General features: G+C 33.6%; 3 protein-coding genes across 4 annotated transcripts; 2 read left to right on the forward strand and 1 right to left on the reverse strand.

Annotated features, from left to right (window-relative positions):
* The first annotated feature begins 7,117 nt into the window (after nt 1-7,117).
* On the forward strand, nt 7,118-18,078 carry LOC120088403 (brefeldin A-inhibited guanine nucleotide-exchange protein 2-like). Its single transcript, XM_039045676.1, has 11 exons — nt 7,118-8,578; nt 11,574-11,891; nt 11,969-12,308; nt 12,401-12,823; nt 12,913-13,205; nt 13,447-13,720; nt 14,540-15,042; nt 15,155-15,476; nt 15,592-15,970; nt 16,134-16,819; nt 17,187-18,078. Exons 1-11 carry the CDS (start codon nt 7,383-7,385, stop codon nt 17,802-17,804), a joined length of 5,352 nt encoding a protein of 1,783 aa, XP_038901604.1. The 5' UTR covers nt 7,118-7,382; the 3' UTR covers nt 17,805-18,078.
* A 19,479-nt stretch (nt 18,079-37,557) lies between these two features.
* Nucleotides 37,558-38,410, forward strand: LOC120093013 (AT-hook motif nuclear-localized protein 22-like). Its single transcript, XM_039051306.1, has one exon. The coding sequence runs from the start codon at nt 37,598-37,600 to the stop codon at nt 38,408-38,410; it is 813 nt and encodes a 270-aa protein (XP_038907234.1). The 5' UTR covers nt 37,558-37,597.
* A 5,420-nt stretch (nt 38,411-43,830) lies between these two features.
* LOC120086331 (kinesin-like protein KIN-UB) lies at nt 43,831-54,418 on the reverse strand. Of its 2 annotated transcripts, none has more exons than XM_039042937.1 (19): nt 53,814-54,418; nt 53,291-53,391; nt 52,528-52,650; nt 52,130-52,315; nt 51,734-51,955; nt 51,474-51,624; nt 50,246-50,395; nt 48,948-49,036; nt 48,554-48,757; nt 47,785-47,907; nt 47,121-47,252; nt 46,889-47,020; nt 46,014-46,152; nt 45,821-45,913; nt 45,471-45,596; nt 45,229-45,354; nt 44,718-44,861; nt 44,502-44,630; nt 43,831-44,420 (listed from the first exon to the last, which is right to left on the reverse strand). In XM_039042937.1, exons 1-19 carry the CDS (start codon nt 53,986-53,988, stop codon nt 44,260-44,262), a joined length of 2,706 nt encoding a protein of 901 aa, XP_038898865.1. In that variant the 5' UTR covers nt 53,989-54,418; the 3' UTR covers nt 43,831-44,259. The 2 variants fall into 2 exon arrangements, with proteins under 2 accessions (XP_038898865.1, XP_038898855.1); XM_039042927.1 differs by having other exon boundaries at nt 45,471-45,599.
* Between the last annotated feature and the right edge of the window lie 17,671 nt (nt 54,419-72,089).

Here is a 72,089-nt window from a genome sequence, read left to right on the forward strand (position 1 = left end):
GAATCTCACGGTCTAAACTAATGGAATAAACTATAGGATACGTTGACACACATCCTTCACCCACTTACTATGAACTACTTCCCCTATTCACCTTGTTATTGATCCATGCAAACACTTCCCGAATAGATGTCACTCCCAGGGTTACACGAACCCGAGCATGAATCTCCCACATATCATATATGTTATTAATCTCCCACTGAAGTGTTCTATTTGTTTTGGGTAAATATGTACTTGGGTATATTCCGGCTAATAAAATAACCTATGTCTAGGTGATTTTCTAAGTATAACGTTTATATTTGGACTTAACCTAGATGTCTAGGTGATAAACCAATTTTAAAACCTCACATCACTCACGCATGCTCATAAAACTGGGCTAATAACGCTCAAGAACTGGCTAAAATTTCCAAGTAGCAAATGTTCCGTAAACCGTCAACTTAAGTACCTATAGCTTTAGATAGGATTTTAGCCTGGGTGAGTTTGTAACCAAAGTTTTACAAGATAATGACCTATTTTAACTATTAAAACAAGTTGTTATTTGTTAACCCTAGGTGAACATGCATCTTATCTTTGTTATAGATTTTAAATGTCTAATTCATTTTACAACACTTTATTAAACTATAGACATACTACAACATACATCAAGCATTCCATAATTTAATATGACTACTTATATTAAATTCATGAAATCTTAAATCATGCATACCTATATATTATAACATACTTTCAATGCATGAAACATGCTTCCTATGGTGGGATTTTAAATCTACATGACATATTATATGCACATACAAGATTATTTGATTACAACATACATTCGTAATGCATAAATAATTAAACACACTGATATGGACCAATTTTTGCATCCTAAGCAAGCAAACAACCTAAATTATTACAATAATAATTAAAAACAACCTCCAAAAGCCTTTGAACTTCACAAATTGATCGGAACCACCCGAATCGGACCTCTAGGGCTCCAAAATGGGCTGAACCGGTCTAAAATTAGTTGAACTGGGCCTCCTTGACTCAAACCGGCTGAATCAGTCTATTTGCGCGCATGCCTTCTAGGCTGGAATGAACAACGTTGTAACATTTCATCCCAACATTGCAACGCCATGAGAATTTGTTTCATTTTTGGGCTGGCTGAAGAACAGCATTGCAATGCTGCAAAGCAGTAGCTTCTTTTGCTGCTACCAACTGTTGAGCTTGCTTCGATTTTTCTTCAATTACAACCTAATTATAACTCTATTAACTCAAATCGACTGACACTTAATCACACATTAAGGCTTGTAAACAAAGAGTCAACCACAACAATTAACATTGAATTGAAGAGACATCTAATGCCAAAATTGAAATTGTCCATATCAGCACCCATTTTCATACAACCTATGAAAATCACCCACCAGGCTAAAATTAACGCAAATTGAGTGCTCAAATCATGCTCTGGCATCAATTGATGGTTGACATTCAACATACAGAAGCAATTAGGATCTTAAGCACTCTAATTCTATCAATTTAAGCAAACGAGCAAGCATGTTCAATAAGAGAAATAGGGTTTTGAAGTTATACCTTTGAAGAACTCCTCAAAACTTCAAATCTAGCTCGAATCTTCACTCTCGTCATTGAAGACAACCATTTAATCTTCCCTACTATCCTTTAGGACCCTAGGTTGGATTGTGGGATCTAAAATGAATAGGAATTCAATGGATTTTTTTTAGAGAAAAACTAGTTTTGATTCAAGTGTTGAAGAACACTTCTTCAACTAAAAATTAGAAAAAATCACAACTGCACGTCCCTTTCTCCATTAAAATAATTTTGATCTTTATCAAAATCATCATGTCGTCAGATTGTGTGTAATTTTGACACCAAAACAACTTGGTTTAAGGGAAATTAGTGTCCAAAGTGGGAAAACCCCACTATAGAATTTTAAATCAATTTTCAATAAAATTCAATTTTCCAGATTTTAATTTAAATTTTCAAAACTTAAATTAAAACAAAAATTGAATTTATTATTTGAATTTTCATAAAATTCAAATTTTTAATTTTAAATAAAATTAATTCAAAAAATTAATTTTAAATAAAAATTTTATTTTAAAAAATTAATTAAACAATTTAATTATTTTAATATCAAGTATTAAATTAATTAAACACCAATTCCTCAACAATGAATCTCTATTCATGTAATTAATATTTAAAACATATTTAAATATTACCCAATTCTTCAATTTTGTTTAATTTGATAATTAAACGTGTAATTATATCGTATATAATTATTGATTCCCTTAATTCGAATTTCAACGTTTTAAATTTTCTCATCACGTTATTTTAAGGTTTAGTTTATTTGTGAGCTAGTAGGGGAACCTAATGGACCTGCAGGACATGGGCTCCAACGATTTGAGATTAATTGGCTAAACTCTTTACACCGAATTAATCAATATTCATTTACTATCGGGTCACTCCACACTAAAGCGCAATAGTTGCATTTCCCTCATTGTAGATATATTTTTATCCACTTGATTTAACCATGATCAATAAGTCGATCCTTCACATTTGTTCGTAATAACGGTTGGATCAAAATTCGTTTTACCCCCGAGATTAATCCAGGATATGATCATTAGACAACCGTTAAAAACATCCTCAAGTATCTAAGAAGAACGAGGGACTATATGCTCATGTTTGGCGCTAAAGATCTGATCCTTACAGAATACATTGAATCTGATTTTCAGATCGATAAAGATTCAAGAAAATCTACATTGGGATCAATGTTCACTCTAGAGGAGCAGTAGTTTAGAGGAGTATAAATCAAGGTTGTATTGTTGACTCCACCATGGAAGCTGAGTATGTAGTTACATGTGAAACGGCCAAGGAAGCTGAGTATGTATTTACATGTGAAACGGCCAAGGAAGCTGAGTATGTATTTACATGTGAAACGGCCAAGGAAGCGGAATGGCTTTAGAAGTTCTTAACAAATTTGGAAGTGGTTCCAAATATGCATCTGCCTATCAGCCTCTATTGTGTAGTTGTAAATTCTAAAGAACCTGGAAGTCATACGCGCGGATAGCACATGAAGCACAAATATCATCTCATCATGGAGATTGTGCAACGAGGAGACATGATCATCAAACAGATAGCCTCGGAGCACAACATTGTTGATCCATTTATAAAGGCCCTCACGACTAAAGTGTTTGAGGGTCACCTAGTGAGTCTAGGATTACGAGTTTTGTAAATCTAGGACCGGTGAGAGAAGTCATAGATATGTGATGTCTTAGTTTATTGTATTTATCTCACGCTCAACATAATATGTAAATGACCCCACTGGAGTTTTAGTTCAAGTGATAGCTTGTTGGGTTTTATATCATAAAACTCGTGGTTTGTAAACAATGAACATATTCTATTTTGTAGTAAAGTTGTCATTGAGGTTTATTCAGTAAAGATGTTATTGAATATGTAGATTATATTTTAAAAACCCTAAATCTAATAAACTAAGTACCCTTGGCTATTACATGAATACTTGAACTATATGTGGAGACATAAAAGTGGACCAACTTCGAGTAAATAGCCAAAACGGTCTATAGTATAAGGATAAGGCTGGGTACCTTATCTTGGGGACACTATGGGTGCGACCCTTTTTGTATTTGATACAAACGATGTGATCCTGAATCGTTCATGTGAAGACATGCGAGTGGAGGAATCCTATGCAATGAGTTTGCATAAGACCAGACTACGAGATAGTCACTTTTACTTTATAACCCTATTTACTATTAAAACTGGCTATTTCAATACGATGACCTAATTAACTCAATCTTAATTATGAGCTAGCTGTGTACTTCTGTTTATTCAGGACTATCCTTTAATCAGCATGGGTGAGAGTAGCTCGAGTTCACCGACTCAATAAGCCCCCCATTTTAGGGATAAGATCGGGTAGATAGTTGGGAGACATAGTCCTGCAAGATGGAATTTACTCATACTCGATTCTAGGGATAGTAGATAGATTATTCTCTTAAGTGTTGACTACAGATCTTGAAAAAAGGCCTCACCCTCTCATTGGCCCGAGAGGGACTCGATTTGGTGGCTGGACCACAAACCAATTGTTCATTAGAGGATCGGTGGGACTTAAGGAGCAAGATGTAATTACAGGGGTAAAATGGTATTTTTGACCCAATTATAGTTACGAACAACCCGTGAAAAATCGACTTACTAATCATGGTTATATCGAATGGAAAAAAATATATCTATAGTGAGAAGATTGCAGCTACTGGGCTATAGTGGAGTGCCATGGTAGTTAATGAATGTTGGTTACCTGGGTTAAAGAGTTTAGCCGGTTAATCTCGCATTATTGGAGTTCATGATTTATAGGTCCATTAGGACTCTTTCCTAGCTCATATTGAACTAAACCTTAGAACAGTGTAATGATGGAATTTAAATTGTTCAAATTCAGGAAATAAGCATTATTTATATTCAATATACTTAAAGTTTTATTGTTTAATTATCAATTAAATGATTTGGGGAGTTGACAATATTTAAATATGATTTAAATATTGTCACATGAATAGGGATTCATGATCGAAATTGGTGTTAATTATTAATTTAATATTTGATATTAAATTTAAATTAATTAAATTATTTAAAGTTAATTAATTTTATTTAAAATTGATTTGATTCAAATTAATTAAAATTTTGAATTTGTGGAAAATTAAAAAATTATGGGTTAGTGGATTTATTTCAAATTAACCTATCTGAAACACCTAAAATTCCACTGATTAGTGTTGAATTGGTTGTCTATTGGAGGTGGATTTGAAGTGCATTAATTCTTTTTTAAATAGAAGAACTTTTGCTGAGAGAAGGGTTGAAATTCTAAGCTTTTGAAGTTGGATTTAACTCTCAAACCTTAAAACTTTCAAATAATCTCTAAATCCTAATTGTTTTCACTTGTATGTTTCTAACTCCAGCACCTTAGAAGTGGTGTTCCTATTCGTTGAGAAGCTCGAGATTGTTTGTGATCTTTGGAGGGAAAAATGTGAATAAGGAAAAGAATCCACGATGATGAGTTTATTTCTTCCCTTCTTCTTTATTAGAAGTGCTTAGATCACTTTATATGTTTATCATTTGAATATTTCCATGAGTTCACTGATTTTAGTTTCTCACAAAATCGTTTTTCAAAATTGTAAGGCGATCCCACACTTTCACAGGAATTGGATTCCCTTCAATTGATATTAGAGTCGGATTCTTGCAATTTTGATTTTTAGTTTTTAGAAGCAAAGATTAGAGAAAAAGGTGGGTTGTTTTCTTTGCGTTATGAATGTGGATTTGCAAATAGACGTTTTTGAATTTGGGACTTTAGAGTACTGTTTTTACTTGATTTGATCATGTAATGGTCCGTTATTTTTGGACATTTAATTCAGCAAAGAAAATAGAGAAAAGATGAGCCTTCACAAGGGAGAGTAAAAACTCAAATTAAGCGAGGAGGATAAAAAGATGACACGAATATTTAGAGTGGTTCGATCAAGATGAGGGCTACATCCACTGCAGAATCAATCTTATTAGTAAGATGTTGGAATGAAGATTACAATCAGATAAGCATTTTTTCACAAATCTCTCCCACATTCTTTATTACATAAACTTTTCTATTTATAGAGAAATAATAGAGAGTTAGATTTTTTTTTTTTATTGATTTCACCTCGAATTTATTTAGTCGATAATAATTCCTTTAAATCTCCATCTTAAAATAAATTGGGGTAAACATAAGATTGATTGCTAACAACCCAGTTTCTATCCATTTTTCAAGTACATCAAAACCTACAATTTTCAGACAATACTCGAATCTAAAAAACTTCTACGGACGACCATCCTCAAGTGAAGCACATTTCTAAGAGAGATGATAATAAGATTGAGTGTTAGTCAAATCAAACCCACACAAATCAACATATACTTAAATTCAACTTCACGAACTATATTTCTCAATAAAATTTCATGGAACAAACCTAAAATATTTATGCAATAAATGTGGGATGATTTAGGGTGATTGGATAGATGTGAGGAAATTAACATAGATAAAATAAAAATGCAGTAGTACTATGGTGGGTGGACATTAGTATCCATGCCACACCATTTTGTTAGTTCACTTATTTTTACCATCTATATTTCAAGTCCTACTAAATCAACTAATGTTTGCCCAAGTGACATGTCATTTAATATGTCATTTAAACAGTACCTATTACATATAACTACGTAAAATAACAATTTAAAGTTCAAAATATTAACAAATTTTTATTTAATTGTTTCTTATTTCAAAGATCATGGAGTAAGAGCCCAAGTGATATTGGAAGGTCTCGAGTTGGCGGTTCGAACTCAGATAAAGAATTTTATTGTATTTTCAGATTATGAGGTACTTATTAATATGCTTAATCGTTCGAGTGACTCCTTCTTGGAGGTTCAGTCGTCGATTGAGGAAGTCTGGAGACTGTTCTATCTTTTAATTTCATGAGTTTTCGTTATGTGTGTAGTGAGTGAAATCATATGGCTCACGTGTTAGCTCGTCGAGGTTTTTTTTTCTTTGTGTGTGTTTTCCATTTTTGATCTTCTTTGTCCCCTAAATAGTTGATTGCTAATTATAGTCGTGATCGAAAGAACTTTATTTCTTTACTGATGTTTGGAGATACTAATGCAATTTTGTAGTTTCTTTAAAAAGAAAAAAGCAATATATATATATATATATATCATTGATATATTTTCTAATTTTAAAGACCATAGAGAGTAAGATCAAATCATCACTAAATAACAATAGATACTTTAAAGGGCGAACTAGTAAAAACTCAAAATTAGGAGGGGCGGTTGTGTTATTTCCGCAAATTACTATTTATTTATCCGTATAATATAATTCGTGAGTAGTAATAATCCAGGCAACGTTAACGATTAACGAGGCCGTGTTTCCTTCCCCGAGTATACCTTACCCGCCGATCAGAGCAGTTAAAAACACGCCATTAAAATATTTATTCCTGAAAACCCCCGAGCAGACAAGCGTTACTTCAACGTTAACAAGGACTCTCCTTTGAATTCAAAGGGCGTATTAGTAATTTTATATCCAAAAATTAAACTAAATCTAAATCAGAGAGGTAAAGACGGCTCAAACGCGATCTAAATCTCAACCCCTCCCTTCCCCCATTTCCTCGATCTTTCTTTCTCTCTTTCTGGCACAGAGAGAATACTCTCTCCGGGAGCCGGCGACGTCCTCGGCGGCGTTTGCGATCTAATCTGACGGGCTCAAATTCCGCCATTGCCGGAGCAGGTAACGTTCCGGTGACCAGAGTTGAGGCTAAAACCCTAACAATTGTTCATTTCTTGGTAGATCCTGACTAGCTTGTCCGGATCTTACAAACTGGGTGGGAATGGCTTCTTCGGAAGCCGCTTCCCGTCTGAGCCAGGTCATATCCCCAGCTCTTGAGAAGATTATCAAGAATGCGTCATGGCGGAAGCACTCCAAGCTCGCACATGAATGCAAATCTGTTATTGAACGTCTCACGTTATCTCCGAAGCCTTCTTCTCCATCTTCTCCGTCGTCTCCTACTGATTCAGAGGCTGAAGGCACGCTTCCTGGTCCACTCAACGATGGCGGTCCGGATGAATATTCGCTCGCCGAGTCTGAGACTATTCTTAGCCCTCTCATCAATGCTTCATCCTCCGGAGTTCTCAAGATAGCTGATCCAGCAGTTGATTGCATTCAGAAGTTGATCGCGCATGGTTATTTGCGTGGGGAGGCTGACCCTAGCGGAGGCGTTGAAGGGAAACTTCTGGCCAAGCTGATCGAATCGGTGTGCAAATGTCACGATTTAGGTGATGATGCTCTCGAGCTTTTGGTGCTCAAGACGCTTTTATCCGCTGTCACGTCGATCTCGTTACGAATTCACGGGGATTGTTTGCTACAGATTGTTAAAACTTGTTACGATATCTACTTGGATAGTAAGAATGTGGTTAATCAAACTACAGCAAAAGCATCATTGATTCAAATGCTAGTGATCGTGTTTCGGAGGATGGAGGCAGATTCATCTACAGTTCCTGTTCAGCCAATTGTTGTTGCGGAATTGATGGAACCGATTGAGAAAACGGACACAGATGGGTCGATGACGCAGTTTGTACAAGGGTTTATAACGAAAATTATGCAGGACATTGACGGGGTTTTGAATCCAGTCACGCCCGGCAAGGTTTCAATAGGTGCGCACGATGGTGCATTTGAGACTACTACTGTGGAAACAACAAATCCTGCTGATTTGCTGGATTCAACTGACAAGGATATGTTGGACGCAAAGTATTGGGAGATTAGTATGTACAAAACGGCACTGGAGGGAAGGAAAGGGGAGTTGGCAGATGGGGAGGGTGAGAGAGATGATGATTTGGAAGTTCAGATTGGTAATAAGCTGCGGAGGGATGCATTCTTGGTGTTTAGAGCTCTTTGCAAGTTATCCATGAAGACTCCACCGAAGGAGGCAATGGCGGATCCCCAGTTGATGAAGGGGAAGATTGTCGCATTGGAATTGTTGAAAATTTTGCTGGAAAATGCTGGTGCTGTTTTTCGAACGAGTGAGAGGTATTTTATATTCGGTGGCACTACAGCATTCTTATAGTTGGAATCTGCATTGTTATATCAGTCTCTCCACTGTACAACTGCATTACATGTGTCAACTTTCGAAGTTGCTTCTGGTCGATAAATCATGTTTTTATGTGATTTGTCATATATGCGATTTTCACCACATAATTAACGGATGTCATTTAGAGAAGGATTGGTTGAACAATGCAGCGGATAGATGTTGAGCTTTGAATAATTTAAAATTATTATTAACGAGAAACCAAGTGAAAAGGCCCCATCAAAATCTATCAACTCCTTTCTTTACTCCAATTAGTTCGCGTCTCTCCCTATGATTTGGACTCTCGATCCTTCTGGTACCTTTTTCACTAAATCTCTTTTTACTTGTTTGTCTAACCATCTTTTACCTCTTATATCTTTACCTGGCTCTGGAAGGCTAAAATAAGAAATTAAGTTGTTGCTTGGTTGGTTACCTTTGGAAGGTTAAATTCCGCGGACTAAAGTTCTTCTTACTTGGTTCTGGGACCTTTATGGCATGTGTTATTCAAGAGGGTAATGGAGGATCTGTACTACTTGCTTTGGAGTTGTCCCCCGAATTACTAAAGGATTACTAAAGACGAGTCTCCTAGTCTGTAATGATCAAGAATGACTATAATTACAAGAATGAATTTCTTATCGCCAAAAAGTCGTATGTTTCACCAAAGTCAACTTATCTTCAAGATCTTGTGATTTCTCTCCTTCCAATTATGAGAAAGTTAAACTGCGCAATTCAACTTCTCATGTTCATAGTTTATAATTTTTACATATGAATATATAGAAGTCCTTGGATGCATAACCTATTTATATTGTCTCTAACTGAGACATTAAGTTCCCAAGATAGTTGGAATGAGGAAAAAAGAGTCCATAATTTCGAGCAACAATGGCAATGAAAGTACAAATGGTCTTTTGGCTTTCCTCTGCTTCCTTTCAAAGTAGTTTTGGGGAATAATGCCATAGCATGTCATCTCCTTTGTTATCTATCTTTTGGATTGGCTCTATTATGGATAAAGGTCAAAGATTTCGTGGGTGCAACATTGATTCTCTTCCCTCTTCTTATCTAGGCCTTCTCTTTGGAAGTGATCCTAGAGTATCTCTTGTAGTTAAGGTTAGAAAGGGGTTGGCTTCTTCGAAAATAAGTTATTTCTCGGAAGGCATTAAGCTTACCTTTATCAGATATATGTTGAGTGGAATCTTCGGTTTTTCCTCCTTTCCCCCCTCCCTCCCCTCTCTTTAGAAGCCCTTGCTCAATTTGTAGGGGCATTGAGAAGCTTACGAGGGATTCCTATGGGAAGGAATTGATGAAGGAAAAGAGGCTCATCTCGTGAGATGGGAGATGATTGGAAAGCCGGTGAACTTGGTAAGGTTAGAGCTTGGGATTTTAAGGATTTGTAACAAAGCATGGTTGGCGAAATAGCTTTGGCTTTTTCCCCTTGAGCCAAATTCCCTTTGGTGGAGGATTATCGTGTCATCCCCTTGAGTGCCTGTTGGGTAGGTTGCATATTAAAAAAATTTGCGAAAGGATATTTCCCTTGTGCTTCCTTCCTTCTCTGATCTTGTTTGTTGTGTTGTGGAGGAGGGAAAGGAAACGTATTTGTGGGAGGAACAAGGGGTGGGAGATGGATCCACTACACGATGTTTTCTTGTCTTTATCATTTGTCTTTCTCAAAAAATTCTTTTGTGGCTGATGCCTTAGTTTAGTTTGGGAGCCTTTTTCCTTTTCATTTGGTTTCCATCGTCTTTTGTCTGACAAGAAGATGATGGATGTGGTTGAGACAGGAGTTGATGTAAGGATTGAGATAAGGGATGTGTGTATTTGGAGCTTTAACTCTCATGGAGGTTTATATTGTAGTTTCTTTTTCCGTTCCTCGCTGGTCCCTTTCCTGATAGAGATTTTGTTTCCTTGACTCTTAGTTTTCTCCTTTTTCTTCTTCTCTTTATTTATTTTTTGAGTGATAAAAGGCCAACTTTCATAGAGAAGATTCTAAAGAATGTTAAGTTATTTGGCCATAGAGAAGATTCTAAAAAATGTTAAGTTATTTGGCCATAGAGAAGATTCTAAAGAATGTTAAGTTATTTGTCTGTTGTCTGCCGGGTTATGCACAATTGGGTTAAAACTCTAGATTAGCTTTTGAGAAGGTGGCCTTTGTTCATTGGCTCGTTTTGTTGTATCCTTTGTTGGAAGGCAGGAACACTTGGACATATCTCTGGAGTTGTGGATATGGTTTGGCTTACAGTTACTCAGTCATAGAGATTTGTTTGTGATGATTGAGGAGTTCCTTCTCCATCCGTCTTTTAAGAAAAGAGTCATTTATTTTAGCTTGATGGGATGTGTGCTTCGGAATTTGTGTGGAGAGAAAAATAATGTTTAAAGAGTTGGAAAAGGATCCAAGCGATGTTTAGTCCCTTATTAAATTTCATGTTTCTCTTTGGGCTTTGATAATTAATCAATGGGTCTTATATATTTATTTTTTAATTACTCGATTGGTCTTATTTTACAAGACTGGAGACACTTCTTAAGTAGTCTCCTTTTTTTGTTGGCTCGTTTTTTTGAATGCTAGTGTATTTTTTTCATTTTTTTCTCAAAGAAAGGTTCATGAATGAAAAAAACCTAGATAAAGGTCAAAACACAGAAATTTAACTTTTTGAGCAGATTTTGATTTTTGGTTAGCTTGTGCCAATTACTTATTGTATTGGAGACGATAATTCTTTGAAAATGGATTAGTAGATGTCATGAGTCACGAGTATAATGAAATTTCAATTATACTTGTATTCCTCTTGATGAAAGCTAGTTGGAAATGTGGTAGATTTGCCCACTCTGATATTAGTCTTCCTTGATTGGTGTCCCTGTCATGGCATTTTGGTGAACTTGCTTTTTCACACACAAGAAATATGCTTTAGATTTTACCATGTTGTACTTCTGCTGGCAAATCATTAGTACTAAAAAATGTGTATGCAACAGGTTTCTGGGTGCCATTAAGCAGTATCTGTGTCTTTCATTGTTGAAGAACAGTGCTTCAACTCTTATGATTATATTTCAGCTATCGTGCTCCATTTTCATCAGTCTGGTATCACGATTTAGAGCTGGATTAAAAGCAGAGATTGGAGTCTTTTTCCCCATGATCGTTCTTAGAGTGTTGGAAAATGTCGCTCAACCAAACTTTCAACAGAAGATGATAGTGCTTCGATTTGTAGAAAAACTGTGTGTTGATTCCCAAATATTGGTGGATATTTTTATTAATTATGATTGTGATGTCAATTCATCCAACATATTTGAGAGGTAGGTCTGCAACTTTTCAAACATGATGCTTGGTATTCTAGCAATAGGAATTCTCACCTGATGCCTGATCCTTTCAGAATGGTCAATGGACTTCTTAAAACTGCTCAAGGTGTTCCTCCTGGTGTAGCAACTACACTACTGCCACCTCAGGAATTGACCATGAAACATGAAGCTATGAAGTGCTTAGTTGCTATCTTGAAATCAATGGGAGACTGGTTGAATAAGCAGCTAAGGATTCCAGATCCTCATTCCACCAAGAAAATTGAAGTGGCTGAAAACAACTCTGTTAGTGTTCCAATATCAAATGGCACTACTGATGAGCATGGTGAAGGTTCAGATTCCCAGTCTGAAGTTTCCACTGAGACTTCTGATGTTTTAACAATTGAGCAACGTCGTGCCTACAAGCTTGAACTCCAGGTAAGCTGCCGTTCTCTCTTCTGTTGCAACATCTCCATCCTTTCCTGCATTGTCAGTTAACTATCGTGGAACTACTTGATGATTTGTGGCAGGAAGGTATATCACTTTTCAATCGCAAACCTAAGAAAGGAATTGAATTTCTTATCAATGCTAATAAGGTGGGAAGTTCACCTGAGGAGATAGCTGCATTTCTTAAAGATGCGTCTGGTTTGGACAAGACTCTGATCGGTGATTATTTAGGGGAGAGGGAAGACTTATCACTTAAAGTAATGCATGCATATGTGGATTCCTTTGATTTTCAAGGATTGGAGTTTGATGAGGCTATTAGAGCACTCCTTAAAGGTTTTAGGTTGCCCGGTGAGGCACAAAAAATCGATCGTATCATGGAAAAGTTTGCTGAGCGTTATTGCAAATGTAATCCAAAAGCTTTCATAAGTGCTGATACGGCCTATGTTCTTGCATACTCTGTCATATTGCTTAATACTGATGCCCATAACCCGATGGTGAAGAATAAGGTCTGATCACTCTCTCTGATAACCTGGTTGTGATGTTAAAGTGAGAACGCTGATATAATTTCCTTTTTTTCTGGCTGATTAATATGCAGATGTCTGCTGAAGATTTCATTAGAAATAATCGTGGCATAGATGATGGTAAAGATTTGCCTGAGGAGTATCTGAAATCATTATATGAAAGGATATCAAGAAATGAGATTAAAATGAAGGATGATGAATTGGCTCCTCAACAGAGACAGTCTACAAACTCCAACAAACTCTTAGGCTTTGACAGCATCCTTAATATTGTGATTCGTAAGCGAGGGGAGGACCAGAACATGGAAACCAGTGATGATCTTATCAGGCATATGCAAGAACAATTTAAAGAGAAGGCTCGCAAAACTGAGTAAGATTGGATGGCTTTCCATGAAAATCTTCACTGCTTTACTTTTTCTTCTTCATGATTTTTTATTTTTTCTGATCTGCACACAGAACTGAATTTAGGCTGTGGTTTGATCTTTGAATATTTGTATTTGCTTTACACCTAGAAGCTAATATTTTCCCATAAAAATTCTGAGCTTCATGAAAGTTCCTTTGAAATGTGACTCTGGTTGGTTCATAAATCGAATTTTCTTGTCATTTTTTAGGTCAGTTTATTATGCAGCGACAGATGTTGTCATTCTTAGATTCATGATTGAGGTATGCTGGGCTCCTATGCTGGCTGCCTTCAGTGTTCCACTTGACCGAAGTGACGATGAAGTAATTATAGCTTTATGTCTTGAAGGCTTTCAATACGCTATCCATGTTACTGCAGTAATGTCCATGAAGACTCACAGAGATGCTTTTGTGACTTCTCTTGCAAAGTTTACCTCCCTCCACTCTCCTGCTGATATCAAACAAAAAAATATTGATGCAATTAAGGTTGGTTTTTGTATGTTCTGTCTTCTGTTTTTATCTTGTTGTCAGGGTATGGGTGCCCACTCCTTGCATTAATTATGCTCATGTCTCATCCCTACTGTGAGGAAGATTTGCTCACTCCAAGACCAGCTTAAGGAGACAATTAGAGTTTTATATTATTTAAATTTTCCATATGAAGGTTTGAACTAGGACCTTTGAGAGATTCTTTAACTATCCTAAGCCCTCACCATATGCTAGCCCTTTGGGTACTTTTTGCAGTTTAAATCACATAAGTTGGAGTAATAGGTCCATCGCTACAATGAGGTGATGTCTCGTTGTAGTCCATACACATTCCAGCTTGTAGTTGGCTTGGTGACCTGTTACCCAACCTCCATGAATTAGTAATCAACAATTGATATAAACTTCAAAACAGGAAAAAATTCCATAGTACAACTGAAATTATAGAACCATAAGTGAACCCCCTTGCCCATATTAGGGCAAACTTTATGCATTATTAATTCTGGATGGAAGACAAATTCCAGCTTAATATGATGGAAGGTGAAAGGTACTCAAAGTAGGTTCTGAGTTTCAGTAGTGTCAGTAACAAGCCCCATTACCGTTCATGGATATTCTACTAACTTAAACCTGCCTTCATCAGTCGGTGATAAATAATAACCGACGTTTCACCTATTTAAGGACCTTTAACATGTTTATTTCCCCTAGATGAAGTATTTGAGAATGAAATTGACTTTTGGCAATTTCTGAAAGAACTGTTTTTAATGTCTTGTACTTTTGTGGAATATGAATCTGATTGTGTAAATGTGTTATCTGAAATTTCAATAGGCAATAGTTAAGATTGCAGACGAGGAGGGAAATTTTCTACAAGAAGCATGGGAACATATTTTGACATGTGTTTCTCGGTTTGAGCATTTACATCTCCTGGGCGAGGGTGCTCCTCCAGATGCCACTTTCTTCGCTTTTCCTCAAAATGAGTCTGAAAAGTCAAAGCAATCCAAGGCAACTATGCTTCCAGTATTGAAAAAGAAAGGAGTTGGGAGGATTCAATATGCAGCTGCTGCTGTGATGAGGGGATCATATGATAGTGCTGGTATAACTGGCAATGCTTCCGGTGTCACATCGGAACAGATGAACAATTTAGTTTCTAATCTCAACATGTTAGAACAAGTTGGAAGTTCCGAAATGAACCGCATCTTCACTAGGAGTCAAAAGTTAAACAGTGAAGCTATTGTGGACTTTGTTAAGGCACTTTGCAAAGTTTCCATGGAGGAGTTGCGTTCCACGTCTGATCCTCGTGTCTTCAGTCTTACAAAGATAGTTGAGATTGCGTATGAACTCTTGTCCTTTTCATTTTTTGGAACCTCGGTTATTACTCCTGCTTAATGATTAGCACGGATTTGTTTATTACAGAATTCATAATGCAGTTTGCTAACATTTCAGGCACTATAACATGAATCGCATCCGACTTGTATGGTCAAGCATCTGGCATGTGCTTTCTGATTTCTTTGTGACCATTGGATGCTCTGAAAACCTTTCAATTGCAATATTTGCTATGGATTCCTTGCGTCAATTATCCATGAAATTCTTAGATCGAGAAGAGCTGGCGAATTACAACTTTCAGAATGAATTTATGAAGCCTTTTGTCATTGTTATGCGTAAGAGTAGTGCTGTTGAGATTCGAGAATTGATCATTAGATGTGTTTCTCAGATGGTCTTGTCCCGAGTTAATAATGTTAAATCCGGATGGAAGAGCATGTTCATGGTATGGAAAGCCTATGTGAACTCCATCCTACTTTTTTATTCTATTCGTTTATGACTTTAACCTTGCTTATCGTCTTTGATTTCTTGATGAAATGTTGTTCTGTCTTTATTTTCAGGTCTTCACTACAGCTGCTTATGATGACCACAAGAATATTGTTCTTCTGGCCTTTGAAATAATTGAGAAGATTATAAGAGACTATTTCCCATACATTACGGAGACTGAAACAACCACCTTTACAGATTGTGTAAATTGCCTAATCGCATTTACCAATAATAGGTTCAACAAGGACATTAGCCTCAATGCCATTGCCTTTCTACGGTTCTGTGCAACCAAACTTGCTGAAGGAGATCTTGGATCCTCATCAAGGAGCAAGGACAGGGAGCTCTCTGGAAAAAGTTCTCCTCTTTCTCCCCAGAAAGCAAAAGATGGCAAACACGATGCAGATATGAACGACAAAGACAACCATCTCTATTTCTGGTTCCCTTTGTTAGCTGGTATAATAACGCTGCTGATTTTGCATCTAATTTAAACTGCCAGGCATTTGTATCCAGACAATATATAATTATTGTTTTTGGGTAATCTAGCTTGGTTTTGCTAGAGTAACTTTTCACTTCCTTCATTCTAATGATGTCAAGTATTTTGTTTCGGATTTTGCAGGCTTGTCAGAATTGAGCTTTGATCCCAGGCCTGAGATCCGAAAAAGTGCCTTACAAGTGTTGTTTGATACCTTACGCAAGCATGGCCACCTTTTCTCGTTACCATTATGGGAACGGGTTTTTGAGTCTGTCTTGTTTCCAATATTTGATTATGTCCGACATGCTATTGATCCATCAAGTGCAAGTTCATCAGAGCAGGGAGTTGATAGCGAGAATGGTGAACTTGATCAGGATGCCTGGTTGTACGAGACATGTACCTTGGCTCTGCAACTAGTTGTTGATCTATTTGTCAAATTTTATAGTACCGTCAATCCCCTTTTGAAGAAAGTGTTGACACTTCTTGTTAGTTTTATTAAGCGTCCTCACCAAAGCCTTGCTGGCATTGGAATTGCTGCATTTGTTCGCTTGATGAGCAATGCAGGAGATTTATTTTCTGAGGAGAAGTGGCAAGAAGTGGTTTTCTCATTAAAAGAAGCAACAACTGCGACACTTCCCGATTTCACTTTCCTAGTCAATACCGAGTCTACGATAAGGAGCCACAGACTTGAGTTAAATGTGGAGAAAAATGCAGAGACCAATGGTTCTGAGTTACCCGACGATGATTCCGAAAGCCTGACAGTGCAACATGTTTACACTTCAATATCTGATGCCAAATGTCGAGCTGCTGTTCAACTTTTATTGATACAGGTAGGTTCTGTAAGCTTACCCGTCTCTTTCTGCTTATTGCATTACAACATATGTGTCATTCTTCAATATTTTAGTCTCAAGGAATCGAATATAATTATTGGTGGGTAATGTAGAATGCGATATTGTTGTATACATGGAAGTATTAGCTAGCTGTTGTTGAAATAAAGATGGTAATACAAAATCTGATGCTTTGTAATTTGAATCAGATATAGTTGTGGATGTAAGGACCCCTGAAGTTGAACAATTTAAGTTGCTTGTTTTGCTGATAAAATTGGAGAAGCTTCTTATTTGTTTATATAACTTGCAAATGTCCAACTTTTCTGCTGTTTTGGATAAAATCTGACAGTTCTCTTGTAAAATTTTGCAGGCGGTTTTGGAGATCTACAACATGTATAGGTCTCACCTTTCGACTAAAAATGTGTTGGTCCTATTCGATGCTTTACACAGTGTAGCATCTCATGCTCATAGCATTAACACCAGCGGGCCGATACGTTCAAAGCTACAAGAGTTTGCCTCCATAACACAAATGCAAGACCCTCCGCTGTTACGGCTCGAAAACGAATCTTACCAAATTTGCCTCTCTTTTGTACAGAATCTCATTGTGGATAGACCTCATTGTTATGAGGAGGCAGAGGTCGAATTGTACCTTATTAAACTTTGCCGCGAGGTATTGCAGTTCTATGTTGAAACAGCGCGGTATGGGTATGTGGTTGAAGGATCGATTAGTAGTGGCACACAACCTCATTGGCCAATTCCCTTAGGTTCTGGCAAGCGAAGGGAGTTAGCTGCTCGGGCACCTCTCATCGTTGCGATTCTTCAGGCTATTTGTAACCTAAACGAGGCTTCGTTCGAGAAGAATTTGGCCGGCTTCTTCCCATTACTGTCTAGCTTGATAAGTTGTGAACATGGATCGAATGAGGTCCAAGTAGCTCTCAGTGAAATGCTCAGTACTTCGGTCGGTCCCATTTTGCTTCGGTCTTGTTGATCTACTCGGTAAGTCCAGACCTCACATTTTGAGATGTATGATAAAATTTTTATGAAGCCTTATAGTCGTTTTTTTTTTCTCTTTGTTCCAATTGATTTTTCATTACATTTTCTTTTTCTGCTTCAATTATGTTAGCATAAGTTTAGGGTTGTAGCATAAAGAGGTAGCCATGGTTTCGAATTTTCGCTAGTAATTCTAAACCGTATTGAATCTAATTTATTCTGGAGAGTCACCCCTCCTTTCATTTATATTAATCGCTGTAGAGTTTCTTATATATGTTCATTTATATTTTTCTCCCAAGAAGATAGTCCTTTTTTTTTTTTGTCTCGTTTATCTACTCTTTGTGCATAAGGCAGGCAGGAGATGTCGGAGATGTCCCGATATAAGCATAGCTCTACTGTAATTGACATTTACTCATCTTGAGATTGAAAGTTTGAATCTCTATACTCAATTGTATTGAAAAAAAAAAAAAAAATCATGCGCTAGCCAGAAAGAGGTATCCTCTTAAGTTCCCTAGCAGAAGATTAAGTTAGAACTTATGTCTTGATTTTTTAATTTAATAGGTCTCTAAACTTTAAAATTATATTTTTATTAAAAAAATTGAAACGATCTAATAAATCTCAACTTTCAATTTTTTATTGAACTATAGATATCCTCTTTGGGTGAGGAATCCTTATTCAAAGTCTAGTTGATTTAGTTGGGTTGAGTTGGGTTTGTTTTTCTTTTTAGATTCAATTTTGGGATGAGTGTCGGTGTGGGTGTGATCATGTTGATTTTAATTATTTTATTTAACTTGTTTTTGTTAATCTTTTTACCGTTTGAATTTATTGATTACAAACAAATAAGATGACTAATAAACAAGCTCTTTCACATTTTATTGTGTTAAAAAGGTCATTTAATGATTAATGAAGAGATTATACACCATCCAAACTAATTTAATGATTTAGTAATTCCGAATCAATCACTATCCCACCACATGTTGCAGCTGTTTGGTTAGCTTAGCAACTTAGACTCTTAACATATTCTTCTCAAAGTAAAATAATTGATGCGATTCTCCATTAATTAAAACTGTACTTTGAAAAATCATTGTAGTTTCTAGGACCAAAAAATAGAAGGCAACGATATCAAAAACAATTTTTTTATGGAATAGTTTAAAGGATTAAATATTATTGCTTTTCACTTTTATGAAGCAGCTGGATATTAATGAGGGTGGATCTAGTGTAGTTTGGAGAGCAAATACATTATCATTTAGAAATAAAATAAAAAAGATTAATTATGTTTTTTACTTTTTGGAAGAAAAACTAGTAACCATCCGATCTCAATGTATACTATTATTGTTATTTTTATTATTATTTTTTTTTTTGAAAAAGATTAACCAACGAACATTTAGACGTTAATTACAAATCAAATAAAATCCAATAACAACTAATTAAAATCGGTGCCCCTCATTTTCTTTTTTAGAAAAAGGTAAACAAGTTCACGGACCCGGCATTTATCTGAATTAAGGCTCCAAGTTGATACAACTCCACGATCTAAGTTTAACTCATACTTAATTAACTTTATATTTAGAATTTAAAGTGACTATATGATCAATTATGAGAGTGAAAGATTGAATCAATTTTAAAAAGAAAAAAATTTGAACCATCAATATTTGAAATGATAATTAGTATCTCATCTCTTAGGCTATATAGATTAACTCGATAAAGAGTCTAATTTTATAATAGATTTCAATTTCATAACTTATTTAGTATGCTTATCTTTAACTTTCGTTCTAATATCTATAATGAATTGATTAAGAAATTTAAATTATTTAATAAGAACAAAAAGAAATATGGCAGAGATTATATATATTGAAAAGTTTGAAATTTTAAAATATTCAAATTTATTTACAAAGGGTTTCTACTAATAGTTTATTGTAAAATTTTCCAAAAAAACAATAAACTATTAAATGAAAAGAAATACAGAATAGATGAACTAAAATATATAATAATTTAATGATATTCATTTGTCTCATAAAAAACAGTATGTCCCTTAAAGTAAGAAAATTGTTGAGAAGGGATGAAGCTATGGTGTTTGGAGCATGCAGCCAAATTGTACTTTAACCTGCACACAGTGTACTACTTTCTAGAGGGAGAGGGAAAAAAAAAGCACCAAAAATAAAAAAGCAAATACTTAGGTAGAATCTAGATTGTATCTAAGCACCATACTCTTTCATTTTCTATACATATATAAAAGGAATATTTTTAATCATTTTCTTTTTAAAATCGACACGTGTCAATTTTTATTTGGGTGCAAGAGGTGCACCATAGATAGGTGCAGCAAAACAAAATGACATAATTAATGTCTCTCTTTACTCTAGAATTTCTATTATCATTGTAATATTTATTTTTTCCATTCACAACTTGACAAGTTATTTATTTGGACAAATTACGCAAATTATCGTTAAAGTAGGGTAATAGTTACAATTACATCCTTAAACTCCTAATCATAAAAATTGAGTGTTCAAACTTATATAAGTGTTTGACCTCCAAACTTGCATAATTATAGAAACGGTAACGATTATATTAGTTTGTGGGTTCAATTTCAACAACTATTGTAAGTCGGAGGGTTCAATTTACAAGTGAAAGTTTGAAGGTGTAATCACAACTATGAGCATGTGAATTTTGCAATTTGCCTTATTAAATAATATATTATTCTAGTATATAAGGACCTTTACTTTTAGATTTCTGCATCTAATAGATACTCAATTTCTAAAAAAATATCTTATAAACCAGAGATTTTGTAAACACAAAATCGAAAAATCTTGATAGATTAATTTAAACACAACCCTTATACTTTAGAGATTAAACTTACAACTACAAGCAATATACCATTATTGCTTTATATAAACAATTGGTTGAAACGAGTTCTTAAACCGACTCTATATCAATTTCATAATTTATTAATTCTATATATATATATATATATAGTAGTTTAGACAAACGTCTATCCATATGGTAGAAATTTGTTTGGAAGAGCATAAAAAAACATGTTTGAATATGTAGAAATGAGAGAGAGAGTGTGTGATTGGTGAGTGTGGTGGGAGTGTTGAAAGTGTCAGCGCCATCCCCGGGGGTTTCTGATGATGAATATTGAGAATGGCAAATGGCAAATGGCAAATGGCAAATGGCAGCTGCTGGTGCTGTGTTTTAGCTTGCATTTCCATTTGCCTTTGCCTTTGCCCACACACACTGGTTGCCCATTCAAACTACATTTTTCTTGGACTTTGTGCGCAGTCAAACTCTCTTTTAACCTTTTTACTTTTAACCCCTTTTCCCCCTCTTTTTACTCTCTCTTTTCCTTTTTCATTTTAGATTACAACAATATTTGGTATGCACAATTTTTTTATACCACTTTTATTTATTGTTTGTCACGTTAATGCATTAGGTGGAAATTGGGATCCATTGATATTAAGTTAGGATCTACAAATATTTATAAAGTCAAATTTATAATGTGAACGAAAGGAATATGTTACTCTCTTGCAGTACTAGAAATTTTTTTAGTGTTATTTGAGTTTTGTTTATTTTTCATATATCTTCTTGACAAAATTTCCTATACTACAATCGTATGGATAGTTTTTCACACTATCTTAACTTTGTGTCACATTAACATGCTTTTAGAAATAAGGTGAAACCCACTAATATTAATATAGGATCCACAAATATTTATGAGGTCAAATTTATAGTGTGAACAAAAGGAATATGCCACTTTTATAGTATTAAAAAAAATTTCGATATAATCTAGAATACGATCATTTTCATACATTTTCTTGAGAAATTTTTTTGACAATTTTTTATACTACCTTTACTTATTGTATGTCGCATCAACAATAAAATGGGATTCACGAACAATTTTGGGAAAGAGCGCGTGTAGTGACGCGCGAAGAGAGTGATGAGAAGAGGAAAAAAAAAGCGGTGTGGGTCACGCGCGAATAAGTTAGGGAATGGGTCCCACGTGGAGCGCAATTCCCGAGGACCCCACACGTGCTCCTCCTTATCTGACTGCATGCCCTTAATTCCGCAGATTCCTGCCACCCAAACAATAACCAACTTTCTTATCTTTTTACCTCTCTTTTTATTTTTATTTTGTTAAAAATATTATTTAATTCATATATTTTAAAAATTCATGACTAAATACACCTATTTAAAAAAGTTAAGGACTAAAAATATATATTTTAAAAATGATGGACTGTACACACCTATTCTTCTTAGAGACTAAAAAAATATTTTACTCTTTAATTTTTGTTTCATTTTAATCTTTGTATTTTAATTTTTACCCGTTAGTTATTTTTTTAAAAATAAATAATTTTATTTCTTTATAAATTAAAATAAATTTATTAAAAACTAAAATTAGACACAATCTTTATATATTTTTTTCAATTAGGCTAATTCATTAGGTCCCTTATGTTTACTTTGATCTTGTATAATTAGGATTTCACCATTCAATTTCTGAAAGAGGATTTCACAATTTGCTCAAAATCACAAAAGCCTAACTGATTTCTTTTCATATGAAAATTAATTATTGGAATTCCATATATGAAAATGAACATGATGAGTTCTTATTCTAGTAAATTATGGCGTTAATTTTTTTTTTCCTTTTTTATTAACAGGGCGATTTGGATCTTTATCTTGTCCACAAGGATATTTCTCAAGTGAAGAGGATAGAGGACGTTTAGAGTAAATACATGCTCTTTCTTTTCTTTTTAATTTAACTTCTAACATTTTAAACGAGAATAATCTTAACTAATTTGATTATACTTAGTTAGTGATAAGATTCATTTGATTCTATCTCAAATTGGTGAAAGAAACTACATTAATTATTATATTAAATCATAATAACAAAAAAAAATAAATGGTTAGATTCAAATTTTTAAATTATATCTCAATTGACTTAGTATTTATATTATCAGAGGTTCGATTTCTTACCTTAAAATTTTATAAAAAAAATATTTAAATTAAAATATTAAAGAAATTAGAAGAGAAGAAGGTTGTAACTAACATTCGATTTTTTTATAATATTTTGGATTAGCATGAATTAAATTACATTAAATTTGAAGAAAATTTTAAAAAAAAAATATATATATATATATATAGATTGAATTGGTTGATGCATTCATCAAAAAGATTTGAAGGGACAAAAAGACATTATTGAGGGGAGAGAGAAAACATGGGATGTTGGGGCCATTGGATAAAAATAATATAATTGAATTGATTGTGTCAAAGAGAGAAGAGAGACTAGAGAAAGGAGGAATGGGGTGGGACCCACTCCCCACCGCCCATGCGCATGCTTTTCTATCTTACCAATCCCAACACCAAAAAAAACTCATCATCCTCCTCCTTCATCCCTCACCCTAAACCCTAATCTATATTTTTGTCGACTAGAGTATATTTCAATTTATTGTAATATATATGTATTAAAAATTATGATATTTTTTTATTGATAATTTTCCTTTTTATAAATTTTATATTAAAATAAAAAAATAAATTGACCTTTTTATTTTATCGTAAACAAATCATGAAACGTAAATATAACAAAATATATATTTATAAATTTGTTAATTTGTTTAAAAAACGTAAAAGGTTTTATTTACTAATTTAAATTTTTTTTATAAATTTTCTTGAAATATATCCATCCACATCAACATTTTATCGATGTTGTTTTCTTCTTGGGAAATGTTGTTGGTTTGTTGTCGTTCTTTCACTTGTTTATACGCAATGTTCATGATTTTTCGATTTAGTTTCTTTTAGCCAATTTTATAATTCGACGATTAATTATCATTTCGGGGGTCTGTAGTTCAATTTTTTACTCTTACTATTGGTAAACAAAAAAATGGAATTCTATAATCAAATAAAAGATTTATGGCCTATTTGATAGAGAATTTAAAAATAGAAATTTGAAAACAATGGATTCAATGAAAACATAGTTGTATTTTATGTTTTCAAATATATGTTTGCTAGAAGATTTCAAAAATTGAATTTTACTTTAAGCAGTTGATACAATATATTTATAAATTATAAAACTACTAATATTTAGTGTTGACAATAATATTATTAAAAATAATCATATAATTATTATTGTATAATGCTATATAATTTATAAACATTACATAATATACAGTATATTTTGTAAAAAAAATTAGTTGAGTTTATAACATGACTAATTGTATTTCTAAATATTATTATTTCTATTTAATATAATTCTAAATTTTGGACGTTAAAAATTAAAATCTGAGTAACGAGAACACAAAAATATCGTTTTCAGAATTTGCACGGTTTGAATCACATATTCTGAAAATAGTTTTCAAAACAAAATTCATGTGGTCTTCCAAATACATATTTATTAAACTCAATGAATCTGAAAACATAAAATAAAATCCGAATTCTTTACCAAACACGTCTTTAGAATTTAAAGGTTTCAATTTATAAAGAAAGTTGCTAACTAAATAAGGTGTATATATTTTTGCAACTCATTTAAGTCGAGTAGTAACTAGTAAGGATGGTACTGACAGGTGACATTTAACCAACATTAATTATTGCATACATGATTTGATGTTTATAAATCGTTACAATTACCTGACCAAAAAAAAAATCTAAAAAACGAGGTATAGAATGAAATATTCATTCACAAGACCGTTAAGTTTTTTTTTTAATTATTTATTGGGTGTTATTGAGTATATATGGATTTTATTGATATTCATTAAATAATATAATTTATGTTATTGATAATGAAATCAAACATACATTCGGGATAGATAATATATTCATTTTAAAATAGTCCTTTCATTTTTTATAATGAGTAAAAGAAAATTAAATTAATTACTAAAATTTCTAGTATTATGATAATATGGAAAAGTTTTCAAACTACCACAATCCTACCTTATCCATAGTGTATTGCTTTTTTTTCTTCTTCTTCTTCAAATTTATTGGGGGTATCTAATGCATCTTCGAAAATAGTAGATTTATTGTTGGTCTTTTCTTTTCCTTGGAAGTGAATCTATTTATATTTGTTAGTTGTCAGTGGGGGGTTACCAAATATTTGACTACTTGATTTGAGAGTTTTAATTATACTGATTTGAACTTTATCAAATATTTGACATGTTGATTTGGAGAGTTTCAAGGAGTATCAAATAACAAAAACTATTGATATGTGTTAGTTTATAATTTTGTTGGTCTTAGAGATGAATTTTATTGTATTATTAAAGTTCTGGAAGTTGGAACAATAAAAACTATATATTGATATGTGTTGAGTTTATGGTGCAAATTCGTTATTGTTTTATTTATTTTCCATAGAATCTAAAGAATGAATTTGTTTATTAAATTATAGACGATCGAGAAGGGATCTCTTTTAAAAATATTGTACTTCAAAAAACTATTTAGAAAAGTATAGTGGTTTTAAAACTAATTAAAGAAATATGGTTGTTTTGTGTGATCGAGGCAAGATATCGAGGGTTAAGAATTCGATGAAGGTGGATGACGAGGGTTGAGAACTCGACGTGCTTTTCCTTCTTCACTTGTCGAAGAGTTGAACATTTGACCTACATAAGTCGAAAGTTCAACCCTCGACAAGCTGAGTCGTCCCATCCCTGCCGCTACTGCACCGCTGACGAATCTGGGTAGCTTTAACTTTTCTGTCATGCTCTGCCACTGACCCAACCACTGCTTTTAACTTTCTTGCCGTGCTCTGCCGCTAACTCAACGACCGCTTTTAATTTAGCTCCCGTCAAGTGTTGAACACTCGACCTATGTGGTTTTAAACCCCAGCTATTCTCATAGATCTCACATATCATATTTTCGTTTTTGCCTTTGCCATTTCACTTTTCTCTGCCTTCTTCCTCTACTAAATCCCTCTCCTCTCATTTAAACTCGTTGCTTTTCATTTCTATTTCTCTTCTTCTATTAATCCCCCTCCTATTTTTTAACTCACTGATTTCCATTGCCATTGCCATTTCATTTTTGAAATTTCCATTATTCCCACACTTCTCCTTTGATCACAAACTATACTGGTTCGTTACTTTACTAAATTTTTATTTTTTAAGAATAATTATAAATTTTATTTTTGTTCTTATATTATTATGTTTTTATAGATTCTATTTTATTTTTTTTAATTTTTTGTAGTTTTTGCCAAGTAACAAATATCAGGAAAAAAGGGTGAACGTTGTCACTTTGAAGGAAAAAAAAAGAACTACCGTCGAATTTGTGAGTTGAACTTTAACTTTTATTTATTAGTAGTTTTTTGTTTTTATATTTATTTATGCTAAATATATCATTTTTATTCCTTATATTGATGTTTACCATGATAATGTTAATTTTTTAATATTATTTTTTAATTGAAGATCAATAAGTAATTTTATTTATTTGTCTTTTTTTTTTTTTTTTTTTTTTTTTTTTTTTTTTTTTTTTTTTTTTTTTTTTTAATTTTTTAATTATTAAAAAAAAATTTTTTTTTTTTTTTTTTTTTTTTTTTTTTTTTTTTTTTTTAGAAAATGACAGGCAAATGCTTGAGATTTTTGTTGTATACAAATGGTAATATTATTGATGATATTGATGGAGTTGACTATGACCAACCACCAAGTGGGAGTTTTAGCATAAATGTGAACAGTGGAATTGTATTTGAACAATTCATTGAAATGGTTAGGAGGTCACTTAGTGTAGATATGGAAACAAATCAGATAGAAATAATATATAGACATCCTAACCTAGAACCATCAGAATCAATAAGGTTTATGCCATTCCCTATTTCGAATGCACAAGCTATGAACTTGATGTTCTCAATGCCACTGCCACTGCCAATTTAGTGCATTTGTATGTAAATGTAAATAGGATAGGGATGGATATAAACTTGAATACATCATTTAGCCAGTTTGAAGATCCAACTCAATGTATTGATCCTGATCCGGAGTTAGTTGCATCGCCATGTGATAATGAAGATATGACGGCTAACAACCTGTACAGAGACTTCAGAACTGAAACGGATGATGAATTTGAAGAGTTGAATTTCGATGGTCGTGAACATGAGATGCTTTCAGATATATTCAACGATTTGGATATGAATGTACCGGATAACATTCGAGAACATGATCCAATTGTAGCCCCAGTGGACGTTGACAATACTCAATTGTATAAAGGGATGATTTGTCAAGACAAGAAAATGCTACAAAACGGGGTCAAATATTTTACAATAAAATGTCATGCACTATATGAGGTTGTTGAATCTACACCGACGATTTGGACAATTCGGTGTAAGAAGTGGGAGGAAGGTTGCAAGTAAAGACTTCGTGCAATAAAGAAAAAATCGCATGGCTTGTTCGAGATCACTAAGTACGATGAGCAACATACATGTTTTTATTCCGAACTAAGTCAAAGTCATGTGCAATTGGATTCATAAATGATTGCACTAGAGTTTTGTGATGCCATTAGAGAAAAACCATCTATCGGTGTGACACAACTGCAGTCCGACATCAAATCAAAGTTTGGATATCATGTTCCTTACCATAGGGTATGAGAGGGCAAAAGAAAAGCGTTGACTAAAGTGTTCGGTAATTGGGATGAGTCTTACAAATTGTTACCCAGGTGGTTGTATATGGTTAAAAGAAACGCTTACTGAAGGCCATGTTATCCTAACTTCTATATTTTGGGCATTTGGTCCTTGTGTAGAAGCTTTTAATAAATGTCGGCCAATAATTCAGATAGATGGTACACACTTGTACGACAAATACAGAGAAAATTGTTGATTGCTACATCAGTTGACTCGAACAACCATCTTCTTCCACTTGCATTTGCCGTTGCTGATGAAGAGTTTGCAGACTCATAGGGATGGTTCCTGAAACACCTGAGAGAAATTGTAACACACGAAGAGGTATGTTTAATTTCAAATCGACATGCTTGTATAATCGCAGCAGTGAACAATCTAGCAATTGGTTGGACGGGACCAAAATGTCACCATCGTTTCTGCTTACGACATATCATCAGCAACTTTAATAAAAAGTATAGATTTAATTCATTGAAAAATTATGTTTATCGTGCTGGGTGTCAGTTTCAAATTCGAAAGTTCAATAAAGCAATTGAAGATATCAAAGAAATAAATCGGAGTTGTCTGAGTTTTTTGACAACATTAGTTTAGAGCAATGAACTCAAGTACATGATGGAATCTATCAGAGTGAATAAATGGAGTCCTCAAAGGAGCTCGAATGTTGCCTATAAATGCTCTTGCTCAGATAACATTCTTCAAATGCCATGAATTAATTTCGAGAAAAGAAGAGAAAGAATAAGGGATGCATTGGAGTGTCAAGATAAATACACCCGGTAATATTATTGTGTATATATAATATATATATATATAATATATATATTATATATATAATATAATATTATATATATATATATATTATTAATAATTTATTTCAAACATATATTATAATATTAAGTGGAGTAAACATCCAGGTACGCCACACGAGAAAATAAATAAATGGGTTGCAAGATCTAGTAAACATGAAGTACAATCATACGATCGGTATGAAGGTGTGTTTCATGTAAAAAAACCGAACATCATAGTCTCAATGCCAAAGAAGGAAACGTTCAGATATTGAGGAGCGGTACTGTTCATGTAACAAGTGGCAAGCATTCAGCATTCCATGCTCGCATTTTATGGCCGTTTGCTCACATTTTTAACAAATGAACTATGAAGACTTTATTGAGGACTACTCTAAATTGTCAACGTATGCTGAATGTTTACTCTCGCTCAATTTCAACCCTGTTACCACATGAAGATTACTGAATCACGCATCCTAATATGTCCGTCTTACATCCCGATCCATTGTTGTTGAGAAAAAACCTGGTAGACCGAAAGTTCATGTTATCAACAACAAGATGGACTGGACAGAACCAACCACATCGCCAACGATGTGGATTTTGTAATCAGTTAGGCCATAATCGAAGGAAGTGTCCTTCGTTACGGGCTCCAAATAGTTAGGGATTGAAAAATAAATATATATTTTTTATTATATATTCATTTATTGTATATTCAATTTTTTATTATAATTATTGTATATTCAATTTTTTTATATAATTTATTTTATAATTCTTTTTTTTTATTGTAATCTATAAAGTTATACATTATTCTTTTAATTGAGAAATAAATACTTCTTTTATCATGTATATTTAATTAAGTGTAAATACTTTTATTGTATATTCAATTTTTTTATTATAATTTATAAAGTTGTACCTTATTCTTTTAATTAAGTTGTACATTATTTAATTAAGTTAATTAAATTGTACATTATTTTTCTAATCGAGAAATAAATATTTTTTTAATTGAGAAATAAATATTTTTTTTGTTCTTTCAGATCATGGCTTTAAATCCAGGACCTGTTGATCTCGATGTTTTGTACGACCAGTCCATTCATTGATCATCTGTTGTATGGCGAGATCGTACTACTGGAGAAATATCTTGCAGGCGTCGAGAGACAGTTCTCCAGTGCACCCCGCTCTACCCTTGAATACTATCACTACTACGCATATCTGGATTCTATAGGGTTGCCAAATTGGTATTTATTCAGTTGGACTGGCATCTGATCACAACCTTGGTCGAGAGATGGAGGCCCGAGACACATACATTTCATATATCTATTGGAGAGTGCACTATCACTTTACAAAACATAGAAGTGTTGTTGGGGTTACCTGTTGACGGTGAGCCGGTCATCGGAGTGATGTATGATGACTGGTCACAAGTTTATCAACTGTACCTCGGTGCGACCCCACTTGCCGACAAGATTAAAGGATCGAAGTTAAGTTTGATATGGTTAGAAACACAATTCTGTGAGCTCACAGATAATGCAGACGAGGAAACCGTCATAAGATATGTGCGAGCATATATACTACAAATGATGGGTGGAAGTTTGTTTTCTGATAAATCAAGTAATTTTATTCACTTGATGTTCTTGCCACTATTAGCTAACCTCTATGATACAGGGCAGTATTCGTGGGGTGGAGCATGTTTGGCATGGTTGTATAGACAACTATGCAAAGCAACAAGACTTGAGGTTCGAGAGATAGTTGGGCCTCTCATACTTTTGCAACTATGGGCTTGGGAGCGATTTCCAACAATGGCTCCACGGCTATAACATGTTAATGACGCCCAGTTAGTTGGACGAGCCTATGGTTCTCGGTATATTGTTTTAATTCAATTTAATTTTTATATCACTGATCTAGTTAATTTAGATTCTAAATTATCAATTTAAAAATTTAGGTGGAATGACAAATTTTGTGTGACTAGGATAACCCACATGTAGTGAGCTAGTATAGATACATGTTTGATCTGCTTCAACTTCAACCTGATCAGGTACATTACACTGAATCTAATTGATTATTTTATACACATTTTTATTGTATTTGTCTTTAATATTATCCAATATAATATTTTGTGTTTCAAGTTATTTGGGAGCCGTACAAAATTATTATGCATACTTTGCCTAATTTTTGTACGAATGGTCAAAACATATGGCGAACGATGAGTCCTCTCATATGTTGTCACATTAGTGAGTGGCATCTTCCTGACAGGGTGATGAGACAATTCGGTTTTCAGTAGGATGTCCCATCGCCTTGTAATATTGAACCCCTACTGTATGATATTGACTTGAGGACTGGAGATTGATCCGAAAAAGTTGCACATTTGGTAGTGCGATGGCACTATCGTGCAAGGTTTATTGCAGTGGGTGTTTCTATTGAACAGTTTGACAGGGATGTCACTCAAGAATATATTCATTGGTATAATAATATCATAAGGCGCTACGTCACTCGTCCGGGAGCAGTTGTGGGTCATCTGGTAAATGAATGAATATTATCTAATTATTTTCAATTTAAATTTATTTTAAATATTATGTAATTGTTTTATAATTCACAAAGATCGAACAACAGTAGACTCTGTGAAGTTGCGAATGATCTGAACCAAGTTCTTGCTATATGTAGTGACAATGAAAGCTATATGGAGGAGATACATTATATGTACGATATACCTATTGTTCCTCCACCAGCTCCTAGACGTAGAGGACCTGTTCGGGAAAAGGATGAGTTTGATGAGGTTGCCCATAATGTGGAAGAGTTGCCCTTGTGATGCAGACGCAAAGTCAAACTGATTATGTTAGTCCGATGATGATGATGCCAGCATTTGGTTCAGGACATTATGCCTCAAAAGCTGGTTTTTCGTCTTCATACGTGCATGGACATGGTCGGGGTCGTGGAGAGCATAATGAATATTTATATTATGAAGCGCCTGTAGAAGTACCCGAGCAACATTAAGAAGAACCCGAGCAACATCAAGATGAACCCGAACAACCTCAAGTTCGAAGTCGACAACGACAACCAGCTCGAAATCGACGACGTCCGCCTTGTGGGACACATTGATTTTTGTAATTATTTTTATATAAATGAGATATTTTAATTTACACTTTTTTTATTTTTATGAGATATTATTTTTTTAATTTATTCTTTTTAGAGTTTAAATAAAATAATAAAATATTTTTAGAAATTGTTTTTATAAAATGAAAAATTAAAAAAAAAATAAAGAAAGAAAGAAGAAGGCCGAATGTCTAAATTATTAAAGAAAAAAATAATCTACTAGGTCGAATTTTGAACCCTCGACCTATTAAAAAAAACAATATTTTTCTAAATAGTTTGAAAAGTACCATATTTTTCTAAATAGTTTTTAAAACTACAATATATTTTTAATTTTTCCATCAAGAAGGGTGAAAAAGTAGGTCAAGTGGAATTGTTTTACAAAAGTCACTTATCAGAGAATGATGAGTGGATAAGCGAAGCCACCAAAGAAGCATTTGTAAGTTATATTGTATCATATATGCGTAATTTTATATTAATCCTTATATATAATATATAACCTCAAAAATCATTATAAATATAGGTGGCAATGTAAGAGGAGATTGGAAAATCATCACAAGATGGATTTAAATTAACAACGGTGGAAATTATTTGTGAACGGATTTTGGAAAAACAACCAAGCTGATGGAACATAAAGAAAGCATGGAAAAGTGGAAACGAAGATCGATAACGTTTTAATTACATAAAATTAAGAATAAGCATGCATAAAGGATTAGAAAATACAACCTTTGTAGAATCCACCGCAATCTTCTTCTTCATGCTCGATCGACACCACCAACGGTAAATCCTCGCTATTCTCCAGTTGAAGAACACGGTGGTGGGGCTGTTTTGTTAGTGAAGACAAGGGAATTTCATTCTTGTAAAGTGGAGAGTAAAGAGATTTTGATAGAAAAGTAAAGCCTAAAGTCAAAGAAGCATTAGTTTTAATACATTTCAAAAACCAAACTATTTATAGACAAATTACATGCAAAATCCTATCTTGCATGTCTTCCACCTCAAACCCCACTAGCATGTAATCTTTAGGTATCAAGCTTTGAAAGTGACTTCAAAGTCCACTTAGTTAGTGGGAAAATCCAACAATTGGATTTTTCCACTAACTAATTTAAAAAATAAATAAATCATTTTTTTATGAAAAACATTTTCATAGTTTAGAAATATTTAAAAACAAATTTAATATCACGTATTAAATTTTTTTTGACACCTAATGGTTAATCACATTAATTAATTTTAAAAAACATTTTCATGCTAATGTTCAAGAATATTCTAATAAATAATTAATTAATAAATTAAATATTTAGTTGTAAATTTTATCTCATATAAAATATGATTTTCCCTAAGGCCCGAATTTGAACATTTCAAATTCTTACTTCACTTAGTTCTTCAATTTTGTCCGTAGTGAGCTGCAAGGAGACCCGATGGACCTACAAACCATGGGCTCTAATGATCCGGACTTATCGATCAAACTCTTTAACCTAGTTAATCAACATTCATTAACTAACAGGACTGTCCACTATAGCCCGTAGTTGCACTCCCCTCATTGTAGATATATTATGTGTCCATTTGATATAACCATGATAAGTAAGTCAACCCTTCACAGGTTGTTCATAATAACGACTGGTTCATAAGTTATTTTACCCTCGAGATTACATCTTGCCCCTTAAGTCCCATTGATCCTCTAATGAACAATTTTTTTGTGATCCAATCACTAAACTGAGTTCCTCTCATGCCAATGAAAAGGTGGGGCCCCTTGTTCAAGACCCGGAGTCAGCACTTAAGGGAACGACCTCTCTACTATTCCTAAAAGCGGGTAAGAGTGAACTTCGTCTTGCATCCTATGTCCCCAACTATTTACCCAGTCTTACCCCTGAAATGGGAGGCTTATTGAGCCAACACCGTTGAGTCAACCCTCACCCATGTAAATCTAAGGATAATGTCGAATAAACAGGAGTTCATAGTTAGCTCAGAATTAAGGTCAAGTTACCTAAGTCATCGCTTTGAAATAGTCAGTCTTAAAAAGTAAACAACATTATAAAGTACGAGTGACTTATTTGTTGGTCTGATCTTATGCAAACTCGTTGCATAGGACGCTCCCACTTCTCATGTCAATACGTGAACAAATCAGGACCACTTCGTTTGTAGCACTTTACAACAAATTGTAACAACTACTGAGTGGGTCACATTCAATAGTGTTACCAGAATAAAATACTCAGCCTTATTCATATACTATAGACCATTTTGGCTATTTATTGAACTTAATCCGCTCTTATGTCTCCACATAAATTTCATGTATTCATATAATAGCCATGGATCTTTAGTCTTTACAAGTCCAACTCACATATTCGACAGCAGTTTTATTGAATAAACGTCAATAATATCTTTATTGATAATAGAATATGTTTATCATTACAAACTGCGAGTTTTAGAACATACAACCCCACACAGGCCACACTAAAGATCTTGGATGGAACCCAAAACCCAATTTAGCTACAAGTGGTACATCTTCCTCACAAATTGAGAAAGATATTATGAATAAGTATGAAAAGTTGAGGCGAAGGTGGCAAGCTTAAAGGAGATAAATGCCATATTGAAGTCAATAATTTCGGGTTTTCAAGATCAAATGACTGAAATTACAAGATAGTTAGGTGCGCAACAAAGCAGTGTGATGGACTTTCGAACAACTAGGTACGTTATGACAACTTTCAGTTCTTGGTTAGTGGATTTAGGAACTTAATTTGGTTATTATGTGACTATCCTGCAGTTATGGTAGCCACTTCAAATATGAGTGTTTTAGTGGATTTAGGAACTTCATTTGTTTGTTTTGTGGCTATCTTGTAGTTATGGTAGCCACTTTAGATTATTTGGAAGCCTAATTGTGCATTTTAAAGAAACTTTTGTTCTTGGCTTATTTGTAGGGATCCGAAAATTGAGTTATATGCTTCTAGGACTATTAAATGACGGGTTTAATCTTGAAAAAAATTTAGGAGGATTGGGGAGGGGGAGGGGGAGGGGGAAGATTTACTTTGACGCTTTCTATGCATTTGTTGCTACTTTGTAGGTTTAAATGTCGTTTAGGTGGAACTAGGACACGTTTGTAGCTTAGGAGGAGGGGGGATGTATATGTTGTAATTATTTTTTAGATTATCTAGGAGCCTAATTGTGCACTTTAAAGGAATTTTATTCTTGGCTTATTTGTAGGGATCTGAGAGTTAAGTTATATGCTTTTAGGACTATCGAATGACAGGTTTAGTTTTGAAAGAAATTTAGGTAGATTTAGGGGGGAAGGATTCACTTTGATGCTTTCTATGCATTTATTGTTACTTTGTAGGTTTAAATGGCACTTAGGTGGAACTAGGACACGTTCGTAGCTTGGGGGAGGGAGGTGGATGTATATGTTGTAGTTGTGTTTTAGATTATCTTGAAGCCTAGTTGCGTACTTTAAAGGAACTTTGTTCTTGGCTTATTTGTAGGGATCTGATAGTTGTGGAGGTTTAAGGGACGTTTATGTATTTGTTTAAGTAGATTTACGATATGCTCGTAGCGTGGGGGAGGGTTCACGTCTTAATTATAACTATTTTAATCACTTTTTAGATAGTAAAATGGTTGTTTGTGGTGTCCATGTTTTAATTATGAACATTGACGACATATTTGTTACTTGAGAAAGGATCATTTCTCATAGCCATTTTAAACATTTTGTTTAAGTCTTTGCGTGTTTGTTAAGATCTTTTTGTGCATTTTTCTTTGTTGATTTTAAAAAATCTTTCATAGTATTTGTTTTTCCTATTTCAGGTTGTTCATATAAACTCTTAAAGAATATTTTTTTGAAGATTGCGAGAAGATTTTGAGATGCTTACTTAATTTGGTTTAGTATCTCACTTATTTGGGCTTAGGGTATTTTGGCTTAAGGAAGATTAAACTTTTTTTATGTAGGGAATTTGTAAGAAGCTAAAAAAGTTCAAATTTAATTGTATACATAGTTTCTATAATAGAATTTTATAGCTTGTGTATTAAATATTAGTCTTATTTCTAAATATATAAGCTTATTTTGTTATATTTGTCCCCGATTGATTTGTTTGAAGATTAATTTTTGTTTATGCATAATTAGGTATTAAGGAAATAAAATTTTGTTTATTTAATTGTTACAAAAAATATATAAAATAATAAGCAACTTATGCAGATGCAAATAAACATTAGCAGAAATCTGTCTATTGAATTAAAAAATTTGTTGTTTAGAAATATGCTATTAACAACACAAATTGTATTTTATTGGGAAAACACATATGCTGATGCAAAAAATTGCATTGGCAAAAATGGTATTTATATCAACGAAAATAGTTTTCGTCGAGAGGTACTTCTCCCAACATGGATATGACGACGATTATGAAGATGCAAAAAAATGAGTTGGCATAACCTATCTCGACGTTTTTAGTACTTTGCCCGATGTTTTTTTTCGTGGGAAAGGTGAAATTTTTTTTAGTGTTTATAAAATGCTATAAAAAAAAATCCATACTTTTTATAGCGTGGGTTGTCATATATTTTTGTAAAATGCTATAAAAGATCTATCATAACTTTTTTCATAAGCTATCATAGACCTTTTTTCCTATAGTGATTCTAAAAGAAAATTAAATTAACTTCATGTCTAATGGTATGCTTTGAGGCTCTATTCAAGAGATGAACTCCATGATCAAGCTTAGGGATAACCTTGCATCATTTGAAGGTACAACACACACCTTGTCCTCCTACCTAACATAGTGTCTCACGTATATCTATTATTGAAGACGATATAAAACTAGTGACCTCGATCTTTCATTAAGATAGGTGTGTCGTCACTCTCTACTACTATATTAAAATATTTGATAAAAAGTGAAAAAAAATATATATATTCTAACTCTCATTAGAAGATTTATTCAAATTGATTGTTGATTTAATATGGTATATATCAATACAGTAAGGTCAGTGTATGAACTCTAAAATGTTATTTTCTTTTTAGTTAATTACTGATTTCTACTCGTTGAACCCTTTTTATAAATTTTTGTGTTCACAAGGGGAGAAGAATACTTATTAGAGTATTGGTTAGAAAAAATAGTTAAGTTTACCATTGATATATTGAATTTAGCTCAAGCAAAAATTATTACCTATCGTCTATTCCAATACCTAGCTTAAATGTGTAAAATAGCTGGAAGAGACTCCAATTAAGGCCTATAATAATTTACAAAGAGGTACTATTTCAAAGTAAAGAAACCAAACTTTCAAATAGTCTCGAGGAACCTAAATGTATTATTATATTATCGTAATAAGAAAAAAACCAAATGTTAATGTTCTGTTTGGTAATCATTTTGGTTTTTGTTTTTAATTTTTTAAAATTAAGTTTATTTCCTTTCCATTTTTATTTGTATCTTCATTAAGTACAGTGGTTGAGTTATTAGCCAAGTTTGAAAAGCAAAAACAAGTTTTTAAAGCTACGACCCCATTTGATAACCATTTCATTTTTCTGTTTTTGAAAATTAAGTCTATTTCCTTCCCATTTCTATGGTTGAATTATTAGTCAAATTCTAAAAACAAAAAACAAAATTTAAAAGTTTTTTTTTTTTTTTTTAGTTTTCAAAATTTGGTTTGGTTTTTAAACTATTAGTAAAAAATAGATAATAATAAAAGAATAAATTTAGAGGTGAAAGTAGTATCTATAAACTTAATTTTCAAAAATAAAAAACCAACAATGAAATGGTTACCAAATAGGACCTAAATAAGGTGCAATATATAATTAAAAAAAAATACTCATAATTTCATTACCAAATAGGACCTAAATAAGATGCAATACATAATTTTAAAAAAAAAATCATAATTTTTCTAACTGTCACAGTTCTAGTTTCATTGATTTTTCAAAAACCTTTTTTTTTAAAGAAAAAAAACACATAACAAAATTTAGTACTTTTACACTCAATAGAGCCACTATCTTTCATTTCCATCCCAAACCCTAATTTTTCAATTTTAAAATTTAATATATATATATTTATATATATATATATATATATAAAATAAAAATAAAAAAATAAAAAAAAAAAAAAAAAAAAAACCCGGCAGTGAGAGAGAGATTTGCTTGTAAATATAAATTTCAAATGATAAGAAAAAAAGATGGCTTATTTTGGGAGTGTTTCTCAAAAATTATTCGAAGCTACCTCTTCCTTTTGAAATTTCATTCCCATTTCATTTTCTTTCCTAAATATCAAACCATAATTCTCTCTCTTCATCAACAAATAGATTTCCCAATTTCGAAAAATCTCTTCCTGTGGTTTTGAAATCATTGAACAATTTCAGCTTTGAAACTTTAATTCTATATATATATATATTTCATTGTAAATTTATAATTATATGGATCGAGCCACCGCCGCACACGGCCGTCCACTTCCGCCGCCGTTCATTTCAAGAGACTTCCATCTCAATCCCCATCATCATTTCCTCCAACAAAACCCCGATAAACAGCACAACGAAAATGGTGGCGGCGGCGGCGGCGGTGGCGGAGACGGCGAGGTCTTGAGACGACCACGTGGTCGCCCCGCTGGTTCGAAGAACAAGCCGAAGCCACCGATGATAATCACACGGGACAGCGCCAATGCACTCCGGTGCCACGTCATCGAAATCGCCAACGCCAACGACGTGATTGAAACCCTCACCATTTTTGCACGTCAACGCCAGCGCGGCATTTGCGTTCTGACCGGCGCTGGAGCGGTCACCAACGTCACCCTCAAGCAGCCGGGCGCCGTGGTCGCCGCTGCTGGAGCGGTGATCTCTCTGCCGGGGAGATTCGAGATTCTATCGCTGTCGGGGTCGTTTCTGCCTCCGCCAGCGCCGGCAGCGGCATCTGGGCTGACCGTGTATTTGTCCGGCGGGCAGGGGCAGGTGGTAGGAGGAAGCGTAGTGGGCCCACTTTTGAGTTCGGGGCCAGTGGTGATTACGGCTGCTTCATTCGGAAACGCAGCGTACGAGAGGCTGCCGTTGGAGGAGGATGACGTGGAAGCGGCGAAAGCGGCGGATACCGGAAGTAGTCCGGTGAGGTCACCGGAAACCGCCGTGCAACAGCAACAATTTTTGCCGGAACTTCATGGATTGGCACCGCATCTAATGAACACGTGTCAATTGCCGACGGAACCCTACTGGGACACAGGTCGTACTCCACCATTTTAGCCCATAAACAGAAACTTTAAAAAAAAATTGTGCTTTTTTTTTTGGTAATTTTCTGAATTTGGAGTAATCTGTTTTTTTTTCCCTTCCCCATTTTCGTTCTTTTAATTTGATGTGATATAGCAGAAGTATTGGATTCGGATTTTAGGGATTGATCGTAATTATGGTTTTTTTTTAAAAAAAAAAAATGATTTCAGTAAAAATTAAATTAAATTAAAGGAGGAAGAAAAAACCTTAATTTCCTCGAGGGTTTTTTTTTTTTCCCCCTTTGGAAGGGGATTTTCAGATTTAAGATATATAGGTTATTTAATTGAAATGGTGTTAAAAAATAGTTCTTCTGGTAGCTTAGCTTAAAGATGAAGCACTAGCAAGAACAGCCAATGTTTTATTTTATTTTATTTCATTTATTTTATTTATTTTATTTTTTATTTTTTTTGGGTTTGAAATTCAAGGTACCTTGTTCCCAGAATGTTTCATTTACTTTCCCAACTAGAAATATTTCAAATTTAAATATGGTGTTTAATTTGGATTTTCTTTCTTAATATTTCCTTTTGTTCCTTGGAAAGACAATTTTGTGGGAATGATTTTTTTGTCATTAAATCTAAAAACAAAGACAAAATTGGAGCAAAAAATGTGGGAGTCTTTTGTTGAATCTCTTTTTATTTTCCAATTCTTGTGAACTAAGGAAAAATCATTGTGAACTTGTAATATTACAAAGCATTGAATATTATCATTTTTTTTTTTTTTTTTTGGTTAGAGAGACATTTTAGGGTTAATGGTAAGGTGTTGAGTGGGTTCTGTTGTTGTATGGCAAAATGTTTGTTTTCCAAGGAAAAAACATTAACCCTAAACCCAAAAATCTCATTCACAATCTTCTATTCTCTCTCTATCTTGTTTTTAGAGACAAGTTTTTGTCCAAATTAGGAAAAATAAAACCCTAGCTAGCTTTAGGTTTTGATTTTTCTCATGAACAATGGAATTCCCTTACCATTACTCAAAATATTCCTTTGAATCATTTTTTTTTTCTTTTTTCTTTTTGGTTAAAATGAGGTTTTGGTCAAATGTTTCTTCTCCAATTTCCAATAAACCTAATATTTAATCTAGATACAAAGTATATGGAATGACAAATAGTGTTGCATTTAAAATTTTCGATGTTCATAATTATTCTAGGAGAACAAATGAGCTTTTTAATAAAAGCTAGACAACAACACAAGTCTTTTTGACATCTCAAAAAAAAAAAAAAACGTTCTTCGAATTGAGACTTTATAAATATTGGTTCTATTTGTTAGATTAGTCGAACTGCGCGTAAACTGATCTAAACATTTAAAGATATAAAAAAAATGTTGTTCTAATTATTTGCCGAGTTGATGTTTTCCATGGGGATTATTGGCCAATTGGCGTTTTTTTAGCTAATTGATTCTTTTGGTGTGTGATTTTTTTATTAATGGCCGGATTTGGGTAATTTTCTGATTTGATTTTATGTTTTCATCAATTAAATTTCGTGGATTCTTTTATTAAAAAAATATGAGAGGGAGAATCAAACTCTTTAATGTATATAAGTAGAGTTATGCTCATTTATTTTGTAAAATTTATTTATTGATAGTGGTAAACTCTTGCTTTTTAAGTTTAGGGTTGAATAAGATTTAAAAAAATAAAATAATAATAATAATAATAATAATTTAAATTCACTCGTTATATCTTTTTCCTAGAAAAAATAATGAAGTTAACCAATAGAAGAACAAAATTTTAAAAATGGAAGGAGGTGCACTTAAATTAAAATAAGGGTATTTGTTTTAAATAGGATATATTTACAGATATAGAAAAATATTTGTGTCTATCACAGTGATAAACTCTAATTGACTACCATCTGTGATAGATAATGATAGATATCTATCCATATCTATTATTGACAAATATTGATATTTATTATATTTAAAAATAATTCCAACAACTTTCTATATTTAAAAACAACCCTTAAAAAAAATAATGATAATCTTGATTTTTCTATATAATATTTTAAAGGTTAAATTACAATCCCTAAATTGTCTAGTTTGTGCCTATTTGATTCTGTGTAAACTTTAAAAATGATTAATATATCTTCAAATTTTTAAATGTGTCTATTTGATCTCAATTTTAAAATTGTCTAATAAATTTATAAACTTTCAATTTTATCTTTAATAGGTATCGTCCTTGACATAATTCAATTCTGTTAAAATGAAGTAATATATTTTATATAAATTTGAATTTATGTCTTATAGGATCCTAAACTTTCAACTAATCTATTTCGTATAGATCCGTATAGTTTAAAAACGTTTTATAGGTCAAGGATTTAAGAGACATAAAATTGAAATTTTAAATATTTAATAGACATTTTGTTAAAGTTTTGGAAAAAAAATTGATACAAATCTAAAAGTTTAGCCCTGGTTTGGTAACCATTTAGTTTTTTTATTTTTAAAAGTTAAACCTATAAACATTAAACACTTTTTCCATCTCTAAATTTCTTGCTTTGATATCTAACTTTTATCCATGATTTTAAGAACCAAGTCAAATTTTGAAAACTAAAAAAATGTATTTTTTAAAAGAAACTTGTTTTTGTTTTTGTTTTTGGAATTTGGCTAAGAATTCAACTCTTCTACTTGAGATTAATATAAACTATGGTAAGAAAATGAGAGGAAATAAGATTATTTTTCAAAAACGAAATGATTATCAAATGCGGCCTTAGAAACTTATTAAACATAGTTTAAAGCTCAAGTTAACTTACACTTTTGAAATTTGGTATCGAGATACGATAAGGGTGTTAAGGAGCTGTCAACCTAACTGGAATGTCCTAGTACACCCTCTGATTCCACTATCCTAACTCTAGTAACTTGTTCAAAAAAATTAATTTATATTTTTTTTCTTAATTCAAGAATATAAATTGTGAGATTCAAACTTCTAACTCTTTTGGTCAATCGAACATGTTTTATGTTTGAATTACACTCATATTGGCGGATTAAATTACAAGTTAATTTTTAATATTTAATAGTTGATAATTAATGAGGGCAACAACCCCTTCTTGCCTTCTCCGTTGCCTTGAGGTAGGGTTTTTCTTACATGCTTGAGCTATAGTCGAATAGTAAACCGACTTTAAAAAAATAATAATTTCTAGTTTAGCTTAGTGATAATTGATATGAACTCTCTTTTTTAAATCTGAATTTTGATTTCCCACCTTCCAAATATATTGTATTAAACAAATCAACCTTTGTACCAATTGGCTACTTTCGAATTTCGAGCTTCAGTGAACTCTAGGCATCCCTTCATTGGGTTGAACTAACTTGTAAGTCCTAATATAGAACAACTTTGATTATCTAATCAAATCTCCATGAATGAACAAAATTTGATTTTGGCTTTTTTGGGAATAAATTTATTTATAATTTAAAAGAGAAAACAAGAAACGTTTTTATGGCATAATTCATTTTGTTTCATGAGAAATAAAAGATTAAATTATAAATTAATAGTTCTCTAGCATTGTGTCTATTTAGTTCTTAGACTATCAAACATGTTTAATAAATATATCTATAAACTTATGATTTTGTTCTAATAGGTCCTAAAGTTCAAAAAATAATTTATCTATTAGATATAAATTTGAATTTTAGATCTAAAAAATCATAAACTTTCAAATTTACGACTAATAAATACGTGAGTTTTAAAATTTTTGAAAGTAAAAAAACTAAATTAATTGTAATTTTAAAAGTTTAGAGACATATATAGACATAAGTGTCAAACTTCATGAATTAAATATATGATTTTATAAAAATAAAAAAGAAGTTGGATTAAAGAAGGGAGAATTGGAGTAGAGGAGAATAGGCAAAATTAAGATTCCCAACAACTAGACTAAATGCATCATCTTTTTTTGAACTTTCTGTTGCTCTTCTTTCAAGAAGGAACCATTAGCTTTCACCAAAACAAAAGGTGTGGGTGAAGCTTCTCTTTAATTGATTGATCTGAAACTGCAGACTATATTCCAAAGCTCCAAATGCTCCTTCTCTAACTCCATTTTTGTGTATTCTTTGACATGACAAATATCACTCTGAATTCAAAGAAATGTACCACTTTTAACTGAGTTTTTTTTTTATTCTTTAATTTTTATTTTTTAAGTTTAATATGAATTGGGAAGTTCAAATCTAAGACTTTTGGTTGAGAATAAACGCTTTATGTCAATTGACCTATGCTAACTTTATGCTAACTATGAAAGAAACTTTAGATGATTTCTAGCAAAAATAAGTTGATCAATCACTGAATTTGAATATACAAAGATAGGTTAATTTACTTGTACTACATATATATTTTTTAAGTACTTTGGTTAGTAGTTATGGTTATTAGGTCTAAATCTACTTTGGTCTTCAACTTTCAATCTTGTTTTATTTTGGTCTCCAAATTTTCAAATTTTTATTTTATTTTGATCTCTAAACTTTTGAAATATATATTTCATTCCCGAACTCAAAAAAAATAATCATTATAGTCCTTGCCTGTCTTTTGTTTTTAACAAACTCATGATGACAGTAGTTATTAAAACACTTCTTTAGAAGCATTAAGCTTACAAGTTTGAGATGTTAAAGTTGGTGTAATACAGGCTTGTGAATTGTGATTTATAAGGGCGGTATTTTATAAAGGTAAGTCTAAAAATAACTTCTACTTAAATTGAATGGATGCAACTGAATTTCTAAAACTATACTGACCAAATTCTCTTAAATTCAATTGATACTCTTGAAGCCGAACCATGAAAGGAACCCCAACCCATACTGTAATCATTTCATTTTCCATTTTAAAATTAAACTTTGTTATTGAGATTTTCTTTAGACTTCAAACGTGTTTTAAGAAAAGTGCAAAAGTTAAATAAAATAGAAAACAGAAAACAGAAAACAAAATGTTATCAAAATAGTCTTTTAACTTTCTACTTTAGGGTTAAAGAAGACTATAATCACAAAAGGAAAGTAATATATTTATTTGGAATCAAATGTCTAACAAGCTCTAAAATTTTTTCTTAAATATAAAATAAAATTTCCCATTAATTCATTCAGAAAGGCACAATAACTCGATAAGTTACGTACCCTCCAATTTATCCAAGCACTCTTATGAGATTGATGAGAATTATGCACAAATTGGTCACAATTCCCTATCTCAGCTGTCAGCCGGTCTTTTCTGCTTGTTTCAAATTACAAGATTAAAAGGATGTTTACAAGAATAATGAGTTAAGCAAATAAATTAAGTTATTGAAGATCTTTATAATCATATTAATGAGTTAGACATAGCATAAGATAATAATAATTGATTCCCCTTGCACCCACAGAGTATCTGGTGGGGGAAAACATTTTCAAGGAAATTCCATGTTTAGGGATTGGCAGTGGTTGAAGGGAAAAGGGGACAGAAACTGCCAGGAAAGATTAAAAAAAAAATTGAAATGTTAACAGCTTGCATTTCAGATCAATTTTTATACAATATTCGATCTAATAAATTTCCATCACTAAGTGGGTCCCAGTTTAAGGGAGCTCGGGACTCTCACTCTACAAAACTTTTCCTCTCTCTTTCTCTCTCCTCCTTTCTTTCTCCTATTCCAATAATGTTTCCCAATCCATTCTAATCAAAGGCTTTTAATGCTTAATAAAAAAGGAAGTTGCCCCCAGGATTAAGCATCAAAAGCCTGTGCTTAATAAAGTAATGAGAGAGTTCAACTTACCTGTGCTTTTTTCATTAAGCAGGAAGACTTGTGAGAGATTGAGATGCAACCGTGATACTAGGAAGTTCTTCCATCCAAGCAAAGCCCCAGGACAAGGTTAGAAAGAAATCCCAAGACGTCTTTGGTGGAAGAAACTTTAGCATTCGATTCTCAGTCTTCGCATTTCGGATCGAAACACAGGACTGGAAGTCAGTGTTCGACGAGCAAGATTCCTTATGTCCTCTCGAGAACAATCCCGCGATATGCGAATTAACTCCCAAAGTGCACCTCCACCAATCATCTCCTTTGCATTTACTTCTGGAAAATTGGAAATTTAATGAAAGATTAGAAGGGGATTCAAATTTGATATAGCAGATGACTTATCAAAGCCTGACTAACCATGTTGTGCTAAATGGCACAGAGCTAGCTCGATATGGCGACGGATGGGTGCCACTTCATTATTTGCATTTTGTATGATCCAAGGAAGTGCTCCATCTTCTATCAAAAGGGATCTGCCACTGTTCATCCCTGCAAGAAAGAGCAATTAATCTGACTAGCAAAGTTCACCGACATTGATAACTATGTTATAACAAAATCGTTAAATTGGGCATTTACCATGACTAGCTGCTCGGGATTCGCATTTTGCAAAGTTTGCTACTCCACGAGCAACTTGAGAAAGAACATCTGGATGTCCACATCGCACCATTCCTAGCAAGGCTTTTAAACCACCTTCAGATCTCAGTTTCGACTGTAGTTTTTCTGGTAAGATTTAGAGAGACCAAAACATAGTAACTAATATGATATGATATGCATAAGCCTGAAATCAACAGACAGATATATCCCAAGTAAAAAACTTCATAAACTTAATGGGGGGAAATATACGTCAAACTAAAATCTCTCTAAACCTATATATTTCTCACCAAGGTGGCTGCTGCTTCTTAAGATTTGGAGATAATTTCTATTGTAATTTCAGATTAAGAAAATATTATTAAAATAATCTCAATATAATCATTGGTCTTCCTCTATCAATCAATAGAGGAAACACAAATCCTATATCGTGGTAAATAATTTACTAATGTAACTTAGTGATGGGTACTGCCAAGAGATGAAGTTCTATTTTCATTACCATTGCCACACAAATTAGCAATGGCTCCAGCAACCATGCGCAAAGTTTGTGGGTCCTCGGCAGCATTGGCAGTTAATGACAGTAGACTAATTCCCCCTTCAGCCATTATTCGTTCTTGATTGGCTTCTGTTATGAAGAAAAAGTAAAATATAATTATTTCAAATCAAAGAAACTGAAAATGAGGATGCAACATACAGTCGATAAGATGCTGTCAGTAGCCAAAAATTATTGATGAACGTTACCATTCATAGCAAGGTTGGCAATTGCACCAGCTGCTACTCTTCTAACCGTTTCATCCTCATAGCTTCTAAGAAGCATCAGTAATGAAATAAGACCCCCTGCTTCGACAATCCTCTTCTGGTTCGACTCTGCTAATCAAAATGTCAAAAGCTACCATAAAACTCAGAAATAAAGTAGGGCATTGAGAGAAGAGACAATAGTATCATTGTAGAGCACAGAAAACAGAAATCTATTACTTTATGTATAAATATTCATCTTGATAAGAAACTGATCTATATATTGACACATATGGATAAAAAAAAATATTAAACATCGCGAACATGTGATAAATATCCTTAAGAGCAAAACATACCTTCAGCAGCAAGATTGGCTAATACTTTAACAGCATGAATTCGTACATTGGCATCTTCCGAGTCCAGCAAGGACAATATTTTTTGCAAACCAACTGCCAAGGAGGCAAGAAATAACATAAACATTAATATATATATGTGTGTGGGGAAAAGAATGACGTCAGTGCAAAATTAAATTGCTAAAGTCTTGTTTACCTTGTTCAAAAAGAGTGGCAACTTGTGGCTTGTGACCGCTCTTTGTTTCTTTGAGTTGAGAATGTCTAAAGGGAGACATGGGAGTATCATAAGCGGGAAATCCATTCTCAGCTCCACCCCTATCAAGACACTTCCTCATCTGCATGCAAGCAACAAAACCATTTGGTTTACAAATTATGATGCCATCAGCACAATACATCTTTCTTTAAGTGGTTGCCTAGACTCCCTCCCACCCCCATTTTAATTTTCATACACAAAAGGCCATGATCTTCTAGTGCGATAGGTCAAAGAATGAGACTACTACCTAATCTTAGCGACTCAATATTTCTAGAACTCACTTTAATTTAAAATGAAATATACCTAAGAAGCACAGACACGGATACGACACGACACAGAGACGTCATTTTTTTAAAATCTAGGACACGTTTATTAAAATATTTATTTTTAAAAATATATATCATTTTATACCAAAAGAAATTTATAAGTAAATGAGTTGATACATTTATATATTTAAAAAACTTAATTTTGTGTATTTCACACTCAATATTCATTATTATTGTCATATATTTGTTTTTTTAATCTACTCAACAAGTATTCTATGTCTGTCTGACACATATGTTGTACTAACAAGTGCCCAATACATGTCCAACAAGTGTCCAACAAGTGTAGGACACAGACATGCCAGCCAAACTAAAGTGTCCCATGCTTTTTAGAAATATACAATCAATATTGTGCATGTTCTATGCAAATAAAGAACTTAAAATACTTCCAAATCAAGTTAAAGGTAGCAAGAGCATTGTGACTTAGGGTATACAACAAAAAGCAACCCTAGGTCTATAACAAGACAACGGAATTATTTTCTGTGTAACCACTACCTGCTCAGCTTCAAGGGTCAGTTGCAACAATTGGCTCCGTAATATTATTACTTCTTCTTCAAGTTTCTTTTTCTCAAGAGCCTCCTCCTCCAAAACTTTAGAGAGTTTTACAACATCAGATTCTTCACCTACCTATGCACCATAAAGCACATTCAGTTGCCATGTCCGCATAGATATTGACATAAATCGAACATTACTGTTGAATTAATCCATTTATCAGATGACTACACACATTTGGCTGCCTGTATAGCTCTAGCTGATGTCTAAGCCTGTTGACCTCCTCTTCAGCCACCTTTCGCAGGTTTACTTCATTTTCAAGTAACTTTTTCACTTCAACTTCTTCAGCAGCAGAAACGAAGCCCCCCTACATAATCCTCCAAAACCATTGCTTGAATGTCAGATAATCATCCTTAACCAAGAGAGAGAATTTGAGTCTCCACCATCAACAATAGACAAGGTGCATCATGCTATGGACTCAAATAAATAGTAAAATGTAGTATTTCGAACAATTCAAATTCAAAATGCAGAAAGCCTGAAACGACAATGAAAATGGTGGATATCAATTACAGCAATAGAATTTGCAAGTGGCTGCATAACTATTAAAACTTTAATGGCTGAAGTGCTTTGACAGAATGCCTCAACAGTTATTTTGTGGTTGATTTGGTTAGAAAGGAATAAAAAAATTTAAAGGACAATCCAAGAAATTTGACAAAGATTTGGAAAATCATACAACATTCAGGCATTGAGATAAAACGGGACTTTAACATATAAAAAATACCAATTTTAGTAGACACATGTGAAAATGTTCAAAATCATGTAACCAACGTTTAACAACATTGATCAACAGTAAAAGGCTCCTGCTGAAGAAAACTAACGCAGGAAATAGATATTTTTACCTGTCCACTCCATTTGTCACGGATAGAATCGTCATGATCAATCTTTGGCTGGTTCAAGACCAACTTCTCTTCCAATTTCTTGACAGTTTCCATATAATCCAACTGGCATTTTTTACTTTCCTTCTACAGAAGACATTAAATTATTTCAAACAACATAAGTGGTGACGAATGCCCCTGGCCCTCATCACTACAGGAAGCCAAAAGAGAGAGAGAAAAGAAAAGAAAAAACCCACCAATTCTAATAGTCAGAGATAGAAGGGAGCTTATGTAAGATTCTAAGAACATATATGAGAATGCTTGTAGAAAAATGTTTTGAGAAGCAAAAATTAAAAATTAAAAAAAAGGAAGAAACTGTCCTAAACAAGCTGAAAGCATTTCTTAACATTTCCTTCTCTTTAGAGATTACGTTTATGAAGCAAGATAAAGAACATATAACTCAAAAAAATTACAAGCTACAACAGTAGTTACATGCCCAGCGATTAAACATGTAGTAAGGGTTCCACAATCCCTAAGTCAAAATCAAGAAACTACCAGTTCGTCATTCAAGGGGAAACAAGAATTTCAACCTTCGATAACTTTCTCAGAATCTATATATTCACAAATACTTTTCAAAAAAAATTCATAAATAGACAATTAAACAGTGTAAAATTGAAGCAGGAGGGATGCGCAACTTTTACTGTGACATGTTACATTTAATTAATTGACCAGCAATATAGTTGAAAGGTTGGGCAACATGATACTTAAAGCTACTATGAGAAATTATATATACCTCTAAAGCATCAGCAAAATTTCTCTCAGCCTCAGATATGCGGTTTTGAGCTTCTAGATGTATCTTTTCAATTTCATCTTCAAAAGCTTTCTGTTGTCTTTCATTTTCAGCAATCAGTTTGTCCAGCTGTACTTCAAGCTTTCTTGACAAACTTTTATAATCAAATTCCTCTTTTATTTTCAACATATTTTCCACCTTCATTGCCTGTGACAGAAAGGGCAATTAAGATTATTTCATCTAAATAGTAACAAATAGATTTTTCACATAATGAAGATGGGAACAAATGAGAGGAGATGTAAACGCTGATAGAGATACTCCAAAAACATGCAAGATTGAAGAAAAATAGTCTGTAATATGAACCACATTGTTAACTAAGAAAACTCAAAAGAATCACCCTTTGGCCGAACAGAATAGTGCTTGCAGTCTCTCCTCGATGGCGTGGAGATGGACCAATTGTCACAATCAGAGAAGTTCTTGCTGAACCTGTATGACATAAATAACAACTTTAAAAGAGGATGGGCAGTAGGAGAAAACAATGTGGCAACATTTGTTTCCCTGATAAAAAGACTACAACTTCCACAACCACTAAGGTTCATGAAAGAAAAAGTGAAACTAAAATAGGGACATCAAAGCTAACTGCTAAAAGGGTCTATAAAAACTCCGAAAAGCATCCCCATAATCAACTGACACAAAATAAGAAAATGAAAGCAAGATAATAGAGATATTGTGATAGCATAATCCATCCACTAAAGAAATGATTATCAGAATATTGAATTGAGATTGCTATTTTAGAACCTGGGAGAAGAAAGCGACAAGTACCCCAACAAAACTAATAATATTTTACTTCATTTATTCACAGTTGCCCACATTTTCCGCACTAAGTCATTTGTATTAATACCTTGAAAACAAACTACCCAAAGGAACTGATAGGCAACTGAACTCGCAATTGAAAATCAAGAAAAGGGGGATAAACTACATTACAATATCAAAGAAAAATAAAAAGGTTTAATAAACTCTGAAGAGGCAGCCAAAGTAAGCTTAGCTCATCGGTAATTATCATGGCCTCCCATTCTAGAGGTGGGAGGCTCGAATCTCGATCTCCTATCCCACAATTGTTGTACTAAAAAAAAAAAAAAAACACTAAACTCTGAAGAGGCTTATTTCTCTCTCAAGAATAAACCCAGCATATACACATTTCTATTGTCTTACAAACTTACCAGCTAACTACTAATATACACAATCCTATTGTTTCTCATTGTCTGACAAACTTACCAGCTATGCCTCCCTATAACATCTCTAATAAACTTCTTACCACAATCCTATCATTACTCCAACCCAAAACACACCTTGCCCTCATAGTGTGGGTTGAAAATGGTGCTTCGATAATGCGATAACTTGTCTACTGCATGGCAGCCATGGGAAAAGCACAATTCTAGGACAACTTGGCCTATTCCATTACAACTGACAGAGTGTAATCGATATCAGTTGATTGCCTCTTCGAGCATTTGTTGCTATTATGTTCGAGAAGGTTCCACTTACATTTGTTAATGGAATATATTAGCATGCTAGGATTAGATATCTTTTCCAATGTTCTCTATATCTACTTTCATTGATCAAAGGCATTCCTTATCAGTATCGAATCAAAAATTACTACAATAGAGCAAATAGAAACCCATGACCTGTAAGTCTTACCTCCAAATGAATCTCTGAGCAATCTCGTAAGTTTGGAATCACGTATTGGAACATGAGCACTATTTTCTGCCAAAGCATTTATGCACTTTCCTAGAGCACTAAGTGATAGATTTATAGACTTGGCTTCCTCCAACAGATGCCCCTCACTCCCTGCAAGAAAAGGATCAGAGATGAGCACATTTCGAAAGAGCAAATTTTTTTTCCGCACCAGCTTGGGTGCATCTTTGACTATTCTTATAGGACAACCACCTAACCCTACTACATTTGGTTGTAAATTAACTCATGGGATATTGAACCCCATCATGGCTTGGTTTCTAGGCTCTTATGTCATTGTTAGCTTGGTCTCATTTCTCTTGATTGAGCCTTGTCTTATAGTTTGATTCCTTTTTTTGTGGGTCTTACCTTTGTGTATGCCCTTGTATTCTTTCATTTTTTTCCTATGAAAAGTTTTTTCATTAAAAAGGAAAAAACAAAAGAAAATTAAACCCCACCATAGCTTGAATCCATTTTCTTTAAGTCCTTTATTATTCACATGACCCTTATTGACTACTAGGCAACCCAGTGTGGTTTTCAAAAGGAAAAAAAAAAAAGTACTTTACATATTTGTTAAAAATATTGGCTATAAATGAATCAAATTCATTGAAGTAAATACTACTACAAAGTTGTGTCAATATAACATAATTAATTTATCAAATTAAACTACAAAATGATATATTGATGTACCAACTATGGTACTCTTATCTCTCCCCTAAAGATAATATTTATCCATTTCTAAGTAGACTGGGTTTAAAGAACAAGATCGAAGTCTTAAAGATCAATGCTCTTTTTTTTTTTTTCCTCCTTTTCCTCTTATCCTTTATTTCTTTTTTCTTCTTTTCCTTTACTTTTTCTTTTTTGTTCTTTTCCTTTACTCTATGCAATCTTTATGACATACTTCTCTCACCATTAACCAGATGACGACCTATTTTGGTTCACTAGGAAGACCCTTTATGGAAAATTAATAATCAATAGCAACTGTCCCTTTTTATTTATAATACACCATTTCTTATAAAAATAAATAAATAAATAAATAATCAATAGCAACGCCTGATATTTATTTCAACCACGCTGCTAACTGAAGATTATTAAGGCATCATCTCCGCCAACAAAAGTAAAGACACACAAGATTTCAGCATATAATCTGTTACAGTCCCTGGAGATGATCCCTGGAGATGAAAGTGGAACATACCTGACTTGTGAATACGCTCGGACCCTGCCAAATCCACTACGACCAGCTTGCTCTTTCGTATAAGTGGCCTGAAAGGTCTACCCAACTCTGAAGGTTCACCCTCTTCACCTGAAAGGACCTCTTCCCTCACAACAGATCTTTTAACATGTACCTGCACTACAGCGTTGATATAATTTGAATTATCAAGTAAATTGTATATCATGAAATATTAATTTACAGTCACATAAGAATATATAAACGGTAAGATGCTAATTATTCACCATCAGAATTGCATGGCTACGAGAAGACTCGGTATTCAACTTCGTATTGGCAGCAAACCGGTGGGCCTCCCCCAGACGAAGTAGCTCCAGAAAACTGCTTTGATTTCTGATTTCTACTACAGTTGCCCCAGGTACGGAAACATCACCGGTTTTTGGATCTTCCACAAATGGGATATTATCATTTGCTGGATCAAGCAAGTCTTGTAGAGTCTCCATATAAAGCTAAACAACAGAAGCCCGAACATAAGACAGTAAGTTGCTTGCAATGTACCAAAAGACTTGCATAAATTAAAAATCTGGAGCTACAAAAAAGTATGAAGGAAAATCCAGAAAACCACAAGAGTTAAACAGCATAATCAAACAACATGTGTAGTATGTTCTCCAGTGGATTAACACCTGCAGATAAGAGACTGAAACTAGATCTGTTTCTGGTGATACATCGGCTAAAATATCCTCCATAGCACGGACCATAATGCCACGATTGGAAGTATCTTCATCTCCTAATCGTCCAAGCGTAAATGTCTTCCCCGTACCAGTCTGGCCATAAGCCATCACGGTCCCATTATAACCATCTAGAACACTCTAGAAAATGAAGCAGATCATCACCATCAGAAGAAGAAGAAAATGAAATAAAATAAGATCTTACGCAGCAGGAATGTAAAATATGCCATGCTAGTGTGAATCATACATCATCATACAGTCAACCAGATGAATGATAAAAATTACAACTTTTTGGCATGACATACATCTGGTTCCCACTGACAAAACTAAATAATATCGCAAGCATGACGCACCTCCACTACCGGCTTTGCAACCACTTCATACACACGCTTCTGTGATGCAGATTCAGTCAGCACCTCATCAAATTCATATGTGTCAGAATCCCAATTGTTCTTTCGAAGTTTCAATCTTTTAAGCTGCCATGAAGTAACAAAATAAGGTCAATGTCGAATATTATAATGTGAAAAAAAAAAAAAAGAGTTCGTTTGAATTTGGCCATTAGAAGTGGGGAGGTGATTTCCTATGTTTTCTGTTTCCATCATATTTAACCCATTTTATTAAATTGATTTCCAATATTCCAGAATTCAATGTCAATATATTGTTGTTGGCCCAGGGAAAACTTCTATCCTGAAGTAATCTAATAATTCTCAAATGTACCACTACTAGTAAGTGAATCTTGTTTGTCATCCATTCTCGAGAGACTGGAATTACTTCAATTAAACGGACAAGAAACATGTTCTTTCTAATCTCCTAATACTATTTGCTCTATTCTTCTGCTCGAGATTGGCTGAAAATGGGATAGAATTTTCAATATCGATGCATTGAAATGATAAGCAAATTTAAGTTGGTTCTCTATATTTAATTTTTCAAACTATGAGCTGATAAGGACTATTGAATGATCCTTAACCTACAACCAAGACAAGACTGCTAAGGAACACATTTGCATCTAAAAGAGCGTCCAGCGGAAATTAATATAAATCATAAAAGATAAGAGCTGAGCAACAAGCAATTCTATCGGTGTTTGAATGGAGCAACAATAATAATGTTATTATTAACCTCTGGCTGCAGTTCCACACAATCAGCAAAATCTGCATCTGCCACCTGCTCTTCTGCATTTCGGGGTCGTAATCTAACAGCCACACGAACTCTTCCTGGCACTGGCCAAATCATATAAAACATGGAAGAAAATAACCAAGGCTTGGTCATTGCACGCTACATATGGAAAAGAGGGAGAGAAACTTGCAAAAATAATTTCCATCAAGTAAAAGACGAAGAGTTCGAGGTCCAGTTTCCAAATATCCTTCTAATTCATCCTAACGTGCTGAATGCACCAAACCCACAATCGTACTTCGAAATATGATAAATATACAACATTGAAGAGGGAGGAAAAAAATTCGTAGATCGAACAATGAAGAAAAGGCTGAAGTCAAAGCAACACTAGATGGTAATTATAGGAAACTTGACTAGAAAAAAAGAAAAATTAATAGCCACGAAAACAAGCAAAACAAATCAGCTTTCTATCTACTTGATTTCGCAAGTCAAATTTTCAAAATCAAAACAAGGATACATAGTCAGATACCTCCATCCCCATCCTTATTTGCATTGGAACCGAAAGACGCAGAAGTAGACCGACGAATAGAGGGCCTAGCCTTAAACGACGAAGTCCTGAGGTTAGAAGCAGCATGCGGTGGCCGATCCACCTTGAAGGAACCTCTCTGAGAGCCCCCGTTCCGATAAGCAGCATTCGAAGCCATAAAATCCGAACATAAACAACAGAAAAATCACCGTCGATCCAGGATTCAAGAGCGTATGGTCCCGGCTAGCTTTCTGAAGCTGCTTGGTACAAGCAGGCAGTGAAAGCGAGTGAAAAAACCAGTAGTTATGGGACAAAGAGAAAGCGTTTGCTTGTGCTTGCTGGCTGGCTGGCTGGCTTGATTACACTGCGAAATGATGGAGAAAGGAGTGGAGCCCAACGAAGTGAGAAGGAGACAGAGATGGTCGCAGATCGGTAGGTCCTACGAAGAGGAAAATCGAGAGAAAACAAATCGACCACGATGTGGATCAACTCGTCGGAGAAAATTGTGCAGCGGCCAAAACGCCCCCACGTCGGCGACCACTCTTAAATATCGCCGACGGTTTTCACAGCGAGCCTTCGTGACGATTATTTCTACATTAAGAAGAAAATGAAATTATCTTCAATGGGAAAAACAAAAAATACTGATTTCGCGGCAAAAGTAATTTTGTTTAATGTTATTATGGTCCAAATTTTCAAATTTGCACAATTTTTTATATACTTTCATTAAATTTAAATTTAATTGGTTTATTTATTGCTTTTTTCAAAAAAAAATACTATTTGTGATTTTTTCAACTCTATTTTTCTTTTTTAAAGATATCTAGGCCATGTATGAAACTACTTGAAAATTGATAGAAAAAAATATCTTTTACTCCCTCTATTTTGAATTTATTTTTTATTTTATTTATAGCTTTCAAAATATTACATTTCTACTCATTTTGAGTTTAGTTCTTAGGTTTCTTAAATTACCAATTGACCCAAAATAAGGTTATCGGTGAAGGTGAATTTAATATAATATCTAACACTTCTCATTTATGAACTTGAAATATGAAAAATAACCCACAAGTGAAAATGAAAATTAAATAGAAAGGAAACAACGACTAGGGCTTGAATACAAGACATCCTAGACCAACATACTTATGAGTGAAAACAAGTTTAATATAATATCTAACAGGGTTTCAAATATTACATTATTACATTTTAATTTTTAATTTTGTTCCAATTAGATTCTCATAACGTCAAGATGTATACTTTTAACTTAAACTTGTTACTAAATAATCACATTGATTGATCTAAAATAATTAAATTGATTATAACGGCATTAGTTTTCACTTATTTTTTTTCACTATCAGATCTAGATGAAAAATGAGACTAAAAAATCAATAGTAAAATAAAACATTTTAAAGCTTGAGGACCAAGTAAAAATGGACTCAAACTCTAATGGTTAAAAAAGTGTTTTCATTGTTTTTTTTTTTTTTTTTTATAATATGGGAATGGAAATGAAATATCTGATTTCGAAGTTGATAGTATAAATATTATGCAATTGAACTATGGGAATTATTCTAGTACTATGAGAGTACCATACTCCCCCTTATTCACCTTATAAGTTTGTTTTCATAAATATCTGTAAACTTCGCATTAATGTCAATGGTTCTCACCTTAATTATAAGAGGACATTACGCGATACACAATAAATAGATATAATATAAAAAATTATCCATACTACTATATGATAAAAAAATCATTTAACTATACTCATTTTGATTTCTTCGAATTGTTATTATTGTTAAATTAAAATTATCAAGTTTAAGATTTATTGATATTTAAAATAGACCATATTTTAATCTAAATAATTTATTTGTTTCGTGGTTAATTTTAACTTTGTCTTATCTCGTCGCTAACGATTCTCTTTGGTTTTAAATCGATAAAAAAGAAAGCAGAATAAAATATGTGCTGAAGAAATAGGGGACCGTAAAAGGTATTAATCATGAAATAGAGTTTTTTTTTAATAGGGCAAACGTTATGATGTAGATTTTGGCCTTTTTTGACTCATAATACCGCGCTTTCATAGGGACATTCAAAATTAAATGTTCATTTATTTTTTATTATTCTTTTTTTTTTTTCTGTTCTGACAAAAATGGTTTAGTCATTAGCTCCTCTATGTTTAGGGTTTTTTTTTTTTTTTTTTCCACTTTTCTCTCTGACAATTTAGAATTGTATCATGGCGACCGACCTATGGCTAGAGGGAATTCTAAGAAGAATAGAGAATGAATTAATAAATACAATTAGTAGTATTATTAAATGGATATTTCTGTCAAATCAACACAGTAAAATTGTCAACTTAACCACTGCACTCTCTCTAACAATGAGGGAGCGTTTGCCCCCAAATTGGATTGGGTTGGGTGGGTAAAAAAAACTCACTCACCGTTTAGTTCACCAATTATTAAAGAGGTTTATTACCACGTTATTCGTGTTAACTCACATTTCTCATATCATTATTCGCATCAACTCTCCAAATTACTCTCCTCCTATAATAATTATCAACTCAACTCTACGTGTCAAACACCCCCTTAGTTAAAATAAGCCTAAAATTCAATTAAAATTGTCTTCAAACAACCCCATGGGTTAAAGTGTTTCTTCTAAAATTTCAATGATTAAATAGACAATCAGCTCAAACATTAGGGTTATGCATTTGGCACACGTGTCATTCAACACTGTCATTCAAATTCCTATTCTCAAAGGGAGTCACCCATGATACTCGAATATGGTGTCTTTTTTAATGTCAAATTTGAACCTCTTGTATCAACATGGTGTGTGTGTATAAATATGTGATGTAATGGATAATGTCAAAGCTCAAACTTTTTCTATTGATCAACAAAAAAAAAATGATGACTCATGAGAAGGAAAGATAACAATAATGAAAATGAGTGCAACGTTTTTCTTAAGCTTGTATGCACCTGAGTGATTCCTTATTATTGTCATTGGTATTGTGCAACCTGCTTTAACTAGTGAGTAAGTATTGTTCTTCTTTATCAAGTAACTATCTAATATGTAAGGTGTTATAATCTTACACTTTTCAACTATGCAACACCGTAATTTCAACTCAACTTTGGTCAACTTTAGAACCTAACACTAAACCCATTGTTATTTTCATAAGCATAGTTGCTCTTTCGTACTATGGTTAACGTTTTATTTTCCTCAATTAATATTTAATATACTTGTATTGCAATATTGTCTTGAATGTTGACTTGAGATATCATATATATTGTTATTGAAGTTTAGTCTCAGGGTTGTGTTCATATCTGCGCGAGCAAGTTGACTACCCATCAACCATATATGTCATTTTCATATGTATTCATTGTCACAACTCTAGTTTTCACGTTCATTGGGACAGAGTCCTTTAATAGTCGTTGTCTTGTCGCATCATTTTTGCATCATATTGGTTCTTATCCATTTGATCATCTCATTTCTATCATAAAGTCATAACCTTACATTAGTGAATACTTTAAATCTTTAATGTGCTCAAACTAGCTTAAAATGCGTAACAAGTACTAGTTGATGATTTATGTTATTTAATCATGTCGTAACAAGCTAAATGGGCCTATAATATACTTTACAATGCATACATAGGATACAACTAACTTAACAAATTTACTAGGTAATTTTGAGATGATTTATAGCTAATACATATCGAGAAGTATCTTAACTTGGTAGTTTATATCAATCTTGCCTCTCACACATACTACAACTAGTAGTTTTACAAATGCTTGTTGATTGCCAGTTATTCCATCTTGAATAGTTAGCTTATTTTAAGTTTCACCTTGACTTGCTGCTCGTACAAGCACGTTAACTAATAATTAATCCATGGGTCAATGTCATTCAAACATCCATCAACCTAGATGCTATCAAGATATGACGACTCTCATACAAATGTCATATTGTCTTTTAAGTGTATTTTACCAAAAGCAAGACTTGTAAAAAGGAACTCAATACAAGGAACTATATTACCATGACACTGTCCATGATATTTTCATCCTAAAAAAGAAGTTACCCCAAACACTCGACTTGCAACACTTGCATGCATATGTCATAATATTCACGTACTATGGAGTGCCTCATTTAAGATGCATAAAAATAATAAAAGGAAAAATAAGTAGTTGTTAATATGGTGTTGCCATAAACACCAAACATGAACTTGTTGGGTTTTGCTGTGAACTAATTTGGTTAATTGATATTAGAATTTATAATTTTTTTAATATGATTCATTCATGTAAGGGTCCCTGCATTTTGGACATTTAAACTGTAAATTAAGTCTTCTATAAGTCCAAGTCTACATTAGGTCTTTTTTGATGAAGATCGGTGAAAATCAAGACCAAATTTAGCAAAAAAACGGTGGAAAACAGAGGTACGAAGGCTGGAATTCGGGAAAAAAATGTTACTGACGCAAGCGTGACGTCAACATCACGCGTAACATAGAAGATGCTGACGTCAGCCCTAGTTTAGCGGTCGGATTAATTCGACAACGGTCCGGATCGACGTCTGGCGTGTGGGTCGTTGACTGGTCCAACGATTCGTTGGCTAGTTTAACTAGTTCGTTGATTGGGCAAGTGATTTCGATCGGTCGTCTGAGAGTTTTTTCGGCTGGTTCAAGCGATTTTCATCTGGTTCAAGCAGTTTTGACCCAGTTCGAGCGATTTTCAGCCGATTCAATCAGTTTTGGTCCAGTTATAGAGTGGTTGAATGCTTTTTAGGATCAATTTTGTAAGATAGATGTAATTTTACTCTTTAATTTTATCCTAGTGGCCAATTAATCGGTTCATATGCTTTTTAAATGCTTTTTGGATGTTATTTAGATATAATCCCACCTTAGATTAAGCATGCTCATGCATTTTCATATATTAGAATACTTATATTGTATATAACGGTTATGTTAATTTAATGAAATTAATAAAGGATTGAGCATGTAATTACATAGGTTAAATATAAATAGTTATATTTAATGCAATGTATAGAGCATGCTTGTATGATTTTCATGCTTAGCTTAATATAAGGAGTTATGTTAATTAAATATTAAAATCAAGATTCATTGAGCATGATACATCCATAGTGATAATATAATTGTTATATTATATTCATGTAATGCATTTTTTATGGTTTAATTATTTAATTAATTATAATATGATTGTTAATTAAATTAAACCATAGAGAGCATGATTATAGACTAACCATTAAATTTTGAAAATATTTTTAAAATTAATGATTAGAGATCGTTAATCTATATTCAAGAATTGCATGCAAACATAGGATCGTAGGATAAATTAATTAATTTTAAATTGTTAAAAATTAGTTAGACTTAGATCATTTTAATTATAATAGGAATATAATTATTTTTTACTTAGTTTTAAAATAGTTGTAATGAACTAAGTAGGAAAAATGTTACTATGATTATAAGGGAACTCTACCGGTTAGGTTATGTCTAGGCTGGAGGTATTTAAGTACAGTTTACAAAACACCTCCTACTTAGGAACTAACCTGGAACTTGAGTTGAATTAATCATAGTTTAGTGTTAGCATGCAATGTCACTAGGTTAACTAAAAGGGTTTAATTCACCTAGAAAATAAGTGTAAAGACCTTTTTATAGGAGTTATAATAGGCATAGACTTAGATAGAATGACTTAGACAACTTTATTTATGTTAAATAACCCTAAAATACGTAGGACACTTTAGTGGGAGAAAAGGTATAAAACAAGATATTCATATCAAAATTTGCTCCTACGTTCCTATACGTTCACAACGTGAGATCCATGTGTGGCTTTGTGTCACCTTGGATGCAGCCTCCCTTTAAAAAGTATTTGCATAGGTCAATAACAAGGTGAATGGGGAAAGTGTCTATAGTAAGTGGGAGCGGGACGCGTGTTTCAACCTATTCTTTGATCTCCACCCCTAGGTTACACCGTGAGATTCCCATGATCCGCATATGTGTTGTCCTGGAGCAACCATCCCTTAAAGGGTTTGATCATAGGGCTCGGAACACAGTGAACTCCTGAAAAGGATAGGATCAATCAGGTTAATTAAAAATAGTTGTCTTTCCTAATAGTAGCCTGTTGGTGCGTACCTCTAAGATTTAAAAGTGGAAGAGGTTACATTTACGGGGATGAGTTAAGAGTTAACGAATCCTTGACCGAGCAACGATGGCTAATGTCTATAAAAATATGAGTTATTCTAGTATTAGAATTAGCCGAGAACTATTTCATTTCAGAGAATGAGTGGTTGATCACCCTTCGATGGTTGTTGCTCTCAACTCCTAAAGCATTGTTGCAAAAACTAAATCAATGGTTTATTAGGATTCTATGATTGTTTGTTTTTGCTAAATTGATTGGATAATTTGTAATTTTTTGTTTATGTGATGGGTTAAGGCAAAGATAATTAATACAGTCAATGTTTGCTTTTTTTATTTTCAGCAATGTCTTCCTCATAATTGCACTACTTAAAAATGAAAAACTTACTGGCGATAATTACTCTACATGGAAATCTAACTTGAATACGATTCTTATTGTTGATGATCTACGGTTCGTCTTATCAGAGGATTGTCCTCTGGCCCCTGCTCGTAATGCATCCCAGGTTACGAAGGATGCTTATGACCGGTGGATAAAGGCCAATGAAAAGACCCGCATCTATATCTTAACGAGCTTATCTGAAGTTCTGTCTAAGAAATATGAGCTCATGGAAACTGCAAGGGATGTTATGGAATCTCTCTAGGAGATGTTTATACAACCATCCTATCAGCTTCACCATGATGCCCTCAAATACATTTACAACTACCACATGAAAAGAGGGCACATTTGTTCAAGAACATGTCCCTGGATATGATCCAATTTAACGTGACAGAGGCAAACGAAGTTGTTATAGACGAGCGCGATCAGGTTGAGTTCCTCATGGAATCTCTTCCGAAGAGCTTCCTACAATTTCTCAATAATACGATGATGAACAAAATCCAATATAACCTTACCAGTCTCATTAATGAGCTACAGACATATCAGTCTCTTATGAAAAATAAGGGACCGGTTAAACGAAAGACAAACATTGCCCATTCCAAAAGGAAGCTCCATAAGGGTTCATCCTATAGAACTAAGTTTGTTCCCCAATCTTCTGCTTCGAAAAAAATTCAGAAGAAGAAGGGAGATAAGGGGAAGGCTCCTGTCGCTGTTGTAAAAGGCAAGGGAAAGGCCAAGTTGGCTGATAGGGTAGGTGTTTCTACTGCAACGTGGATGGACAATTGAAGAGGAATTGTCCTAAGTACCTCGCTAAGAAAAAGAAGGAAAAAGAAGGTAAATACGATTTATTTATTTTAGAAATGTGTCTTATATAACATGATGAGTTTGTTTAGATATTTGATTTGGGAGCAACTAACCATGTTTGTTCTTCTTTTTAGAAAAATAGTTCCTTTCAGCAACTAGAAGAAGGTGAAATGATGCTTAAGGTCGGAACGGGAGATGTCGTTTCAGTTAATGCAATGGGAGCTGCAAAGTTATTTTTAGAAATAGATTTGTTTTTCTTAAGAATTTGTACATTGTACCAAGAATTAAGAGAAATTTAGTTTCTATCTCTTGTCTACTTGAATAATCTTATACTGTAAATTTAGAAAGTAATGAAGCATTCATTTTCAAGAATGGTGTTCTTATATATTCAATTAGATTAGAAGATAACTTATATGTATTAAGACCAATCGAAGCACAAGAAATCTTAAATCATGAGATGTTTAAAATTGTTGACTCAAAGAAAAAGGCTACGTTGTTCTCCTAAAAGTAACAAGAATTATCTTTGGCATTTAAAACTGGGTCACATAAACCTCGATAGAATCAGGCGTTTGGTAAAGAATGAACTTCTAAATGAGTTAGAAGATGACTCATTACCACCATATGAATCGTGTCTTGAGGAAAAAATGACCAAAAGATCTTTAGCAGAAAATGTTATGGGGCCAAAGAACCCTTAGAGTTAATACATTTGGATCTTTGTGGTCAAATAAATGTAAAAGCTCGAGGTGGATACAAATATTTTATCTATTTAATAAATGATTATTCAAGGTATGGTTACTTATACCTAATAGGGCATAAGTTTGAAGCTCTTAAAAAATTCGAGTTTAAGGATGAGGTTGAAAACCTATTACGTAAAACTATTAAAACACTTCAATTTGATTGAGGGTATGCAATAGAGATTGCAGCTCACATCCTGAACAATGTTCTCTCGAAGAGTGTTTCTAAAACACCTTTCGAGTTATGGAGGGGACGTAAACCTAGATTATGCTATTCTAAGAAGCACAGATACTTTTAATTGTGCAGATAATTGGTATACGATACGGATACATCTAGATACGTGGTAGATACATGTCTGATACGTGATTTGAAGTATCTGATTTTTTAATTTTTAATTTAATTTTCAGGTACGCGTATCTGGAAGCAGATACGCCGGTCAATTTTTTTTTCCTGCCAAATTTAAGCCTAACCACTTAAAAAGCCCAAACCCACAACCCATTTTATTTGAGTACATGTTTAGGAATGATTTTAAAATCATTAAAAGTCACTTTTTTTTCATTTTTAAAATCACTCGAAAACATACTTTTAATTACTCAAAATTAATTTAGTTTCTATTGTACACTTTTAAATACAATTTGCAATTTTATATCGTCAAAATTAATTTTGAAGGATTAAACATGTTTCATAGTGATTTTGAAAATAACAAAAGCGATTTTAACCATTTTAAAATCACTTCCAAACATAAAGTCCACTTAAATTGAGCAATCCAAAACAAAATAAATTAAAAATGATAAAAACATTAAAAAAAAAAAAAAAACCCTGAAACATAATTAAATCTCCATTATTCCCTTCTCTCTCACTATTTAAATCATGATTCACACCCTATTTATCCTCAACTTCATTCATCTTCATCTTATACTTCTTTCCTACCGTCAAATCTAGTCGCTAAACAATCATTCGACGTTACTGGATTTTTTTTTTCAAGTTTTCACTCTCTTCTTGAATCTACTTGAATCTAACTTAAAATAAATATTATAAAAATTAATTAGACACTATATATATTATATATATCTTAGTATTTTTAGAAATTAACGTATTATCATATCGTATCATATCCATATCTGTGTCTGTGCTTCTTAGCACTACTTTAGGATTCGGGGTTGTCCAGCACACGTGCTTGTGAAAACTCCTAAGAAACTGGAACCTCGTTCAAGGTTGTGTCAATTTGTTGATGACCTAAAAGAAACTAGAGGTGGTCTTTCCCAGATCCACGAGAAAATTAGGTGTTTGTATCGACAAACGCTACTTTCTTGGAGGAAGACCACGTGAGGGACCACAAACCACGTAGTAAGTTAGTGTTAGGAAAAGCTACTGAAGAGTCAACAAGAGTTGTTGATGAATGAACTATTTTTTTAGGTCCGTCTTGTTCTTCTCAATCGTTGAGAATGTCTCAACGCAATGGGGGGGTTGTATCAGACCTGACCACTATTTGGGTTTAACTGAAACTCAAGTCGTCATACCTGATGATGGACATGCAATGAATAACGTAGGTAAGAACCAATGGGTCAAAGAAATAGAGCTTGAAATCGAGTCAATGTACTTCAATTTAGTATGAGAGCTTGTAGATCTACCTTAAAGGGTAAAACCCATAGAGTACAAATGGATCTATAAGAGAAAGAGAGATGCAACTGGGAAGGTACAGACCTTCAAAGCTAGACTCGTTGCAAAGGGTTATATCTAGAGAGAAGGAATTGACTATGAGGAAACTATTTCTCCCGTTGCTATGTTAAAGTCTTAAGAATTATTTTGTCCACTATCACATATTATGACTATGAAATATGGCAAATGGATGTCAAGACTGCCTTTTTGAATGATAATCTTGAAGATAATATCTTTATGTCTTAGCCTGAAGGGTTCATAGTCCAAGGTCTGGAGTAAAAGGTTTGCAAGCTGAATTAATCAATTTATGGGTTGAAAAAGCATCAATATCTTGGGACATAGATTTGATACTACGATCAAATCTTTTGGTTTTGACCAAAATGTTGATGAGCTTGTGTATACAAGAAGATTAACAAGAATAAAGTAGTTTTTCTAGTACTTTATGTGGACGATATTCTACTCATTGGAAATGATGTAGGGTATCTTACTGAAGTAAAATCTGGCTAGCGGCCTAATTTCAAATGAAAGATTTAGGAGAGGCGCAATATGTTCTTGGGATCCAAATCATTAGAGGTCGTAAAAACAAAACATTGACATTGTCTCAAGCAACGTATATCGACAAAATATTGGCTCGATATTCAATACAGGACTCCAAGAAGGGTTTATTGCCTTTTAGGAATGGGGATCACTTGTCTAAGGAACAATGTCCTAAGACACCCCAAAAACTTAAGGATATGAAACGTATTGCCTACATCTCAGCTGTGGGCAGCTTGATGTATGTTATGCTCTACACTAAGCCTAACATATGTTATGTAGTGCAAATAGTCAGTAGGTACTAGTCTAGTCCAAGGTTAGACCATTAGACGACAGTTAAGAAAATTCTTAAGTATCTTTAGAGAATGAGGGACTACATGCTAGTGTATGGGGCTAAGGATTTAATCCTTACAGGGTACACCGACTCTAACTTCCAGACTGACAGGGAGTCTAGAAAATCTACATTGGGGTCAGTGTTCAACCTTAACGAGGGAGCTTAGTTTGGAGAAGCATCAAGCAGGGATGCATAGCATACTCTACTATGGAGGTTGAGTATGTAGTTGCTTGTAAAGCAGCTAAGGAGGCAGTTTGTCTTAATAAGTTTCTTACGAATTTGGAAGTTGTTTCAAATATGGACTTGCCAGCTACATTATACTGTGACAATAGTGGGTTGTAACCAACTCGAAAGAACATCGCAGCCACAAATGAGAAAAGCACATAGAGAAGAAGTATCACTTGATATGAGAGATTGTCCAACGAGAAGATATCACCAAGATCGCTTTGGAGCACAACATCGCTGATCGATTTATGAAGGCTCTTTCGGTTAAAGTGTTCGAGAGTCTAAGTTTGCGAGACATATATATAGTATAATCTATAACAAGTGAGAGATATATAATGGGTATAAGGATGCCCTAGTTTATTGTATTTGTATATTTACTTTTCATGTAATGTACATTATACATTTGGCATTTTCAGCTTTGGATTATTTATTGTATATACATCCCACTGACTAAACTTTTAGTTCAAGTGGAAGTTTGTTGGGTTTTATGCCCTAAAACTCGTAGATAGTAAATGTAACATTTGACTGATAATTAATAAAATATAATCAATGTTTATTACAATAAAAAGTTATTACTTGTCTTGTATTTATCTTGCCTAAATGACCCTAATCCAATAAACTAACATCCTAGACTGTTGTATGAGTCTTGAACTGTATGTAGGGACATACGGGTTCGAGATATAACCTAAAGGGTCTATAGTATATCGATAAAGTTGGGTACCTTATCCTGGTGACACTATGGATACAACCCACTTTGTATTTGGTATAAATGCAATGATCCAATGCATTCGTGTATGGGAATGCGAGTGGGGGTATCCTATACAATGAGTTTGCATAAGTCCGGACCACGAAAAAGTAATCACTATATGTAACTCCATTGATTAGTTATGTTTCTATTTCACTAGGATGACCTAGGCAAGTTTTAATCCTGAGTGAGTTATGGACTTCTATTCATGAGAAAATTGTTGGGGTTGATACCCTAAATCTCGTAGAGTTCTATAGTTTGTATTGTAATGTAAAAACGTTTTATTTATATAATAAAATATGTGATGTTTTATTTCGAAATTAATTGCATTAACCACAAACCAATAAACTAACATCTAGGGTTATCTTGTAACTTAAACGTGTATGTAGAGACATACGGGTGGATCATGTTTAAGTGATAATCTAAATGGTCTGTAGTAGATGGATAAGGTTGGATACCTTATCCTGGTGACACTACGAGTATGACTCGCTTTGTAGGTGTTACAATTGTTGTAAAGTACTACAAATGATATGATCCTGATCATTCACGTAGAGATATGTGAGCAAAAATATTCTAGACAAAGAAGTTTGTATAAGATCGGACCACAAAATGTTTAGTCTCATGATATAACGTCGTTCATAATAGATACTTACATTTCACCAGGATGACCATAGGTAACATGATCTGAATCCTGAGTGAGTTGTGAACTCCTGCCTATGAAGGCAGTCCTTTATTTTGTATGGGTGGGAGTGGCTAGATTATCGACTCAACAAGCCTACCATTTTGGGGATTCGTCCTATGGAGAGCTGGAAACACAACTACACGAGAAGAAATTCACTCCTTCCCCAATGTTAGAGCAAGTAGATAAATTGCTTCTTTAAGGGCTGATTCAAGGGCTTGAACAATGTGACGCCACACCCTCTCCTGGCCTGAGGGGGGTTTAATCATAGTTGGACTATGCTTTATTATTCACTAGAGGGATTGTTGATACTTAAGGAGTTAAATGTAACTACAGAGGCAAAATAACAATTTTGACCCAACTGTACTTATGAACAATTTGTGAATGGTCATCGTCCTATTGATTGGTTATATTCAATGGACACAAAATATATCTATAGTTCGAAGAGTGCAGTTGTCGATCTTTAACGGGTGGTGAATGATTTAATTAAAGAGTTTAATTAATTATTCATGTACCGTTGGAGCTTTAAGCTATAGGTCCATGAGTTTAATTGAAATGAGAATCAGTTTTTGGATTAATTTGAATTGTTCAAATTAATTGAGGGAATTAATTATATATATGATATAATTAATTTTTTTAATTATATACGATATAATTACTATAATGTATTTTTACATTATAATTTTAAGTATTTATGAGAGGAAATAATTATTTGAATATGATTCAAATATTAATTATATGAATTGGATCCATATAGTTGAATTAATGTAAGTCTTATTTATATTAAAAGTCATTGGTGAGAGAAAATTGAAATTATAGGCTATATTGTATTTGATACAATATAAAAACTATAGGTTATATGTTATATGTTATATATATATATATATATATTACATTAATTAATTAATTTTTAAAAATTAATTATTTTATATTTGGGAGGCAATTAACTTCCCCCTCAATTTTCTCTCCACCCACGTATTATGTGGGTGGTTGACAGAGGGAGTAGAGAATTTGATTTTTCTTATTCTTCTTCCTGCAATACAGATGTGTGAGGTTTTAACACATAAGAGTTCTGTGAAAACAAAATTATAATTCATTTTCCTCTCAATTTTTCCTTCTCCCTCTCTCTCAATCCAAAATCACTAGAGCCCACACCTCATGGATTCTCACCAGAGAATACCGAGGTCATTCTTGTGGTCATGCCCAATTGGCCATTTCACAGTTCGTGATTTGCACAGAGGGGAAAGATATGTGAAGAAAATCTTCAAAAGTAATGGTTTTTTGAAACCCTAATTAATAATTTTGTTTTTTTTTCTTATGCATGCTGTAGTTTTTGGTTAAATGCATATTTTTCTTTTTCTTCTGTAAAATTATCAATTTTGAAAAATTGGGTTTGGGATGATCCATCATTTTCGCTCGAGAACCATTCATTGGGATCCTTCAATTGGTATCAGAGCTAGGTTTGGATTCCAAATTTCATTTTTTTAATTGATTTTACAAATTATGGTGAGTCTGTGCATTATGTAAAAATTCATGTGATGAATTTGTGGTTGAATAGTTTGCATTGATGGATCTTTTCAAGTTTGGACATTAGATTCATGGCTTTCTTTATGAATTTCGTTCTATAAAGGCCCATGTCTTGGGGCATTGATTATTGCTATCGAATCTATAATTATTTGTTGAGTCATTCATGATGGTTCTCGACCGAAATCTGGAGAAAATGAGGCAAAAATTGGTGGTTTTTGGAAGAAGATCAAAGCAGTACAATGGGCGACTGTGCTGTAGTGTCACAACTTTGTGCCCTAGCATTATGATGCTACGATGTGATAGACGGAAGGAAATTTTCGTATCGTCGCAATGCTGGGCACATTGTTGCGATACTCTAAGACGAAAATCTTATGCAGTTTAGTCTCGGTTCGTGCGTGGTTTGTGGTCTGCCGATCCGGTTCGGTTCATGGGTTCTCTAATTCGACATTTTGGGTTCTTCTGGACCGTTCCTGGTCCAGTTCGAGCAGTTCAAGGCCCGTTCATCTATTTCGAACCGGATGTATTTTATTTTGTATGACTTTTAAATTTTATTTATATGTCCAATCCTAGTCCATCAACTGTTGTTTTAATATACATGTGATGTATGTTTTATTTTCTATATATATGTATGTGTATATGTGTGTGTGTGTGTATGTGTGTGTCATATCGTATGCCATATAAAATTAAAACCCACCATAGGATATCCGTTTAATTTCATGCATCATCTATATTATAAGTATTATAATATATGTTTATGCATGATTTAAATCATATAGCATGCTAATGCATGATATAGTATAAATGTTATAATATATGTATGCATGCATTAATAGCATATCCATGCATTATTTATATTATAATTGTTATAATATATGGTTCAATGTATGTATGGTTGTATGCTATTGTATATTTCATTACTTTCTTATATAAATGCTATGTATATGTTAGTAATGAAATGACATTGCATGATGCATGACACCACTTTAGGTTAAATTTATAAATGTTAGAATTTACTAAAGAATGTCAAAGCGTGCAATGTATGGTTTTAATTATTTCATTTCTTTATAATCGTTATAACTAAATGAAATTAGAATCAAAATCGATAATTTAGAGTTGCATGCAAATCTTAAGTTATATTCATCTTTTTAAATTGTTTGAAAATATGATGGAGATAAACCTAAGATCATGTTTCTAATGAGATCATAAATATAATTTAATCTCTTAATCGGTTTAATAGAATATAATTGATTCTTAATTAAAAGATTAAATAGTGTAACCAATGTATCTATAAAGGACATTTTATCTAAGGCGAGTTCTGTCTAGGCTGGGATATTTAAGTTGATGGAAATGTAACACCCCTACCTGGGAACTTACCTGGAAAGGTGAATTAGATAGATTTGTTACATGCATGTAACTTTGATTGAAGTTTATTAAAAAGTTTAATAGACTTTAATCAAAATTGTTTAACTATCCAATGACAAATGTTGTTTTTGGGCAAATTAAATAGTCACTTAATTAAAATCAGTAGCCGTATTTTCCTAAGTTAATTAAACCTAGGTAAAATACTCAGTGAGAGGAAAATGAGATGTACGATACTTCATTTTATCCTTTTCACGTTTCTCCTTAAAGTTCACATCGTGAGGTCTATATTCGGCCTCAAGGCACCATGGGTGTCCCCCTACAGATCATATTTGTATAGATCAATATCAAGGTGAATGGAGAGAGTGTTTATAGTAAGTGGGAGTGGGACGTGTGACAACACATCCCTCGGTCTCTCTCATCAGTTTGAAGTAAAACTTCATGCATAGCCTCGTGGCACCGTGGGTGTCCCCTTATTGGATGGCATTTTTGCATGATGTTTTATTCAAACTCCAGCAATAGATAGGGTTGCTTTAGTTTCATGTCCCAGTCAGTTTTTCCCTATGGTTGGCTCGTTGAGGTGGAACTCTATGACCTAAAATGAGCGGTTACACTTATAAGAATCGTTAAGCGAGTTTAACAAATTATGGACCGAACAATGGTGACGGATAGTGTCTATTGGTTAAGAATGTCTCATTTCAGTGAAGGGGCGCTTGATCACCCTACGGTGACTTTTGTCCTACCTCACTGAAATATCATTGCAAAATATATATCACTTAGGATACATTAGATTATTTTGCTAAAATTGATTGGTTGTCTTAGTGGTTTAATGCAAATAGACTAATATAAATAATTTATATGTTTCAACAAATTTATTTCTATGACTTCCGCGACATTAAATCTACTCATCGTTGAAAAATTAACGAGTGAATAGTACATTTCATTGAAAAACACGATCAATACAATCATTATAATCGATGACCTTCATTTCGTCCTTATGGAGGATTGTCCTCCCATTCCAGCTCTAAATGCTACTCGAAATGTTCAATAAGCATACGAGCGTTGGGCACGACAAATGAAAAGGCCTGAGTTATATCTTGGAGATTCTTTCCGAAGTCTTGGCTAAGAAACATAAGCCCATGCTCACAACATATGAGATCATGGAGTCTCTGAAGGGAATGTTCGGACCTCCGTCCGCATAGCTCAAGCATGACACTCTCAAACACATATTCAATGCGTGTATGCAAGAAGGGGCATCTGTTCGAGAACATGTTCTCAATATGATGGTCCACTTCAATGTGGCAGAGATGAATGGGCACGTCATCGATGAAACCAACCAGGTTAGCTTTATTTTGGAATCTTTACATGAAAGTTTCCTACACTTCCGTAGCAATGTTGTTTGGAACAAGATTGACTACAACCTAACCACCCTCCTCAACGAGTTACAGTCCTTTCAGTCCTTGATGAAACGCAAGGGGAAAAAGGATGAAGCAAATGTTGCTTCATCCTCTAATAAGTTCCACAGAGGTACGACCTCTGGGACAAAGTCAGTACCTTCTTCCTCCAGCACCAAAAATGGGAGAAGAAGAAAGTGGAAAGTGAAAAGCTAACCCACCAACTGCTTCTCAAAAGAAAGCCAAGGTTGCGAAGGGAATTTGTTTCCATTTCAACCAAAATAGACATTGGAAGAGGAACTATCCCAAATACTTGACAGAAAAAAAGAAGGTCAAACAAGGTAAATGTGATTTGCCTGTTTTGGAAACTTGCTTAGTGGAGAATGATGATTCTGTCTGGATTATAGATTCTGGCGTCACTAACCACATTTGTTCTTAATTTCAAGGAATTAGTTCCTGATGGCAACTAGATGCTGGTGAGATGACGATACGGGTTGGAACTGAGCATATGTCTCGGTTGTGGCAGTGGGAGGTCTCCAGTTGACGTTACAGAATAAATTCATTTAACTGGAAAATGTCTATATAGTTCCTTGTTTAAAAAGGAACCTAATTTCCATAAAGTGTTTATTAGAATAATCTTATTGTATCTACTTCCATGTAAATAAAGTGTTTATTTCCAAAAAATGGTGTTGATATTTGTTCTGCGAAACTAGAAAACAACCTTTATGTGCTAAGACCGTTAGCAACTAAGACACTCCATAACACTTAAATGTTTAAATCTACGATAACTCAACATAAAAAAATTAAAATTTCTCCTAAAGAAAATGTCCAAATTTGGCACTTAAGACTAGGACACATCAATCTCAATAGGATTGAAAGGTTGGTGAAGAATGGACTTCTAAGTGAGTTAGAAGAAAAATCTTTACCTATGTGTGAATCATGCCTTGAAGGCAAAATGACTAAAAGACCCTTTACTAGAAAATGTCACAGGGCTAAAGAACCTCTACAGCTAGTACATTCAAACCTCTATGGTCCGATGAATGTAAAAGCTAGGAGAGGTTATGAATATTTTATAACTTTTACTGATGATTATTCAAGATATGGGTACGTTTATTTAATGCAACATTGAAGGATCTCTTACTGAAGAGTTCCATGAGCGCGCTTGGATCGGTCTAATCTCACAATGATCGAAATACAACATTATACATTCATACGAACAGTTATGCAAACAACACTAATTATCGACATGCTATGAACAACAAAATAACAAGAAAGAGAGTGCCATACCAGTTGAAGACGTTCTTCACACTTCGGAACTCTACGCAGCGGAACCCTCCAAGCGATCTACCAATGCCCAGCAGCACGAACAACCGCGAACACGAACGTCGTGGGGACTACACCACCACTAAAGTGCCCCGGGTATTTTCGGAGTAAAAACCCAAAGCGTGGTCTTTGGTGAATTTGGTAAAGGAAGGAGGAAACACGAATGTGTAGGCAATAAGAAAGTGGGAGGGAAAAGGACGCTATTGCATAGCAGAAATGCTTATCATTTAGGAGAAGCTATACGATCGTGTAGGATTTACTAAACGATCGTTTAGGAAAAGGTATACAATCGTTTAGTAAAATCGGCACATTATACGATCGTTTAGAGAAGCTATCCGATCGTGTAGGAAATAGTGTGCGATCGTTTAGGCACGAGGTAAACGATAGTTTAGGCAGAGAGGAGCTATCGTATAGGCTTTCGTTTTACGTAAGCGATCGTTTAAATGTTCACCAACGCGCGCTTTCTCTTT

Source organism: Benincasa hispida, chromosome 1, assembly GCF_009727055.1.
Source record: "Benincasa hispida cultivar B227 chromosome 1, ASM972705v1, whole genome shotgun sequence".
Classification (NCBI taxonomy): Eukaryota; Viridiplantae; Streptophyta; class Magnoliopsida; order Cucurbitales; family Cucurbitaceae; genus Benincasa; species Benincasa hispida.

Excerpts from the sequence above, each read along its gene's own strand:
- LOC120088403 (XM_039045676.1), top strand. The coding sequence starts at position 7,383 with ATGGCTTCTTCGGAAGCCGCTTCCCGTCTGAGCCAGGTCATATCCCCA. Across the intron at positions 15,477-15,591 it reads GATGGAAGAGCATGTTCATG|GTCTTCACTACAGCTGCTTA; the intron begins GTATGGAAAGCC and ends CTTTATTTTCAG. Across the intron at positions 15,971-16,133 it reads CTGGTTCCCTTTGTTAGCTG|GCTTGTCAGAATTGAGCTTT; the intron begins GTATAATAACGC and ends CGGATTTTGCAG.
- LOC120086331 (XM_039042927.1), bottom strand. The coding sequence starts at position 53,988 with ATGGCTTCGAATGCTGCTTATCGGAACGGGGGCTCTCAGAGAGGTTCC. Across the intron at positions 45,355-45,470 it reads TGCCAACCTTGCTATGAATG|AAGCCAATCAAGAACGAATA; the intron begins GTAACGTTCATC and ends TCTTCATAACAG. Across the intron at positions 44,421-44,501 it reads GTGCCATTTAGCACAACATG|AAGTAAATGCAAAGGAGATG; the intron begins GTTAGTCAGGCT and ends CCAATTTTCCAG.
- LOC120093013 (XM_039051306.1), top strand. The coding sequence starts at position 37,598 with ATGGATCGAGCCACCGCCGCACACGGCCGTCCACTTCCGCCGCCGTTC.